The sequence below is a fragment of the Ricinus communis genome, chromosome 10 (genome assembly GCF_019578655.1).
Source record: "Ricinus communis isolate WT05 ecotype wild-type chromosome 10, ASM1957865v1, whole genome shotgun sequence".
Taxonomy (NCBI): Eukaryota; Viridiplantae; Streptophyta; class Magnoliopsida; order Malpighiales; family Euphorbiaceae; genus Ricinus; species Ricinus communis.
The window spans coordinates 24,820,046-24,892,134 of NC_063265.1; the positions used below are offsets into that span (position 1 = coordinate 24,820,046).

General features: G+C 36.9%; 2 protein-coding genes across 7 annotated transcripts; one reads left to right on the forward strand and one right to left on the reverse strand.

The window, feature by feature from the left end:
• Positions 1 to 23,715: 23,715 nt before the first annotated feature.
• Positions 23,716 to 47,709, reverse strand: LOC8280363 (protein ZINC INDUCED FACILITATOR-LIKE 1). 6 transcript variants are annotated; one of them, XM_025158818.2, is made up of 17 exons: positions 47,232 to 47,684; positions 47,090 to 47,130; positions 46,022 to 46,082; positions 45,771 to 45,930; positions 45,617 to 45,689; positions 44,659 to 44,712; positions 44,498 to 44,560; positions 43,038 to 43,087; positions 42,850 to 42,925; positions 29,848 to 30,063; positions 27,739 to 27,826; positions 27,336 to 27,421; positions 27,124 to 27,231; positions 26,992 to 27,036; positions 26,335 to 26,423; positions 25,047 to 25,090; positions 23,716 to 24,123 (listed from the first exon to the last, which is right to left on the reverse strand). In XM_025158818.2, the coding sequence occupies exons 1-17, from the start codon at positions 47,413 to 47,415 to the stop codon at positions 24,023 to 24,025; spliced, it is 1,539 nt and encodes a 512-aa protein (XP_025014586.1). In that variant the 5' UTR covers positions 47,416 to 47,684; the 3' UTR covers positions 23,716 to 24,022. The 6 variants fall into 6 exon arrangements, with proteins under 6 accessions (XP_025014586.1, XP_025014588.1, XP_015579805.1 ...); XM_025158820.2 differs by having other exon boundaries at positions 45,617 to 45,719; positions 45,828 to 45,930; positions 47,232 to 47,676; XM_015724319.3 differs by lacking the exon at positions 47,090 to 47,130 and having other exon boundaries at positions 47,232 to 47,686.
• A 21,203-nt stretch (positions 47,710 to 68,912) lies between these two features.
• Positions 68,913 to 71,088, forward strand: LOC8280362. Its single transcript, XM_002527332.4, has 3 exons — positions 68,913 to 69,939; positions 70,060 to 70,184; positions 70,565 to 71,088. The coding sequence occupies exons 1-3, from the start codon at positions 69,573 to 69,575 to the stop codon at positions 70,769 to 70,771; spliced, it is 699 nt and encodes a 232-aa protein (XP_002527378.1). The 5' UTR covers positions 68,913 to 69,572; the 3' UTR covers positions 70,772 to 71,088.
• The last annotated feature ends 1,001 nt before the right edge of the window (positions 71,089 to 72,089 follow it).

The window sequence follows — 72,089 nt, forward strand, 5'->3', positions numbered from 1 at the left end:
TAGTAGAAAATAATAATTTAGTACCTAACTTAAGAATTTAACATCTCTATCACTTACAATGGTTCTTGGAACTCCATACAATCGCACAACTTCCCTAGAAACAATTCAACAATATAAGTAGCATCATCGGTTTTATGGCATGGTATAAAGTGAGCCATCTTACTAAATCGATCTACAACAACAAATATCTATCTCGGCCCTTCCTAGTCCTAGGCAATCCAAATACAAAATCCATAGATAAATCTGTACAAGGAACATTAAGAATAAGCAAAGGAGTATATAACCTGTGGGGTTACAATTTAGACTTAGCCTTTAAACACACAATGCATCTGCCATACACTTTATTCTTATCACGTTTCATGCAAGGCCAAAAGAAATGTTCGATCAGTATATTATAAGTCTTATGCACCCCAAGATGACCCATTAAACTACCCTCATGTAGAGACGATGAAGCAGTTTAATTGAAGGTTGGTTGAGAATCCAGTTCTACTTGAGATTTAAAAAAATTTATGTTGTTCTCTTAAAAGTTTCTAATATTAACTCTTACTTAGTGCCTTTTCTTTTTGTTTCCTAAAGCTCTCACTACTTTTTAAGACGTTTGTCAAAAATCCAGGATGCTAATCTCTCTACTTAGAAAATATTACTAATAATTAATGAACGTAGCTAACCTTAAATGTAGGGCATATTGTTCTATATATAGCAGTAGGGTTAGGAAACCCTAAAGAAGTTGATAAATGTTAATTATTTAAAAATAAAAAGAAAACCATTGATTATCTTTTCCTCTTATCAGATTAATATATAATAAAATAAAATACTTTTAAATTCAAATAATTTTCACTAAAATCATGTCTAAAAATTCTAATAATTATCACAAATCATTATTAGAAACTTTTTTTCATCAATTTCGACATTTTAAGTTAAAAATACGCGTAAAACATCGTTGAATCTCGAAAAATAACCAATTGGCAATTTAGCCGATTGGCTCTACACAGAGCTAATTCGGCTCTCTGCTAGGTCGATCAGCTCTGTGTAGAGCTAATTTGGCTGTATGCAGAGCCGATTGGCTTTGTAGGTAAATTTTTTAGAAAAGTTTGACAATTTAGTCCTTGTACTTGTAAATAACTGTTATTTCATCCCTTAGACTTAATTTTTTTCAAAAATTGGGTCTAAATTGATTTAGAAAAATAATTTTGATTCAATTATTCTCAACCCCTAACTTGGATTGGCCCATCCTCAATTTCTTGAGACTCGAGAAAGATAGTAACTTTCATCATAGGGTTTTCCGCAATTTCCTCGATATCTAGATATGAAAAATGGGTATTGACAATCATATTTTTAAAATCATAAAGTAAAGGAACTAGTATGAAGAAAGAGATGATGATGATGCTGGATTTGGAGAACCCTAAGGTTGTCACTGTATAGTTCTGATCTTCGAGTCTCTAGAGATGATGAGATGGTGGAATCAAAGACCGGTTGAGAATCCAGAGCTTCTTGGGTTTGATAAAGCTTCTATCGTGTTTAAGAAAGAGAGTTTCTTAATCTTAGTTATTTCTTTAGTGACCTTTCTTTTAGTTACATACACTTTGTATCTTAAATAAATGAACATAGACTTCTGCTAAGTGCAGCTAGTAGCTAACCCTAAACCTAGGATGTTCTATTCTATTTATAGCAATAGGGTTTTAGGAAACCTTAGAGGAACATATAGTTTTAATTTATTTGAATTAAAAAAAAACTGACTACTTTTCCATTATCAGATAATTAAATCTCTTTACTTTAGATTAATATCCAATTAAATAAATAAAATTTTTAAAATTCAAATAATCATCAAAAAAATCTATTTTTAAATTCCAATAATTATCATTAAATATCTTCTAGAAGCTTCTCTTTTTTATCAATTTTGGCATTTTAGGTCAAACTACGCATAAAACGATGTCGAATTCGAAAGTTAGGCCAATCAGGACTATGTAAAGCCGATCGGCTCTATGTACAATCGATTTGACTATACACGGAACCAATTGGCTTAGGGGGCAATAGTTTTAAACACTTTTATGATTTATTCCTTGAACTTGTAAAAACTGTCATTTCATCCCTCAAACTTAATATTTTCCGCCACTGGGTCCAAATTAATTCTAGAAAAATAATTTTAGTTTAATTATTCTCAACCTTAACTGAGAATCTCTCGTCCCCAACCTCTCGAGACTCGAGAAAAATAGTAACTTTCACCATTAGATTTTCTATAATTCTCTCGATATCTAAATCTGGATAATGGGTGCTAACTACTATCAAAGCCAATCATCATAGTATATATTAAACTCTTTCTTATGATGATCATGTTCTTGCCAGGTTAGACGTCTTTGTTAGAAGATCAACTTTGTTATTCTCAATGGGCATTTATTTTATCTTTATATTCTACTAGTAAGTCATTTATTGGTAATGCTTTAACATAAATCTGCTCGTGACTTCAATTTCAAACCTCAAGGTAAATCTACTTCAGTGGCACCACCTCACAGCAGCAGCAATAACAATACCAACAACTTCTGTTTCTTAGATTTCAGTCTCAAATCCAATGTTTTCCTACCAAATTTGTTCCTATATTTGACGGTCATCATCATCAAGGTAGCGGTAGTGATGGACTTCCGTTTAGTGACTCAATCAGCCGACAATTATAGGACGTAGCGGATCTCCTGCCACTATCTTTATCACCACCACCATCATCTGAATGTAGTGCATTATTGTTGGATTCTTAGTCACATGTTAAAAAGCGAAAAATTAGGGATTGATAGAGATGAAATGTTGAGACGAGTTAGAGACAAAAAAATGTTGAGGAAATAAAATATAAAAATTAAATTAAAAATAAATAAAACTTAAATTTCTAAAATAAAGAAACTACTATTTTATTATTTTTAAATGGTTTTTTATTTAAATCTCATGCGTGAAATCCACGGTCCCAAAAATGGGTAATATGGACTAAAAATATTAAGTATTAGGTAAAAATGATCTGAAAAGGTTAAAGTGGCTTATTTGACCATGAGGAAAGAGTTCAATGGCTAAATTAAACTTTATTCTTTCTAGAAACATAAATTATTTAACTAAATAAAGTAACAATTGTTTAATATTATTAAATAAAATAATAAGAATAATTAATCTAGAAAAATAATTAAATAACAATTATAAAATTCTGAATAAAAAAAGCTAAAATTAAAACCAAACTACATGGCAACAATTGCTTACATGCTAATTTATTCATCCTTTTCAGAGTTAGAAGCTTGTTCTTGCTTCTTATCCTTCAAAGTAGCGAGATAAACCTTACAGTTCCTTTTTTGATGTCCTTTCTTTCCATAATGGTAACACTTTTCTTTATCCTTGTTGACACCTCCATTAGTTTTTAAGGCTTTCTTGGGCTTCTGAGCTTCTTTCACTTTTTCTTCTTAGACTTACTCTTAGAAGCCTTAAAAGAGTATACCATTAAAACAACTATCTTTTGCTTCTTTGTGGTGTCCTCTATAGTCTTTAATATATTAATAAGTTTGGGTATTATAGTATCCAACTTAATTGTATAAAAGTTCACAAAAAACTGTGAATAACTGTCAGGTAATGATTGTAACATTAAATCTATACTTAATTCATGGTCCATCATAAAACCAAAACGCCCTAAATGTTCAATATACCCAAGCATCTTTAATCTATATGCATTCACATATGCACGACCATTTTGCATTGAAACAATTCCTTTAAGGTCCCATATCTTCTAGTCATTGACTGCTTAATAAACATTATCTTCAAATATAAGGACCTTCATGCCTTATAGTTTATCTTATTCCCCTCCATGTCTACTAGTTTAACTCCTCCTTGTGACATTATCTTTTTAATCAAGTAAGGACCTTCCAAGCTGGTTTAAACTTTTTTCTTGTGTTCGAGTTCATCGTTTTGGCTTCTTTTAAGACCAAGTCCCCCTCTTTTAATTTCTTTGGCTTTACCTTCTTATTAAATGCTCGAGCCACAACTTTTCTAATATAATTGCATATGGTAGAGATTCCTCATGCATCCTTCCTGAATTAGGGCAAGCTGCTCATGCATATTTTTAGCCCATTCTACTTCGAGAACTACTCACAAGGATGGTACTTCTAACTCTATCGGCATTACCATACCAACAAATAAGGGGTCGGAGTAGATCTCTCATTTATGTTTGGAATTGACTCCATGATCCTTTACCATATGATGAGGCATGCCAAACTGATAAATAACATTCCGCTCAACGAACCTAGCCATTTATTTAGCACCAATTCTATTGAAAGACTCTACCTCAAGCCATTTAAAAAGTCATATAGGCCCACCATGATGTATTTGTGTATGTTTGAAGCCATCAGCTTTATTTTCCCGATTATCTCTATTGCCCATACTACGAATGGCCAAGGGGATGACAGAGTATACGATTTCGATAGCAGTAGATGACTTAAATCCCCATGAACCTAACATTGATTACATGTTCTTACAAACTTTACACAGTCAGCTTCAATGGTTAACCATTAGTACCCTTGCCTCACGTTCTTTTTTACCAATACCCTACCATTCATATGGGCCTTATAAGTCCTCGTGCACCTTTTTTATGATTCTGGCGGCTTCTCTCTCATCTATGCACAGCAAATGGACCATATCCAATCCTCTTTTATATAACATCACTAATGATAGATGAAATGAATGGCCAACTTTCTAGTTACTAATCTATCCTTATTGTCATCCCCGTTAGGATACCATCCTTCTTCTAAGTATACCTTGAGGTCCTAGTACCACGACCTCTCGTCTATAGCAACCACATCATGTTCTTTTATCATCTCATAGCAAGGTGAGTGTGCTTGTATAATGATTATGGTTTGACCTTAGCTTGACCCAGGTTTTCCTAGACCTACGCTAAAATTGGTAAAGTGTTTGCCATTTGGTTTTTGATCTCTCGACATATGTAAGAACGTTTGGAAGTGAGCTAGAAGCTTCTATACGTGCATGCAGTATGGTCTCAACCTATCCTCTTTTAGTTCCTATTCCTTTATCACTTGGAAATAACTTTATCTTACTCACTCTCATCATTATTAATGTTTATAACCCAAATGCACAAGTTTCATATATGCCATATTCTTAGTGACCCAAAAATAACCTTATTTTCCAACAGGAAAATTTCACCAGTCTGTGCCATAAGAATAACCCTTATTCCTGCTCCCATCTTGTTTATCGCTTTGTCGAAATACATCCTCCAACCCATGAATGAGATTGCACTTAGACCCTCAAAGAATTCGAAGTCCCAAGGTTCCTCACTGGCCATCAGATGTTGGGTTAAGGATTCAACCACTGCCCTTCCTTTGATCACATTTTTAATTGTGTATTTGATATTGAATTCTGTTAAGAGCACCAACCATTTGGCCAACCTTACAACTAGTGATGGTGACCCCTGAATATACCTCATCGTGTCATGTCATGATACAACCTATACCCAGTAAGACTAGAAATAATGCTTAGCTTTTTTGAGGCCCAAACCATGGCAAGATATGTCTTCTCTACATGGTTGTACTTTATTTCGTACGACAATAACTTCTTACTGATGTAATATGTATCATGTTCTACACCATCTGAATTAGCCTATGCTAGTATTGCCCTTAAGGCTTCATTCTTTATTGCCTCGTACAAAATCAAATTCCTACTAGGTGAGGGCGACCTCAAAATCGGTAGGTTAGCCATAAACCTCTTTATTCTTTTGAATGCCTCTTGACATTAGTCATTCCATTTTATATTTTTTTCCTTCTTTAAGAGCTTAAAAAGTAGAGCATAAACCAAATCTGACTTAGAAATGAAACGACTAGTGTATTATATTCTTTCTAAGAACCCGCAAACTTCTTTCTCTATTTTAGGTGTCAGCATCTCTATTATAGCCTTCACTTTATCTAGATCCACTTCAATCCCATCTTGATTGCCTAAGAATCCTACGAGTTTGCCCTATGTTACACCAAAGATACATCTCTTAGGATTGAACTTGAGGTTATACTTTTCTACCCTTTCGAGAAACCTTTTGAAGGCTTTGAAGTGTTCTTCCTGTATTTTCGACCTAACCATCATATCATCCACGTATACTTCTACCTCTTTATGCTCCATGTCAAGTAATCCATAATTTCTAGAAACTTGGTTTCCATCTGCTTTTTTTACTTCTTCCTTAATCAATTGTGCCCATTTAGGAGGAACGTCCTTTATCAGAATATTTTTGCTTCTCACTTCGGACAATTAGCAATAATTTTTCTATGGACTTCCGGAAATCTCTTTCATGTAGCTTGGCAAGGAAAATTTGAAGCATGGGTACATGACCCTTTACACGTAAGACCTATTGCTCATACAATTTGGGATCCTCATTTTGGTCAACCGGCCGTAGAAGCTTTTAAGGGATGGAAGGGCGGAAGCCTTTGGTGTCCCCCCAGTCAAGAATTGGGGCCTCACAATCACTAGCCAATATGCTTTTCTCTCATGTCTTTCTTCGTTCATGGTTTGATATTCTAGTGTCCTAGGCGTAGAGGAACCACACCAATCCATCCTTAACCTCCTCATTTTTTGCTTCACCAGTTTCTTAGTTGGGTCTGTTGGAATGAAGTGCTCAGCTATGTACTAGTCTACCCCTAGCATGTCTTCATAGGTCCAAGAAAAGACTTTTTCTCTTTTTATAATTTATTCAAATCTCTCCCTTTCCTCGAAGGTCACATCAATTGCAATGGATATATCCCTGGGGCACTCAACTGTTTCTAAGTTTAAAAAATGTGTTTTTATGGAATATATGTCAAATATGCTCATGAGATGATAAATAATATGCATACTACCATTAAGCAACGCATTACACAAGTAAGCAAAATCAGAGTTCATTGCACTAATCATAGAAATAAATACATAATTGTCATCAGACAATTCAGCAACAAATGCATCGTCATAAAATACATCAGTAATACTTCCCTCGATGAATGAGAAAAGGTCAACTAGAGCCTCCTTCACAGTTGCGGGTGCTAAGGCTGTCTCAATCTTCAGCTTCTACATCTCTAAGGCACTCTCCTTCCCTTTACCTTTGATGATATCAACAAAGATCTCGAACCTGGGCTTCTTAACCCCTTAGTTCTCCCATTCATCAACCTCTCATCTATAAGGATTCAAGGCTCCTTGCTTGGCAGACATAATCTTTTCCTTAAGCCCATCATTGTTGGTGCACTTTCCGCTGAAGCCTAGCCCACGCTTGTCCTTTTATCCCCCGAAGATCGGGAATGTATCCAAACCTGTTCTATTCTTCCCTGATATAGTTCTAAGGAGTTATCCTATTTTTTTCATCATGTTGGAGGCAAATGCCCCTACAGAGTTGATCATCATGACTTGGAAGCCAGTGAGATGTTGCACCTGACCTTCCATGGTACCTAGGGCAGTCATGTGTACTGATGATCCAATAGCTTTGATAGTTGCCATTTTCCCCTTGTGGATGAATATGATCATCTAATGTAAAGTCGAGGGAACTATTCCCTGAGCAAGAAACCAAGGCCTTCTCAATAGAATAGCAAAAGATATTAGGATACCCAACACCATGAACTACACCACTACTTTGTGACTAGGCTGCGAAATACTTCTACAAGAGTGGCCTCGATTGATCTAACTAGTTATCCAAGGCGCGAGCCATGGCCTCACAATGCTTCTAGGACGACATCAGAAGGTCCCAAATGCTGATGTTGGTCTAGGTTTTCTTCAGTCACCTTAGCACCATGTTCTCCCTTTCTCTCGACTAACTCTTTCCGCCATCGCCATCTTTCTATTTCCCATGGCCTTCATTCGGCCCTGAATAGTATATGCTATTATGCAAGAGGATTGGCGAGATATGGCTGAGAAATTTATCGATCAGTTTGGATATAACACTTAGTTAGATAAGACCCTAAAGGACTTGGAAACCACTAGACAACAACCAAATAAGACGATGTCTGAATTCATTCTTCGGTGGAGGGCTAAGGCTGCAAAAATGGTCACGAGGCCTACTAAGAAAAATCAAGTCAAGATGATCATAAAAGGTTTGAACCCATTTGATGGGTGCTAAATCGTGTTAGCTACAATCTAAGGCAGTGTACCTATCGATGCAGTCTAGCACTAATGGCGAGTATCAAGGTCGTATTCCTCGGGAAAGTGAAAGCCCAGAGTTACTCCTTTGTTCTTTGTTATATTAACCTAAAATGAGTGATGAATACTTTCTAAACAAACTAATAGCTACAATCTAAGTTCTAAGGGAGATGCAAGAGTAATTGATAACTAAAATAACTAAGGCCAGAGAGCAAACCCAAAGGGAACCTAAACTAGTTGGCAATCAAACAAAATATAAAGGATTGTTGAATCTAATTATACTACAGGTGTGATTTATTCTAACCGATTTGGTTTTCTCTCTTTGATAACCGAATTCCTAAATCTAATAACCTAAAGTTGGAATCTCTTCCTAACGATTGATTCTTAAATTAGCATTAAGCTTCAATCCTCCTCTATTAAGCTTTGTTAATTCTTAATCCGGCTAGTTAATTATCCTTATCTCTAAGCGATTATTAACCAGTTCTTGCTATTCAAAATTCCAATTGCCAAATGGACTTCTCAATCACACAAAGCAATCTAAACACACAATTAACAACGTCTCATGAATAATGATTATCTTTAATCAAAGCGAGAGAATACTAAACCTAACGAAACACAATCCAACAATATAATATCAAGCCAACATAGTAAAGAAATCCCAATGGATTTAATCAATCTAGCTAATCATGTTCATTATCAAAATACACAAGAATATAATTACAACGAAGAGCAAGGGTAGAGAAGCCTTAATTCGATATTACTGAGATGAAATTACCCCAATTCCTCTTGCTCGAATTGAATCGATTCTTGTTCCTCTTGCTTGATTTGAAAATCAATCAACGAACCTCGCCCAATCTTCGATAGCTACCACATCAGCCTTGGAAATATTGACCTTAACCCATTCCTTTCCAAAACTGCCCCTAGTGTACCACTGGTACTGCCCCTTCTTCTACTCATATTTTGCACTCTCCAACTGAGTGGCACTATCATAGAAGTCCTCAAAGGTTCTCAACGGGTATCTTGCCAACTTCATGGACAAAGAATGGTGATGTGCGTAAAATACACACATCTAAATGGGGCTTTTAAGATTGATTTTATGGACATTTGGATGTGAATTGATCCCAACACTCACCTTATGCGTCTGTTTGTGTGCAAAAGAAGTCAAAGAATGATAAAGGGAAGAATTGGAGCATAATTGGAGCTGAAGCTGCCGAAACAAGCTAAGTACGAGTAAGAGGAAGCTGAACATGGCCGTGTTGGTTTCAACACTGGCCGTGTTCCCAACACGTTCACCAACACGGCCGTGTTAGTGCTTTAAACATCAAAGAAACAGAAGTTTTAGGGAGCACGGCCACAGAGAGTAACACGGGCATCAACACCAGCCCGTGTTGGGGGTGACAGGGAGAATTAGTTAAAAGAAAGAAGAGAGGAAAAAAGAAAAGAGAGCGGGGGAGAACGTCCCAAACCCTAATTTTTCTCTCCCTAAGGGTTTTTTGAGCTGGAACCAAGGGAAAAGGAGACCTGGATCAAGGTTTCAATCGGATTCCCTAAAAGAGTAACTCATATGGTGAATAGCCCGAATGACTTCTATCGGTACTACAACAAGCCAGTAGACACTACAAACTTGTGTATCTAACTAAGAAACAAGATCTAAAATCTCATCGATAATGGCCGAATAGTGACCTTAAGGAAAATATCCTAGCACAAGATGGAATCCCTTGCCCAGTTATAATGCAGCTCCTCCCCTACACCAAATCATGATGGTTGACTCAGGCATAGCAAAAGAATAGGTAATGGCCTCCTTTATCGAACCCGAAGTATACTCAAAGAATAGGGACCTAGAAATAGGAAGTAACTTAGTGAGCGCGGCAAGAGAAAATGAGGAAGGAATATGTGAGCGTGGCTTTTTAGGGTCTGCCCCAAGTGTGATGTGACCTCGTTATTATGTCTAGGTACTGTTCTTCGTATTAGGCCCATTTTGAAATAAGTCATTCGATTGAGGATCCTAAGGGGTTACGAAGGGCCTTAAGACCGATTAAAGAAGGAGTCACCACTCGATGAAATCAGGACAAGTTTTATGAGTGAGGATGACGGTTTTATACCCCTTGTGGAGAGCCTAAGTTACCCCCTCCCTAAAATCAGAGATTCTAGGTTCGAAAATTTAGATATCAATAGGGAAGGTTTACGGAAGTACCCCTATCCACCTAGGTAGTGAAGCTTAGCCTCCATTAGAGCAAACGAGCCTTTTCTTATCCTAATAACATTATCTTAATGTATTTTATCCTATATTCAGTTTATACAATCTTTTTTTATCTTTCTTAGCATGTGAGTTAGAAATCAAGGAACTAGCCTAAGTGGAGGCACTTGGGTACGTTGACTATTTCCAAGAGGGAAGCACATTGGTGCTTTTGCTAGTCCTAGCCGAGAGGCACTTGGTGTCTTTGGTTTTATCTTAGCAAGCCATGGTGTTCACAAATTTTACAGTTTTTATAGGTCCTATTGTAGGCGTTTGATTCATTTTAGCTTTAACATTTGCGGTGAACGCATGTTCTCACGGGAGCTTACTTTGGTAAGCTTTAATTCATTTTATTATCTTTACATTTAGGGTGATCAAGACAATTACTAAGTCTAATTTTATCTATTATTTACATGTGAGGTGATATTTCAAATGTAAATTAAACATACATAAAAAAATAAAAGGAGAATAGAAACTGAAAAAAGATTAAGGAAATCGGGGATTAATGGGGGGCCTACACATGCAAATGGCCTTAGAGGCCTTAATACAAATTAGCACAAATCAAATAATTATTCTTCCTATAAGGCGGATCAATCCTTAGAGGTTATCCTCTCAAAATGATCAATTATGCATTTCTGGATTAGTAATTAAATGAAACAAACAATAAAAGGTATATAATGAATTAAATTATGCAAAAGGAAAATAGAATTAATAAAATAGCGAAATTAAAATAGGATAGAATTAAAATAAGGAAAGAAATTAAATAACATTAAAAATAAATAAAATACTTTCTATTTTCATCACTAAGGCTGACCTAGCGTAAGTATGGGGTCCATTCGCGCAAAGGTAGTCTTCTTCGGACACAGAAGGCTTACAATGCTATTTGGGGCACTAACCTTACATTTTAGAAGAAACAAACTGAGCTTAGCATAGTATAAGGTCCACTCGCGCAAGGACAGTCACTAAATCAAGAGCAATCCGAAATAATAGTGTTATTTTCACCTAAAAGGTGTTGTATGAATTCATGTGGCACATGGACCCAACGCAAGCAGAGGGTGACCTCATGCGAGCTGAGGGTGACCTCATGTGAGCTGAGGGTCTTAGGGCCTGGAATGCACCAAATGCAGCGTTTTAAGATGGACAATGTCGTACTTAAGCCTGAGGCTCCCTAACCTCGCGCATGCAGAAGGTGATCTCGCACGAGCTTAGTGGCTTAGGTCCTTGTGGCCTAAAGAAACAACCGTGTTTTGATAAAAGAATGCAAACTATATAACATAAAATTGCACAGTATGTGAAGGATAAAAGCTTACCTTGCACGGGTATATGCTCCACTCACGAGGTCAACTAGCCTAGAAAAATATTTAAAATAGAATTTTGAGAAGAAACAGAAAATATATATGGATTAACCAAAACATTAAGTTGAACACAAAAATAAAAAAAATAGACAAAGGATGAAACATAAAATCAAAATAAAAGAAAAGATAATCATAATAAATATGAGAAGAAATATGTGAAAAAAATGGAAATAACACAATAAACGTAAAGAAAGACGTGAGGAAAGCAAAAATAAGAGTAAGTTTGAGCCCTCATGCGACTACCCTTGTAACTTGATTAAAGAAACAAATCATTGTTTTGGAGAAAAAGAAAAAGAAAAATATTGTGGCCCTTTTCTTTTAAAAAACCCTAGAAAGAAAAATCCCCAAAAGCTCTCTTTTGTTTTCTTCTTAATAAATGACTTTTTTAATTACTCTCAATAGCTAATCAATCCACCAACCCCCCACTTATAGCACAAAGTCAAATATTTGTAGTGGGGAATTGATAAGTGCCAAAAACTAATTTGAGGGAAAACCCTCGCTCAAAACTCCCCTTAATGGATGATCGAAATGTCACCTAGAGTTAATCTCTGCCTAAACTAAATGCATATGAGGTTAGAGCGGATCCTCGCTCTATCCTAGTGCGAGGTTAGTTCGGACTCGCACAGGCTCATCGTGAACGAGCGTGAGGTTAAGGCTAGAGGCCCATGCTCTTAGGTTCACGCTCTCCTCGCACAGGGGATAAGTGGAATCATGCGAGCTTACTTTGAGTGCATACGAGCTCATCTTGGAGTCACACGAGGATGGAGATCAACGCGGAGTCTAGGTCGAATCATGCAAGTTCAAGGTGAGCTTACGCAGGGTCACCCTAGTCTCGCGCTAGTTTAGTTTTAGGAGTAGGAGACTTATGAAGATTTTCTCTCTTTTTCTCCATCTTATTTACAAACAATCTTTTTAGGGTTTTAAGGGCCACAATCCCTTTTTTTTATCATAGTCATTTTAAACCTTCTCATCATCGGGCTTTATATAACTCTAGGTCCAAATTTCCATGATAACAAAATAGTCGTAGCTATCTAAGACGTTTGGGATAGTTTTGATGTACTTATGTTGTAGTGTGAGGCAAATTTCTAAAAGAATATGGGGAGTGAAAACATCTCATTGCAGGTCCTTCTAAGGATAAACCAAAGAGTCATACGATCTATGCCCTCATCAAATAGGTGGTTCTCATAATCACTGCGTATTATTTTAACTAAGCCTGTGGGTCACCAAAACCATCAAACTTAGCCATTAGGGGCAGTTTGAAATTTGGTGGCAAATTACCTAAGGCCTTAGGATCATCAAGGTTATCCACCCCTTCTAATCCTTTCAGTTTCATCACTTTCTATAACTACTCAACTTTCCTTTCCATTTCCTTCATCCGAGTCTCTTCCTACGTATTCTTAGTCTCGGTCAGCTTAACATAGAGGCAGTCTTCAAGATTTATGAATTTATAGCTTATCCCATTTCCTTCATTCGAGTCGCTTCTTCGGTATCCTCTTTGACTTTTTCTTTCCCTTTTGCTTAAGCCCTATCTCAATCATCAGGTGTTTGACATGCTCAACATGAAATATGTGGTGCAATGAGTGTCATCACACAACACCCGACTAATTCTACTAGTTGACCATGGTCATAAGAGAAGCCATTTAGTCCTTGAGAGATGCGAGTTTTGATACCTGATCCTTGAGAGCAGCCATTTCTTCCCTAATCTAGTTGTCATTGTTTGAGCTGTAAGTCCATGTTAGCGTCACCTTGAGATTTCTTTGTAGCCTAGCTCTTGACCTGGCCCAAACAATTGTGGCTGGTGAAGAAAAAGGTTAGCATGATGCGTGTATGTTACATTATCCATGACATGCATGATTTAAAAGTAAAAGCACATAACGTAAACGCATATTTGCATAGGAAAATCATAGCCTTCCAACCTTTTATTATTCCTACACATGCGTTCCTGGCGAAGTCTTTTCTTTTTTAGGAGTTTTGATCTTGGTTTAACCACTAATATGGACAATTAGAACTTAATACTCTAATATCCTAGCCTTAAAATATGGGTATAAATTGACAAAACTCATGGAATATTTGAAAAACTCCTCATAGTTATGAACTTATTCTTAAATTTTGAGGGCTCAAACAAGGGTGGAATAAACTAATGGAGCTTTAGCATTGGCCTTATGTCCTTACTTGGAATTTCTATCAATTTGCTATATAAGGAACCGATTTTTAGGTTTTGAGCGTAGTCTCACTTTTGGAGGGATTTTGGGGTACGGTTAAGAGGTTCACCAAGCAACTGTTTTTTGGTCTTTCCTAGGGGAAGGTTCTAATTCACTTTCTTTAGCTAGTAAATAAAGGTTAGTTTCCCTTAATGAGAAGAACCCTTTTTATACTAAGCGGACTTATTACTTTTTTAGATAGCTAGCTCGAGTGTCTTTGCTACTTGTCACAATAAGCCTTTGCCCCCTAATACGTGCAAAAGGGTGGCGGTCATTACCGGTAACGTCGTCTCTGATTCTAGTGGAATTTGGATATCTCGTATATTGATGCCACATAAGTTGAACAAGGTAGAATGCGAGAAATGTAATGCAATGCTAAGCTACCAAAAATAAAAATAACGATTTTATAAATTCTTCAAAATCAACTTCTTTATCCTTAGCAGAGTCGCCACTTTGAACGAGGGCTCCCGTCGATGCTCAGAGCATTATCATGACCACAACACTAGTAGACGAAGTGTCCTTGGGATTTTAGGAGAAATATTTGGTCTTCTCGTTCTGCCCTTTTCTGCTTTAGGGAATATATAATGCTATCACATAGGTAGATCCTGGAGAAGACCATGGAGTCGCCATCCGAGTAAATAACCACAAGAAAATAATAGGGACTTAGGCGGCGGGTCGATTCCTTGTAGAGAGCTTAACAGCCTTTACCCATTTCACAGAGATTTGGGTTCGAAAGTTAGGTACTAATTGGGAAAGTATTAAGCACTCCAATATGCTTGGAAATTGGTCCTACCTCCATTTAAATGTGTAAATTCTATTAGCTTTATAGGTGTTAACTTGAGCCAATCCTATTTTACCCTTATTTTATTACACACAACCAATTTTATCATTTTAGCATGTGAGGTGAGATTAAAAAGTTGTAAATCAAGATCATACTTATGAGATTCATTTTATATATAAGCATGTGAGGCGATCAAGGGAAAATATTCATTCACCCTTAGTTACTATCATGTTCTTATTCCTTATGCATGCAGGGTGATTCAAAAATACTGTAAAGAAAGGGATTCTACAAAATCGAGGCACTCGGCCGATTATAGTACAGTGTGAATAATAATTTGAAATCCAAAAAATGAAATAATCACCTAATACTAGTGCAAATTGGCATAAATAAGTCTCTAGGTACCTCCCTTGTGACTGAAGAAAACTATATTAGTATTATAAGGAAATTACTTAAATCGGCAACACATAGAGCCACACGTACTTACCCCAAAAGCCATATGGCTTTAGGCTCAATACACAAGTTTTTGCATGTCTTAAATACATACGTCTTTAGGGTATGTATGCACGTACTCTCGGTAAAGTCATGCGCCTTTATCCTAGTATGCACATTTATACTCTTCAAGTAGTGAGTCATTAAGGTTCAACTTTTAGATAGTGAATCATATAAGTTACAAAAAACTTGAACAGGCCTAGAAAAACATATTCAACATAGAAGAATCAACAAGTAGAGTTATACAATCTCTAATGAGGTCATAAAACATGTTTATAAACTTGGACATGAGCTCAACATTGTGAATAAGATGACCAAGTACGTTCGTCCTTGGCAAAGGCATACATGCTTAGTGAATGAACAATTAAGCAGGTTCGTCCATAGAAAGGATGTGTGTCCTTAGCCTTAATATGTGGGAAATCATCGCGTCTTTATCATTAATATGTGTGTACTTAAGGAAAAGAAAAGCATGTAACCAAAATTTCTTTGAAAGCTTACTATCATAGTGTGAGCGACCAGGATCCATTGCTGGTTTGGTGTCTACTCTTCGTACTAGGCCCATTTTATAATGAGCCATTTGATTGAAGGCCGTAAGAAATTATGAATTAGCCTTAAGACCAATTGAAGAATAAGTCGCCACCCGATGAGATCGGGAAAATTTTGAGAGTGAGGATGACTATTTTGTACCCCTCACGAAGAGCCTAAGTTTCCCCTTCCTTAAAATCAGAGATTCTAGATTCAGAAAGTTAGGCGCGGATAGGTATGAAAGCACCCCTATCTACCTAGGCGGTGAAGCCTAGCCGCCACTAGAGCAAATGAACCTTTTCCTATCCTAATAAAAAAATTTATCCTTTTTTACCTTATATTCATTTTACACATCAACTTTTCTTTTATCTTCCTTAGCATGTGAGGTGAGAAATCAGGAGAGTAACCTAATAAGGAAGTACTTTGGTACCTCGACTAGTCCTAATCGAGAGGCACTTTGATGCTTTAGTTTTTATCTTAGCATGTCATAGGTGTTCAAATTACTTGTCCTTTTTATTTATCCTAATCTAACTGTCAGATTCATTTTAGCCCTTAGCATTTGGGGTAACTACATGTGAGACGCGAGAGCTTACTTTGGTAAGCATTCAATTTTATTATCTTTGCTTGTAAGTAGACCTGTTCATGGGCCGGGCCTAACCTGGCCTGACTTGATTTTGGACAAGCCCGAGCTCGCCCAGGCCCAAGAATTTTTTAATATCTCTGAGCCCAAGCCCGAGCTCGAAATTTTTTGAAAAGCCCGGCCCGGCCCGGCCTGGCCAATTATTAAACCTGTAAATAGAGGTCGGGCATGGGCGGGCTCGGGTCGGGCCTGGCCCAGCCCGACCGACAATTCAACACAAATATTCAAATTTAAACCCAATTTCAACACAAATATTTAAAATTTAAACCCAATTTATTATTAATAACAATAGGTAGCTAAGTGGTATATAACACTTAATTATAAGTTGAAGGTCAAAGGTTCGAGTGCTAGGTAATGACATTTCTTTTTTTCTAACTAAACTAATCATCGGGCCGGGCCGGGCTTGGGTTTTTATATAAATCCCAAGCCCGGCCCGAGGAGTACGGGCTTTTTGTGGGTTCGGACCGGGCTGGGCTTGTACACAAAAATTGTTGTCCAAGCCAGGCCCGAAGAGTGCGGGCCTGGGCGGGTACCCAGGCCCATGAACAGGTCTACCTGTAAGGTGATCAAAACAAGTGCTAAGTCCAATTTTTATCATTTATTTACATGTGAAGTGATGTCCTAAGCCATAATTAAACATATATAGGAGGGAGGATAATAGAACTGGAATGGGATTAAGGAAAACAGGGATTAACCGGGGGGAACTACGCATGAAAATGGCCCTAGTTGCCTTAATACAAATTAATAAATGATAATGAAATAAAAAAAAAATTGATCCTATCCGGGGGGGGGGGGATCTCTGAGAACTATCTACTCTACACCTCGGGGTAGTCACTTAATAGGAAATAAGTAATAGTAAATCCAAACATAATGAATTAAATAACAATAATGCAATCATAATAAATTGAGCATAAAAAGCTGAGATGGGGCAGAAATATAATTAAAAAATAAGCAAGAGAATATAAAAGAAATAAATAAAATTTTCATCATCACAGAGGCTCACCTCGAGTGAGTACAGGGTCAACCCACGTGAAGGTAGTTCTCTCAGGAATACAAGGGCTCGCAGTGTCGTTTGGATGCTAACCATTGGCTATTAGAAGAGAGAGACTAATCGAGTTCACACGGGCACAAGGTAAGCGCGCACGAGTTTAGCTCCAAATGTGAGCTACATATGCTACACAACATCGTTTTACTTGAAACATCATCATATGGGTTCATGGGGCACCTAGACCCGTGCACGGAGAGGGTGACCTCGCGCGAGCTTACACTTTTAGGGCCTGAAATGCTCCAAACTCAACACTTCAAGCAAAATGACGTCGACTAGGGACCTCAGGCTCCCTGACCTTGCATGCACTGAGGCTAACCTTGCGCGAGCTTAATGGCTCAGGTCCTAGTGGCCTTAACTGACACTTTTTTAGTACAAAATGCGGGACGTAATATTCAAAACGACAAAGATTGGCAGGGAACAGGCTAACCTTGCACGAGTTCAACCAACCTAGGAGATATTCAAAACATTCAACATATTTAGAAAAGATGTAGAAAACTAGTTTTGCAGTAAATAAAACAAAAAAAATAGTGGGAAATAGATAGAAATTAAATCATGACAAGTGTGATAAGAAATGGGAAAAATGCAAGAAAATAGAATTAAGGGTAAAGTTGGGCCCTCAAGCACCTACCTTGGTGACTCGAAATCAAGGAGTGAATCGAAGATCTTTGCAAATAGAAAAATGGAAAAGAAACAATTTCTCCTTTAAAACAAGACTAGATTGATTACCCTATAAAAGCTCTCTTTTGTCTATTTGTTAAAAGTCCTCTCTTTTTCTCTTTTTTTTATCTCTCTGCAATGATTAATTCCCCACTACTACCAAAATTACAAACCTTTGACTTAGTGGGGAAATATATTTTTTATAAGGGTCAAACACGTGTCTCTGACCTATTGGAGGGAAAAATATCCCGCCCAAAATCTTACACAATGAACGATTAACATGTCACCTCTCCCTTGTTCTCTGTCTAGACTGAGCTCGGGCGAGGTTAGAGAGAGTCCTAGTTCGACCTCAGTCTTGACATGCGCGAGCTTAAAGTGAACAAACGCGAGCACAAATGCAGGGTCCGTTCCCCAAGTCAACGCCTCTCCTCACATGAATGCTCGATGCGAGCTCAACCTAAAAGTGTGCAAGCTCACCTAGGACACGCACGGTGTCTAAGTCCACTACTCGAGCTCAGCTCAGTTGGGATCAGCATGGAAGAGCCTTGGACTCACGCGAGTCAAGTCGAGAGAATAATATTTTAGTATTTTCTTCCTCTCGCCTGGCCTTCCAGCAATCTTTATAGGTCTTTTGGGATCACAATTCCTTTCTGTCTTTCGATTCGTAGCTAACTAAAATTTCTCATCATTGGGCTTTATATAACTCTAGCTTCCAAATTTCTATGATAACACATGGATTTCATGCTTAGCTTCCCTAATACATGTTTCTAACGAATGTATAAAAAATAAATGTCACAACAAATATAGGTTCTAAATTAGGACATGCAGTCATGACTAACGAATACTAGTAGGTTACATAGGTTGCATCCAGTATTTATAATGTGTGATAAACAAAAGAGCTTTAAAGTCGGCCATCAAATTTTACTTAGTGAAATATCTATTGGCTTGGAGTTGGATGTTTGTGGTTCTAAGGGTTTTGGGACCGGGACGATCTCAACACTGTGTCTATTCCCCTTCCTTTTGATCTTCCTCATATCTCCCTTTTTTGAGTCGGTGTTTTCCACCTTCATAGTTTTATCACCCTTGTTAGTATCTGTATTATGAAGTCTCTGCCTCTATTTTCCCTTTAATCTTCCTTATTTTTCATTTTCTCTTTCTCTTCTCTTTGTTTTCTTTACTTTCTTTTCTTTTTCTTTATGTCTTTTTTATTTTCTGCTTTTCTTCTTTCTTATACTTTGAATATTTTCCTTTTATATTTTCATTACAGAAGATCAACCCCCCTCACTCGTCTTTTCTCTATTATCAAGACTCCTTTTTTCCTTCTATCAGCTATCCACTGCCTAAAACGTCTACTCTCATTAATTAAACTTGATAGTTTCTCATTAATTAGACAAGTTATCTATGTCTTGACGTGTGACAGTTAGTCACCGCCTCAAATCATCATTATTTCGCTTCGTACATATGCATAGGCACTATTCATTTTTCCAGCTGTGGATGTATTTAACATGTACGGATGTGCTTGAGCCTGAGTACGCATGAGTTGAAACTATTCATTTGCCTTAGAACGTGTGGACTTACTAAAGTGTGCACGTATGTCGGGTTAAGCACACACATCCTTAGAGTGTGGGGGGCTTAGGGTCTTGGCCCAATGCTTACTAAGCATGTGTGGACTTAGGGTAAGTTCCCACGTGCTTAGCCTAAGTACATATGGCTTGAGCTTCCTTGAGTGTATATGGCTATAGGCTAATTCCATGTGTACGCACGCACACCCTTAGGGTTGCCAAAACCTGTTTCTTCCCTGTTCAGACTTGACCACCATTTAAAACGGTATCTTCGAGGTCCTACATATCCTTGGACCATTCTAACATTCTCAGTATCTTAACTTTCAAGCCAAAATAATGTCTTTAGCGATCATTACAGGGCCAAAATTAGGGAGCAAGAACTTAGTTGAGTGTCTTCTATGCTTAACAACCCTATTGCAGCTCTAAAGAGATTTTTTTGAATGTTAATGGATTTTCCCATTAGGTTTGTATTTGACTGTACTTTTAGGATGACTTCTCAATTTGTCTTTCATTTGTTATGGTTTGAGTCTATTTCGGGCTCAGCTGGCTCGATATAAGGGTGAATTATGGTTTAGTTTAGAATAAGCATGCCCGTAAGGGATTATGCAAAGCAATTTTATCTTTTGATCTTTTATTTTTTCTTATTCTCTCTCTCGCATCAAGAGTTAGGCAGGCTATGAACATGACCTCCTTGAATGAGTCATTTATACATGAACTAAATGGAAGACACTGCATGGAATTGCAATATGCATGTAAGATAATTATCAAAATGCTAATTAATATCAAGTAAATTATTTGTACAAATAAATAAGAACTGATTATCCATTGCATAAAACTAAAAAGATTATTCATCCAAGTCATAAAGTGAAATAAAAGCAATAAAGCCCTGATTCAGGATTAGCGATCTTTCCTTATTAATAAGCTTTTGAATCTAATTTCTTTCATGGCTTATTGCTAGTCTAATTTCATTATGGCATTATGACGCTCTCGATGATGATTCACATGCAAGATATTCGAGTCACCCTTCCCTTATAAAAGGTGATTCAATAGCATAGTAGACTACTGGTCTTAGACTCAAGACTCAACATAAAAGGACTGGAAACTTAGAGAATTTGTTATTTGACTGGCCACATTGAAGGTCATATGCAGGGCATTCACCTCTTTTGGGCCAAAGCTATTCGCATTGTTCCTTTTATACGAATTCCCTTAAATGTTCAAAGTTCATAATACGTTTAGGGGCAAGTCTATCATAGAGGTGAGGCAGCAAACCCTTAATGGCAAACACACTTCGTCTCTCTTTATTGGCCTAGTGATCATCTTCGAAACATTAGTGTGAAACCTCAGAATGTAGTTAGAAGTGGTCTTATTGGAGAGATGTCTTGTAGATTCTAAGTCCCGGGTACTCACATCCACCTCGATGTTATACCCGTACTGACCCACGAATCTCTTGGACATATCTTTCCAATCTTCTACCACTTTCTCATCTAGCTGCTAATACTAGCACATGATAGCTCCAATCAGAGAAAAGGCTAAAGTATTAGAATAGTTATTGTTTGGTCAGATTGGAGCAGGTAGACATGCCGACTTTATATGTGTTTAGGAAAGCATGTCAAAAATTTAGGGAGATTCACTTTTCCTTTTACGGTGTTCAACGTGGCTTCATCAATGTCCTCAATGGCATTCCATCCTTTCATCTTGAGCAATTTCTCCATTTGTTTCAAATTTTCCTCGAGCCAAGGATTTCTCATAGCATGTGTAAGAGATGAGCTGGTAGGTTTCAGCGAAGAAGCTGGAAGAACTTGAACTTCATTATCATCATCAATGAATTCAAAGGATTATTACCATTTTCTTTGTCCTTTTCCACAAAATAAAATGTGAAATCCAAAGTGATGGGCGGTTGTTGATTAGTAGTGGCATTAATGGTGTTGGCTGGAACTTGAACTTCATCATCATCATTAATAAATTCAAAGGATTATTACCATTTTCTTTGTCCTTTTCCACAAAATAAAATGTGAAATCCAAAGTGATGGGCAGTTGTTGATTAGTAGTGGCATTAATGGTGTTGGCTGGAATGACACCACTGGTGGTTGCATTCCCTTCGGCAGAATTAGTTTCAGAAGGTCTAGTTATTTAATTGTGTCCATCAGTCTTTTATCTGCTCTTTCATTGTAGCCATATCAGCTTGTAGTGTTTGTAGATTGGTAGCATATGCATTGTTTTTGCGATTTCTCTTTGGTCGCGTACTAGTCTTCCTTATATTCTTTCCTAAGCAATAGTGACTGCAACCACAAAAAGTTAGAAAATCATGGATGAGGTGTAAATGCAAATGCATTATGCATGATATGCAAAAGGAAAGAAACATCAAACAAGAAAGAAGTTGGTTAAAAATCAAGAAAAAGGCTAGCATAATTATAAAGATCACGAAAATGAGAAAATATTTACAGGAAAACTCCCTCACTTTGAAGTTCATGGCATGGTCTTTTCTTTCTTAAGAGTTTTGGTTTTGGCACGATTATCAACCGAGGATAGCTATACTCGCTCTTTATACTCCTAATAAAGGCCATGACTTTTACACCGACATTATAAACTCTTCCCTTGGATTTCCATTAAGGAATTTGATATAGAGGGATCAAATCTCGAATGATTATCAAAGGAAAGAAATTATAAGTCAAGTGGGTCCATGTCGAAATATTATAAAGAACTAGAAATATAATGAGAATGACGAATAATTAAAATCACATCTTTCTTCTTTTATGATTTATTCTTCAAGTTTACCCATCGAAGGTATTGATCTTGGATCACACCAAAAACTAGAGATTCATTCTTGAGTGAGTAAGAATGATGTAAAAATAATTATAAGTTTTTCTTAAGATATATCATCTAAGCAAGCATATTAAAGTGTGCCAAATCCTATGACAAAGTACTAAGGCCATTACATGAGTTTTGGCTTGGCAAAAGCTAAGTTTCCTTTAGCAAGGAGTAGCCTTTTTATACTAAGAGGAATTTATCCCATTTTTCAATAGCTAGGAAATGTGTCGTTGCAACTTGACATGATAAGTTTGTAATTCCCTAATACGTATGCAAGGATGGTGATCATCATCGATACAAATCGTTTCTTATTCTAGTGGCATATGGATATCCGTTGTACCGAAGCCACTGAGGTAAAAAGGGATGTCTTAAATCTAATGCAAATGCAATGCAAGGTCAAGACAATAATGTTAGGCAAGGCAAAAATTCATTCACTCTTAGGAATAAACTTCTCATGTCTCTAGTGAAGTCACCACGATGAGCGCTGAGGACTTTAAGCGTAGCCCCAAGTGCTTGCGACGTCGTCATTGTGTCAAAGAACTGCTCTTCGTACTATGCCCGTTTCGAAATAAGTTGTTCGATTAAAGGACTTAAAGGACCAAAGTAATCATGTGACTATCAGAAAAGTGGAGTCGTCATATGAGATATTGGAACAAATAGGAGAGTGAGGATGACAATTTTGTATTTTTTGCAAAATGCCTAAGATTCCTCCTCCCCAACGTCAAAGATAATGAGTTTAGAAAATTAGATACGAATAGGGAAGGTCTGAGGTGTCTCTATCCGTTTAGGCATTAGCCTAGCCTCCACTAGAATAAACAAGTTTTGCCTAACATAATAATATTATCTTAACCTTTCCCTTTATTCATTTTAAGCATATACTTATTTTTATCTTATTTAAACATGTGAGGTGAGAAAAGCAAGTCTAGGCACATCAGTGCCCAAAACTAGCCCTACGAGAAGGTACATTGGTATTTTTAAGTTTTAAGTCTTATCTTCTTCACATGAGTAAGACATAGAGTTTACATTGATAAGCTTGATTTAGGGATATGGAGCTTACATTGATAAGCTTGATTTATATGAGATGACAACTTATAAATCCTAAATTGATTTAGTCCTTTAAACATAAAAATACACTATGGCATCCATCTCACATTCTATGTAAGCTAATTTTGATACAATTCTCCTAAATAGCACCTAAGTGCTCAATTAAGGACAAATTAATAATTTTAGAAGCACCGGCCAAAAAAACGCGTAAAAGCAAAGGTTTAGAATTTTATTTTTTTAATGATTAGGCCAAACAATTACTATAATTCTTATTATATTTCTTCAACCAATTAAAAGGCAATTACATATGGGTAAACGTTTACTATTCCCCAACATTCAGTACAAATTGAAAGGACAAGATTGCCGAAGGCATTACAAGACTATCTTCAAGGATGAAAATTGACCAAAATGTTCTGCGATTTCATTTACATGTGCACACTGCGTGCTATTTTATCTTCAACTAGTATATACCAAACGAGGGAAAGGATGACAGAAGATGTGAAAGAAATTTTTACTCTTCACGAAGCTTTGATGTATTGTTTGAAGTGAACCGCTAGAAAAGCTCTACGAAATATTGTTGTCAGGTAGAGCTAGAAAAGGTTTGAAGGTCATCAGCAGTCCAATCACCTCAACAGTGTTCAGAAGGAAGAAAACCATTTGATCACCTGCACATAAGAGAATATCATGTCATCAAAGGCCTTTCCAATCACATAATGTATAAAACATAGAAATGTTGAAGAACTTATTAGATTACTTGACAGGTCTCTAAGACAACAGTTGAGCCATAGTCAAGGATCTAATGGGTAGAATACAATTATTATGAGGTCAGCTTTGCTTTGTGGCTTCATTGATTTACATGCTTCAACCCCGCAATGGGGACAATTTGAAACAATTTGAAACCGATTTTAAAAAAATACAGGTAAAATTGATGCTTTTTCCACAAGTTAAAAAGCAAGTTATAAAAAATATTAAAACAATCAAAATATTAAAGCATAAAATTTTAAACCTTCTTTTTTTTTCAAAACCTAACAGCAATTCTAAACACACCCATAATAGACTAGGAAAACAAAAAGGTAAAAAATGAAAAGCCTTCTTCGCAGTAGGTAAAACATCCTAGACTTCTAAGAGGCTGTCGCAACAATTAAGTTAATCAAATTGACAGCAGATTTCATATTCATAAAGAATCTATAGAGTACTCAGATAACTTACAAGCAACAAGTACAGTTACAATTCAAACTCGTGAAGAAACATTAGAAAGCAGATCCTAGTATATCAAAAATTAGCTTCTTTCATCTTTTCGCTACTGAATCGTAAATTTAAATACTATTTGCCTGTTTCAGTAACAAAAAATAACCTAAAGCCAAAGAACTAGAGAAGGAAAAATGAAAAAGAAATGAATAATGCAACAGAAGACCTGTTACAAATATTCATATAAAAAGGTGACGCATTTGTCTGTTTAGATACGTATCGCCTATATCATATTGATAAGGGAAATCCAACATTAATAATTGCATAATATATGCACTATTGTTATTAGATTTCAGCCCAAAGATCAAGAACATATTACATATTTACTTCAGAGTTTTACCTGGAAGAAAGAAAGCATCTTGACGTTTTTGAGCCCAAGAAAAGCTGCGAACAAAAAGTATAATCAACTAACAAATGCATCGATGAACACATAATCATAAAGTGTGCCGCATAGAAATTCAACTAATAAATGATCCATCTCAAATTTATATTTGTTTAACTACTTAGAGTTAGCATCATTTTATCATGATAAAGTAAATTTCTTTTAAAGATTCTAACGTTAATTAGGACACTTATTAATTGAAATATTTGTTGTTGGTGATTTAATAATATAGGAGATTTCTTTTCTTTTCTTTTTCTATTTTTTGTTTATGCCCTATTTTGGATGCTTGGTGCGTCTCTTAGCAAGTTATTAAGTTGCAATATACTAAAAGTTGGGAAAGTTATTAAGTTGCAATATACTAAAAGTTGGGAATGACGGATGTTTGTCCTTTTCAGCTGTCCTATTTCTGCCTGTTATGAACCGTAGGAGGATGTTATGGTCCTAATTAGAGAGGTATGGGACTTGGATTCCACATTATAAGTATGGAATTGCAATGACGGATTTATGAACTAACTGATGTTTGTCCTTTATAATTTCTTCTTTTAGGACTATTAAAAATATGGAAATTACAATAAGAAGTTTCTACAAACTTGTGCTCTTCCCAGTTGCAATTGATACCACTATGCTTCCCAGTTGCAAACAAGCAAGGCGGCGGTGACATCGATATTGCAGTGTTCGCCCCAGGCTAGGGTTGTGACACGAGCATCGCAGTCTTCACCCGGGGCTAGGGTGGTGGCACTAGCATTGCAGTCTTCGCCCAGAGCTAGATTTAACTAGGAAAAGCTCCCTGGCAAAAATCTAATTCAACATGGACATCAGGACAGCAAAGCGTGGTAGGCTATTGTTATCCTAGTTTGCCAAACATGTATGGGACTTGGATCCTACATTAAAAGTATAGGATTTCAATAAGATATTTATATGGACGTCGACTCTCTCAGTTCAATGGCTAGCTTTTGAGGGGTGATATTCTCCTAAGGTTTGTAATGATCGTTGAACCCTACTGCCATAATTAAATAAATACAATGAAGTTCATCCCTAGAAGTCAACAACAATAACTAAATAGATCCACCAGCCAAACATAAGGAAAGATAGTTTAGAAACTTTCCCTTCTCTTCCCATGTCAAAATCTCTTGTAAATCAAGACTGGACCAATGAATCTGAAGTCTCACAAATATGAAATCTTATTGCAGTAACATTATCTTGCAATAACAGAGCCAAGTAACTAATCATTAAACAAAAGGCTTACAAAGAACCTCCGGCAGCTGGACCGATTGCTTTGAATAAAGACATTGCGGACATTGAAATTCCATTTGCAGCTCCTCTTTGCTTTTGTGTCTGACATTAAGTTCAGGAAAGCATTTTCACCAAATAAAGTAGCTTGCCTTAAGATTGCTACTCAAAGTTAATGACAAAAGAGGAGGAAAAACATATGCATACTGTTAGAGAATAGAATCCCGCACGGGAAAATATAGGAATATAATGTGATATCTAAGTGGAATAGATTGAGCATGTTTGGCCCCACACTCTCAAGGCCCAAAACAGCCACCCGGATAAAGAGTAGAATTTAATTTTTTTCAGGTCAGGGACTGAAGGGTTATTTTACTTGAAACTTAAAATTGAGGGCTAAAAATTAATTTCCATTTAAAACTCGAGACTTTTTTGAAGCACCAAAACTCAGGAAAAATGTGAAAAATTTTAGCATACAATTTCATTTTGACAAAAGTGATTACTGAAGTAGAAATTCATCAACTTCATGATATCTCTTGAAAAATATGTCCAAAACTCCGAAAATTTTAAAAAGTTTGAGTACATTTCATTTTGATAAAAGTATTACTGGAGTACAAATTTTATCAAATTCAAGATGTCTCTTGAAACATGTGTCTGTAAAAGTGAGAAGAGTTACCACAGCTCTATTTTGTAGAAGGAATAATCCTGTTGTGATTGCTACCTACAAAATTAAATAGAATAGTATTGTCAAAAATAAGTACATGGTACAAATAAAGGAACAAAATCCTCATTTAGAGCATGAACTTACAGAAAGCACATTCTTCAGTACAGATACACAGCCAACCAATAGCGTGAGGCTGACGCCCGTCAGCAATGCTATAAAAGGATAACTGGACAACAGTGGTACAGTCATGACCTTCACACATAAAGTCAAGAAAAGATTATATGAAAAAGAGACGCAGAAAAGAATACATATAAAAATATTTATACATTAAACAAGAGGCTGTGTTAAGGGCATACTGCGCCTATGCGAGATACTGTGACTGGTCCTAAATTTCTCTCCACCAGTGGGTATAACAATAATTGAAAGAGTAGTAATCCAAATCCTGATGTTTGTATGCCAAAAAGGCAATAAGTCAAGTTATAAGGACATGAAAAGTAGTAATTCACTTTCATGATAATGCAAAAGAGTATGAACATGACCGGTACAAGATATTTTATGAATTTCAGATATTGATGTGCGCAAATAGTATGTTTGAAAAATGTGCATAGACCAATGAAAAATGTGCATCGACCACCTTGATTGTCATGAAATAACTCGAATATGATTGAAGAAATGGTATACTCCACAATCTGGATAAACTAAAGCACTAGGGAACAGAGAGAACGTGATTATGAAATGAAGTTGGTTTCTGCATCCAACCTGAAATTGCAAGAACTTCACCAACATCTGCAGTGGAATAGCTCAATCCCCCGTTCTTCCTAGGACTAACAGCCCATAATGAGAAAATCTGGAGACATTAAAGAGGCAATAAATGTATCATCTAAAATTATAAAGAATGCCAAAATAGACCAGTAAGAGATAAAGGTAAAAAAGATGGAAACATTGCATAAGTCAAAACATTTATATTTTAGAGAGTCCCACAATTAATTGGCAAGGTTTTCTGAAGGGTTTACATTGCACAAGTCTATCGAACTTAAAATTTTGAATTGAATAGCATATAGATCGTATTCTAATATGTTATGGCTGAAGATTGGTTTAAAACCAGAACCCTAGTATAGATCATTCAATTGTGATGTTTCGTTGGATAGTCTAACATTGATCTCCCAACCCAAATTTGTATGAGCTTTGGTGTTAGTAATGTCATGTAACACAATGGCTTAAGCCTTTCTAATGAATTATCTAATACCAACAATAGAACATCTGGCTTTAGCTTTAGCAAAATGTAATTGCAAGTTTGCAACAAGTTAGAGCAAAATCACACCCATTAATATGAACATCCATTCTCAAACACATAAGCATCCATATCAATATTAAGAACATAGGAAAGAGAGGTCCTCCCAAAAGTTTTACATAGAATGATTCAAATGAATGTAATCTTATTAAACAAAATAAGATAGTGGTTAGAATGATTCAAATGAATGTAATCTTATTAAACAAAATAAGATAGTGGACAATCCCCCATTTGTTCTCTTGGTTCAACTCTATAGAGAGCAGTAAAACTGATAACCTGCTATAGTTTGACCAAGACAACTAATAGTTCAAGAAAGTAAGAAATTTTCACAAGCCAATAAAATTTGACAGATTGATGTTTGCAATAATATGATTTCGTCAAGGCAACAAATGAAACTTTTTTAAATAACAGTATTGCATCATTTCTCATTTTTATCCTACTGCAATCTTTATATTTACTTTTGTTTAATAACATGATGTGCATCAAAAAATTAGAAATTAGGATTTTAATTCTTAACTATGGAATTAATAATTTTCCCCTTAATTATTATTTGGGAAGTTTCAATTTAGTATATCTAGAAATTCTTTTGTTATTAGTAATATTGTAAGTTATTTTAAGTCAATTCTAATTAGTATGGTTTAGTATTTTCCTATTTAGTATTTTCCCAGTTAGTATTAATCTATAACCTTTCTAGTTTAGGATTTCTAGTCCTATAGTGTTAGGATATTTTTTTAGTCTATAGGTCTAAAAGTCTATTCAGATCTAAAAGTCTGCAAAGAAAATTAGATTTTAACTTATGTATTCCAATTTTTTCTGTAAATCAATATAGAGTATTTTATCATAAAGCTGCCTTACATTGCCAAAATTCTAAAAGATTATTTCAGTATTGAAATAATGCAAAAATGTGAGTCAGAGAAGAGGATGTCGTGGGAGGGATCCAGTATAGGGGTATACGCATGGGATATACATACCTGGGATTCACCTCTCAAAACGAAAAAGAACTCTAAATACATTTAGAAGTCCGAGTTGCGCATCTGAAGTTTGGATTACTTATTCAAAATAATTTGAATCTGCACGCGCATATAAATTATGGAACACTAGGATAACATGGTCTTCGTAATTGAGCCAAGCACCCATGATGAGACCCGACTTGTAGAACAAATAACATTATTTGTTATTATCACTGAATTTAATTATTACCAATATATGGATAACTTATTGTTTTTAAGAGAATAAGAATGTGAATTCAAATAATACAAGAAATAGAAAATTTGAAAGAACAAAACTCTACAAGAAATAGAAAATATAAAAGAACAAAACTATCTCTAGATTCTTCAATTCTTGGTGGATTTCTTCAAGAGCTAAGTCACCTAAGCTTATGAACTTACATATTTAGTTCGTTATATTCAATTATAATGTGATTTGGTATTTGATCCTGTATGTATAGATCTTGGGCATTTTGGATTAATTGTGTTTTAGTAACATAATAAATCCATCACAAAACATCAAAATTATAACTGATGTAACCAGCGCAACGGCACATGAAATAGGTAAAAATTGAAAATTGTGAGAACTACCTCTGTATATGCCATGTCGTGAAGTTGGAATATGCAATACACAATGATGGATGACATTAAGGGCCAATTTTTCAAAAGGCTTTCTTCAGGAGTTGAGCTTTTTCCTTTGTTCATTTGTGCTCTTTTATTTGAGTTGGACTCATCAACATTGGATTCTTGATCATCACACAAATAGTCACATTCTTTTTCCTTTCCTTTATGGTTATGCAATGTCTCCTACAACAATCCAAGAAATGTCAGGCTGCAAAAGTTATTTATAGCCCATAAGTAGACAAGAAAAAGTATAACAGCAAAAAAGAAAAGAACATATAGAAAAGGAAGAAGAATATAAGATAGAAATATTTGTAGGGAGAATAAATTCAAAACATTTAATCCTATAAGCTGGCAAGCCAGAGTTTTCTCATTCACTAAGGACCTAAAAACGAATGCTATTGCACAGAAAATTTTAAGTTCCCACAATGCATGCCACCTTCCTTTCACATTACAAAGAGGCTAGTTTTCATGGTTTTAATGCAAGATCTCAAAGTCGGTATATACCATAAGAACATGAAAACGATAAGAAAGATGAATGGTATGGTTCAGAATACAAAGAGTATCCATAGGCTTAAGCAACATTCAGATCTTAATTACGGAACAAACCTATGCATTGAGTTTCAAGGAAGTCTATCTATAGCAATGCAGAGCCTTAATATTGTCGTAAATATTGTCAATTTCACAACCAAAAGAAATTACAAAGATGGGGAAGAAAATATGCTTAAGAGATCATGTTAATACAAGCATTGGCTAAATAAGAAAACAAAACTAGATTAAATGAAACACTGATGTGGATCGTGCAAAAACAAAAACTATCCTATCAAGTCCTAGTGCCCTCAGGCTGGAGAGGAGTTTGCAAAGCAGCAATTTGTTGTCAACCTAAAACACTTTTAAATTGAATAAACACAAATGAATGACCTGGAAATATGTTTCCTTTTGATTCTAATATTATTTCTTATATTAAAATCCTATCAAATAAAATTGATGAAGTTACTTTCAAAACCACTGAGGCGACTTAAATACCACATCCTCTGAAATAAATTACCAATCACAACAACGATGTGTAGCTCAAATGGATAATGTATCTAATGATTTGTAAATGGGACAATTTTCCAATATGCAAAGAACTTCAAAGTGAACTGTTGAACCAAGTGGAGAACTCAAATTATAATTGCTCATATTCAATGCTTAAAACTCACAAAATAATCATGGACAAGGTTTTAGGAATTGCATTCTTACACCTTCTTGATCTTTTGATCTTTTGTAATTATAGGCTTCCGCAAAAATATCAATTTCCACATTTTCTGAAGGTAAGTTAATTAAGGTGCCAACTTGATTCTTTCATCTAGATTTTCAATTCATTCCTATGCCAAGAAAATCACTCTTTTTTGTGCAGCAAATGCATTCAAATCAGTTACAGCAACCCAAACCTTCCTTTCTCCAGTCGCCAGCTCTTGCTCTTATCAGTAGTCAGTTATATGTTTTTCTCAACTATGATGCTCTAAACTCAATTCCTTAGCTTACACCAAACAATTTTATCAGCATCTCACATAAATTGGGGACTAATAATTACCTCATAGAAAGCCTATATAATGAACAACTGTGTAAATACTATAAGACTCACGAACAGCTCTACTATCAAAAACGCCTACGATAGTCAAAGAAACCTTTTGAAGCCCAACCTCCTCTCTGTAATGGCAATCTCGCAGAAACTACTAGTATCTTCATGCTAGGATTTTGTTTCACTTAATATTACCTAATAAAGCCCCAGTAGCCAGTTCGAGCACAAGACATAACTCTTGGCAACTTGCTATGTCACCTCTGCACACGTTGGAAAAACAGATTGACGAATATGTGGGTGGATTTCCAGCAGCAATGCAAAGGCATTAGTTACGTTAGCTTATTGATTGTTCAATAAACTCTTATGGTTGTTTTCTAATTTCATTGAATTAATTTCTCATTTCACCAGCCTTTTGATACTTCATATGGCTCCCATGAATATCTAATATCAAATTTCATACAGAAAGAGCAATTAGGACCAAATCTCTCACATGCTGAGGTTATGGGATCGTTCTTGACACAAAATTAGTGATTGTTATAGCTGCAAGAATATGCAGTGGAGGAAAGTGTATTCATACAATTATGTGGTTTACTGCCTCAAAGCTGCCCAGGTAGCTAAAGATATATTGCAGATTTCTAACTAAAGATAGTGTTCTTGCTTCAAACTTCAATTTGTAACTGCAGCTTGTCTTGCTCTACTTTTGCCATGCAGTAGCGCAAGGATTTATTTGTAAACTAAGATGAACAGGCTTAGATGAAATGTCAATGACTTATAAATTTTATATGTCTTCTTTTACATAATGCTCTCTCTTACGACTAACAGTGTATTTCTTCTCTGTCTTCCTTTCTCTTTGATCAGCTTACTGTTTAAATAGTATAATCATGCTGTATAAATATTTTACACTGTTACAGAATGTAATATTAATTAGGAAAGAATTATGGGGCTGATTGATAGGGATTAGAGCTTGATAATAAGGCTGATTGATAGCGATTAGATTATTATGTTTCCTAGTTTATACCTTGTAATTTCTGTATAAATACTCATACACTTTGTTGATCCAGATATATAATCATTCTCTCATCTCTCTATACTATAGCAAGGTATCAGAGCACTGAAATCCCATTTTAATTTTTGTTTGCGTTTTTTGTTTTCTGCTCTTTCATTTTCCAAAATCAGACATTCCAAGGTCTGATATTTTTTAGTTCACCATCTTCCTACTTCTAGTTATTGTCACTGCCTATACTAGAAGGTGCGTCATTCACCGATCAGTCATTGCCCAAAGTTTGGTTGCTGGAGTCCCTATGCGTAAGGCCCACGCGCCGTCAGAAAAAAAATCTGCAGAGTCTCCACTGGCTAGCATGTGGAAGTGCATGAGATGTCGTTAGTCACAGCGGTCGACTTCACCTGAATCGCTCTTACTCCTACTTTCATCCTTCACATCCATTTCCCTTCAAATCTACGTGGTTGTGAGGTGTCTCTTCACATCCAGAAATTTTATTCTTTTTTTTTTCTTCTAATTGGTTGTTATCTTCAACTTGCTGTTGTGTATTTCTGCCTCTATTTTGAATTTTGCCTTGCTTGAAAATGTCTCAGAAAAAGAATATGATGTTTGAAGTGATTCCTATAGTAACAAAAATCACAGAAGACAAATTTGATGGTACAAATTATTTTGACTGGCGTCAAACTGTAGAATTATATCTGATGAGTGTTGAAAAAGATGATCCTCCCACTAATGATATCAAACAAGCTTGGTTGAGAGATGATGCTCTGCATTTAATGATATGCAATTTGATTGACAATAAAGTGGTTTGGTCAGTGAATCATTGTAGATTGATAAAAGATTTGATGCATTACTTAGCATTCTTGTACTCCAGTAAAGGGAAGATTTCTTGTACCTTTAATGTCATTAGAGCAATTTTCAAGCGCGAGAAGGGTGACAAAGATGTGACTAGCCTTTACCTGGATTATAAAAATCTTTATGAAGAGTTTAATATGCTACTTCCAGTGTCAAAGAACAACAAGCTTAGTGGGAGATATTAATTATTATGGATTTTCTTGCTGCTCTTCCATATGATTTTGAGACTGTCAGATCTCAAATCCTTTCCAATTTTGAGGTTTCATCTTTGGAAGATGTGTTTCATAGGGTGCCTCGAGTTGAGAATTCCAAATCATCCTCTACCTAGTCTAGTAGTGCTCTTGTGAGCCGTAATACTGCACCTAGATTTGTAAAAGGGGTCGATTCAGTAACTCTGATCAAGGAGATGATTCAGGAGAAATCGTATACTGCAAAAAGTCACCTCGCAAGAATCAGTCGAAGCCATCTACTCATATTGTCTCTACTCGGGATACTCCTGACTTGGTTCTCATATCAGCAGATGAGTATGCCCAATTCTCACAGTACTAAGAGGCTCTAAGGTCGTCACCTACTCCTACTACTGCAGACGCTTATTCAAGTAAACCAAATACATGTCTCCTTTCCTCATTTTCCAAATGGGTCATTGATTCTGGTACCATAGATCATATGACAAGTAATTCTAAACTGCTCTCCTCCTTTTCATCAAATAATTCTAGTTCTCCTGTCACTTTAGCTGACGGATCCACATCACGTGTTCTTGGTTCTAGCATAATTATTCCCACAATGTCTCTTCCTTTACACATTGTTCTGAGTCTACCTTATCTATTATTCAACATAATTTCTATTAGTAAACTCACTCGTAGCCTTAACTGTTGTGTCTCATTTTTTTCGGTTATTGTCTTTTTTAGGATTGATGTGCGTAAAATACACAAATCTAAATAGGATTTTTAAGATCGATTTTATGGATATTTGGATGTGAATTGGTACCAACACTCACCCTATGCGTATGTTTGTGTGCATTAGATCCAAAAGAAGTCAAAGAATGAAAAAGGAAAGAATTGGAGCATAATTTGACGTCAAAGCTGCCGAAACGAGCTAAGTACGAGCATGAGAAAGCTAAACATGGCCGTGTTGGTCTCAACACAGTCACAAACACAGGCCGTGTTACCAACACGGGAACCCACACGGCCGTGTTGGACATCAAAGAAGAAGTAGATCTTATGGAGCACGGCCACAGAGAGTAACACGGCCAGGAACACCAGACCGTGTCCTTAACACGGCCAGGGACACGGCCGTTTTGGAGGCGACAGAGGGTATTAATTAAAAGAACGAAGAGAGGAAAAAAAAAGGAGGCTAGGGTTAGAACGTCCCAAACCCTAATTTTTCTTTCCCTAAGGGTTTTCTGAGTTGAAACCAAGAGAAAAGGAGACTTGGATCAAGGTTTCAATCGGATTCCCTTCAAAGATCAAAGATTAGGCGAGGTTCGTTGATTGATTTTCAAATCGAGCAAGAGGAACAAGAATCGATTCAATTGGAGCAAAAGGATTTGGGGCTGTTTACTCTCATCCAAGGGTGTAATTGGGTTTTCTCTACCTTTGCTCATTGTTGTAATTGAATTCTTGTGTATTTTGATAATGAACATGATTAGCTAGATTGATTGAATCCATTGGGATTTCTTTACTATGTTGGCTTAGTATTATATTGTTGGATTGTGTTGGATTAGTTTTATATTCTTCTTGCTTTCAGTATTAATAAGATAATGCATTATTCATGAGACGTTGTGAGTTGTGTGTTTAAATTGCTTTGTGTGATTGAGAAGTCCATTTGGCAATTGGAATTTTGAATAGCAAGAACTGGTTAATAATCGCTTAGAGATAAGGATAATTAACTAGCCGGATTAAGAATTAACAAAGCTTAATAGAGGCGGATTAAAGCTTAATGCTAATTTAAGAATCAATCGTTAGGAAGAGATTCCAACTTTAGGTTATTAGATTTAGGAATTCGATTATCGAGAGAGAGAAACCGAACTCGGTTAAGAGTTCGTCCACGGATAGCATAATTAGACTCACCAATCCTTTATCTGTTGTTTGATTGCCAACTAGTTTAGATTCCCTTTGGGTTTGTCTTCTTGCCTTAGTTATTTCGTTTATCAATCACTCTTGCATCTCCCTTAGGACTTAGCTTGTAGCTATTAGTTAGTTTAGAAATTATTTATTGCTAATTTTAGGTTAATATAACAAAGAACAAATGAGTAATTCTGGGCTTTCACTTTCCCGAGGAATACGACCTTGATACTCGCCATTAGTGCTAGAAATTGCGCATCGATAGGGTACACCGCCTTAGATTGTAGCTAACACGAGTAGCACCATCAAGTTTTTGGCCGTTCTTCGAAAACTAGAGTGAAATTTGCTATTTGTTAATTTAGCCATTTTTTTTTAATTTTTATTTATATTTATTTTTGTTTTGTTTGTATATATTTATTTTGTTTAAGTTTATGATTCAGATAGTGAATGATAAGGAGGTTCAATGCTAAACTCAAACTCTTTGTATGACGTATTGGAAAATGGGATTAGGAACCAAGAGAGTGCTAAAAATTGGGATACCTGTGCATCTTTAGAAGCTCGAGTGGAATCGTTTTGCAGGGCTACCGATCAACTCTCCACTCCTATCCTTTCATCTCAAGTTTTTTGTGAATTTTGTTGTGGTTTACATTTGAGTAATGATCGTCCATTGTATAGTGATGTTGCTCATTGTTCTTATAACTATGAATAGGTGAATTATACGGGCAATTGGCCAAATGACTCGTATGGAAGCACCTATAATTAAGAGTGGAGCACTCATTCACCCTATGGATGGAGCTTAGATGGCCTAGAACCACCAGAATCTCAGCAACCACATCAGCAGCCTAATCTTGCACCTTCAACTCAAGATGAAGAGTTAGTGTCGGAGGAGCTAATGATGAGGTTCATTACAAGTCTTGATGATAGATTCCAACAAACAGAGAGGATACTTGAAGATCAACAAGCCTCGATTAACAACATAGAGCATCAAGTAGGCTTAATCTTCAAGTTACTAGCTGAAGAGCAATCGGGAACTCCATCAAACGCCATCGAATCCGAGGAACATTTGGTAGCCGTCACTTTGCGTTCAGGTGAGAATTTTTCTGGTTTATCTATTATGTTTGACGATGATGCTTATGTGCAGGACGATTTCTTGAACATGGAGATGGAACCAGAAAAGGAAGAGGCGAACATGATTCTTTTGAAAGACTATCAACAAGAGCGTCTGATTGATGATCTTTGAGTTGCAGTTAGAGGAATTTTTAGTGGATTTTTCACAAGTCCCTTCGATGATGGAAGATGAGCATGAGTTATCCAATGAAGAAGTCTTGGAGGAGCTCGAGTTTCTTCTAGCAAGTGAACCAAGACAAGGACTAGAGGAAACCATTGACGTTCCTGAAGAAATTGCCCAACCGTCAATCCTTCCAATTGGTGAAACTTCAGCTTCCAAATTGGAAGAGCCCCTAGAGCATCATGACTACGTGCAATTATACGAGGAGCGAGTCTTGCCCATCATACTGGCAGCTTGCTTGATAGTCAGGAAGAGGACATTGACGATTATCCTTCTAAGCGGATACTTGAAGCCATTTGCTTGGAAGAATGATGGATGGTCGTCGATCACGCCCATTTGCTTTTCACCATGAGTCCAGCTAAGAAGACTCATCACATCAAAAAGAAGCGCTTTTGGGAGGCACCCCAAATTTTATTTTATTTCTTTTTCATTTTTAATTTTTTAATTTTATTTTTTACCCTTTCATTTTGAAACATTTTATTAGTTTTAGTTTTCATATTTTATTTAATTTTTATTTCAATTTCGATTTTAATTCCTTATTTTATTATTTGCAGTCACTCCTCCACCACAGACCAGCCAATGCCCTGATATACCAGCTGATGCACCTCTTTTCACTCCGGAGCCATAATCAGGGTAGTATTAGTTTATTTTTCCTTTTTCATTTCATATATTTTGAACACTGAGGACAGTGTGTCCGTCAAGTGTGGGGTGGGTGATATTTATCCCATCTTAGTTATTTATTTATTCTTTGTGCAATTTTTTATAAAATTTTGAAAATTTTTCACTTTGTTTCGATGCTCTTACTGTTGACTTGATTTTGAAATCCTGTTTATGTCCATGTGATCGGGTAAAACCGATAGTGTTGAGTTTTGCGGAAGAATGTAAGATAATTAGTTTGAGTTTTGCACTAAGTTGCTTTGGTTTATTTAATTCTGTTTTGATGATTTTTGTTTGGAACCTACTCAAAAGCACACTTGTGAGAAATTGAGCCTAAATTGTAAGCATACACTTTATATACTTGTATTTATTTCTTGTTGAGAGTGTCAATTACTGTCTTTACCTTTAGAACTTGCTCGGTAATGCTTATGAGGGCCACAAGGAGAGTTTAACACTTTGGTATGATAGAGGCACTTAGGTTTTCATTCTAGCCAAATAGCCTTCATTCGTTTATTGATTCTGTAGATAACCCTTTCTTTCACCATTTTTTATCATATTCCATTACCACTTAGTTTTATTCTGCTTTGGGTTATGATTTTGCACATTAGTTGTTTTTATTGGGAATTTTTGTCTTGGGAATAGCTTTGGAATCTTGTAGCAGCTTACTTCAATCCAAAAAGAAATTCACTCTATTATGTGAATGTTCTTCCCTTATGAAAAAAAGAAAAAAAAAAGAAAGAAGAAAAATAAATAAAAAGAAGAATAAGAGGGAAAGGTGATGAAAAGAAAGAAAGTAACTGAGCTAAACATTTTGACTTGATTCCTATTTCCCACCTTGGACTACTATCCATTGTTTACCCATTGTGATTATTGTGACTTGTGTGCAGGTCATGTATTTCATTGCAGAACACCATAGGTTCAACTCTGACCAAATTTACCTACCCTTACCTAATCCCCATTACAACCTTTATAAAGACCTCTTGACATGGTTGTTGACTCTCCATAAGTGGTAGGAGTAGGATTTAAGAGCAAGCATATAGTAAGTAAGGCAGTAGTTGATGCATTGAGCGATTAAACACTACCCTTTAAACACTTTGAGTGATTTAGAGTGAATCTGGTGAGGAGTTGGTTCTGAATAATTTCGTTGAGACAGTATTGTGTGAATTATTGGCATCTTGGTTGTGATATTTGAATTGATTGCTTCTTTTCTTTTTGTTTGACTTACGCTTGTTAAGGATATGTGCAGGAGCTCTCTAGTTTGTCTGTCAGTTTAAGTGTTGTTTCTTAGTGGTTTATTTTCCTTATTTTACTTTTGATTGCTTGAGGACAAGCAATGAGCTAAGTGTGGGGTTATTTGATGTGCGTAAAATACACACATCTAAATGGGATTTTTAAGATCGATTTTATGGATATTTGGATGTGAATTGGTACCAACACTCACCCTATGCGTATGTTTGTGTGCATTAGGTCCAAAAGAAGTCAAAGAATGAAAAAGAAAAGAATTGGAGCATAATTGGACGTCAAAGCTGCCGAAACGAGCTAAGTATGAGCATGAGGAAGTTGAACATGGTCGCATTGGTCTCAACACTGGCTGTGTTCTCAACACGGTCACAAACACAGGCCGTGTTACCAACACGGGAACCAACACGACCGTGTTGGACATCAAAGAAGAAGTAGATCTTATGGAGCACGGCCACAGAGAGTAACACGGCCAGGAACACCATACCGTGTCCTTAATACGGCCAGGGACACGGCCGTGTTGGTCTCAACACGGTCACAAACACAGGTCGTGTTACCAACACGGGAACCAACACGGCCGTATTGGACATCAAAGAAGAAGTAGATCTTATGGAGCACGGCCACAAAGAGTAACACGGCCATGAACACCAGACCGTGTCCTTAACACGGCCAGGGACACGGCCGCGTTGGAGGCAACAGGGGGTATTAATTAAAAGAACGAACAGAGGAAAAAAAAAGGAGGCTAGGGTTAGAACGTCCCAAACCGTAATTTTTCTTTCCCTAAGGGTTTTCTGAGCTGAAACTAAGAGAAAAGAAGACTTGGATCAAGGTTTCAATCGGATTCCCTTCAAAGATCAAAGATTGGGCGAGGTTCGTTGATTGATTTTCAAATCGAGCAAGAGGAACAAGAATCGATTCAATTGGAGCAAAAGGATTTGGGGCTATTTACTCTCATCCAAGAGTGTAATCGGGTTTTCTCTACCTTTGCTCATTGTTGTAATTGAATTCTTGTGTATTTTGATAATGAACATGATTAGCTAGATTGATTAAATCCATTGGGATTTCTTTACTATGTTGGCTTAGTATTATATTGTTGGATTGTGTTGGATTAGTTTTGTATTCTTCTTGCTTTCAGTATTAATAAGATAATGCATTATTCATGAGACGTTGTGAGTTATGTGTTTGAATTGCTTTGTGTGATTGAGAAGTCCATTTGACAATTGGAATTTTGAATAGCAAGAACTGGTTAATAATCGCTTAGAGATAAGGATAATTAACTAGCCGGATTAAGAATTAACAAAGCTTAATAGAGGCGGATTAAAGCTTAATGCTAATTTAAGAATCAATCGTTAGGAAGAGATTCCAACTTTAGGTTATTAGATTTAGGAATTCGATTATCTCGAGAGAGAAACCGAACTCGGTTAAGAATTCGTCCACGGGTAGCATAATTAGACTCACCAATCCTTTATCTGTTGTTTGATTGCCAACTAGTTTAGATTCCCTTTGGGTTTGTCTTCTTGCCTTAGTTATTTCGTTTATCAATCACTCTTGCATCTCCCTTAGGACTTAGCTTGTAGCTATTAGTTAGTTTAGAAATTATTTATCGCTAATTTTAGGTTAATATAACAAAGAACAAATGAGTAACTCTGGGCTTTCACTTTCCCGAGGAATACGACCTTGATACTCGCCATTAGTGCTAGACTACATCGATAGGTACACTGCCTTAGATTGTAGCTAACACGAGTAGCACCCATCAAGGATCTTATGACATAGAGGATTATTGGTAAGGGGCATGAATCTGGAGGCCTCTACATTCTTGGCACCACTGTTCCAAAACCAATAGTCTATTATGGAGTTGTTGCTCCTTTGAAACACATTGTCGGTTGGGCTATCCTTATCTACCTCTATTAAAGAAACTTTCACCATAATTTTCTAGTTAACCTTCTTTAGATTGTGAGTCTTTTCGGTTTTCTAAACATCATCATGTTAGTCTCAGTCCTAGAGTCAATAAAGGAGTTACTGCTTCCTTTGAGTTAGTTCATTCAAATGTTTAGGATCCTTGTTTTGTTGTGTCAAAGCTGGATTTAGATATTTTGTTATCTTTATTGATGATTATTCTTGAATGACATGGTTATTTTGATTAAAAATCGTTATGAGTTGTTTTCTCATTTTTCAACTTTTTATGCTGACGTTAAAATTTAGCGTATCTGTTCAAATCTTGGGTGACAATGCAGAGGAATATCTCTTCAAATCTTGCCAAAATATAAGATGCAAAATGGGATGCTTCATCAAACTTTTTGTGTTGATACACCATCTCAAAATGGGGTGCTTGAAAGAAAGAATAGACATCTTCTTGAAACTGTCAGTCCTATCATTCAAGATAAAAGTCACTAAACACTTTTGGGTAAAAGTAGTATCCACAGCATGTTTCTTAATTAAGCATGCCTTCCACTATCCTTTCTGGTGAGATTCCTTTCCGCGTATTTATTCCCAATAAATCACTATTTCCAGTTGAGCCTAGAATTTTTGGTTGTACATGTTTTGTTTGTGATGTTCGTCCTCAGATTACCATCCAAAATCCTTAAAATGTATCTTCCTTGGTTACTCTCATGTTCAAAAAGAATATAGGTGTTTTTGTCCAAATCTTAATAGGTATTTGCGGTCAACTGATGTCACTTTCCAAGAACAAACACCATTTCTTCAAACCTCTGAGTCTATCTCTGCAAAAGAGGATGATCTGCTTATCTATGTAGTTACATCTTATAATTCTGATCCTCCTCGAATCTGGCCTCCTATCATGCAGGTTTACACTCGTCGTGATCCATATCCTGAATCCTCTCATATTTCTCTAGATTCATGTCCTCCCCCAGCATCTTCGTCATCGGATCGCATTCATGATTTTGATCTTTCTATTGCTATTCGCAAAGATAAACGTACATTTAATTATCCTATCTCTTCTTGTGTCTTATAATCACTTACCATTATCATCTTGTTCTATTATTGCTTCACTTGATTCTATTTTTGTCCCTAACACTGTTCAAGAGGCCTTAACCCATCCTAGTTGGCGTACTGCTATGGTGGAAGAAATGAATGCTTTAGATACTAATGATACTTGAAACTTGGTAGACTTACCTGTAGGTAAAAACGCTATTGGTTGTAAGTGGGTTTTCATGGTGAAAGTTAATCCCGATGGGTCTGTTGCTCATCTGAAAGCCCATCTTGTTGCAAAGGGTTATGCCTAGACATATTGTGTAAATTATTCTGATACTTTCTCCCCTGTTGCCAAACTTACTTATATCAGACTATTTATTTCTATGGCAGCTATTCATGGTTGGCCTCTCCATACCAGGATTGAGTGTTTTTCAGATGCTGTTTGGGCAAGATCTAAGAAATACCAAAGGTCTACCACTGGCTTTGTGGTTTTGTGGGTAGTAGTCTAGTTTCATTAGAAAAGCAAGAAGTAGAGTGTTGTTTCTCGTTCAAATGCATAGTCAAAATATCGTGCTATGGCGAAGTTTGCATGTAAGATTATGTGGATATATCAACTCATGACTGAAGTAGGACTCAAAACTTCAGTTCCAGTCAAATTATGGTGTGATAATCAAGCCGCTTTTTATAGTGCTTTAGATCTTATTTTTCATGAACCAAAGAAGCATATTGAAATTGATTGCCATTTAGTTCGTGAAAAGATTCAGTTAGGTTTGATCTATACAGGTTATGTTAAGACTAAAGAACAACTTAGATATATATTCACGAAGGCTCCTAATGGAACTAGGGTAGAATATCTTTGTAACAAGTTGGGCATGATCAAAATCTATGCTCCAGCTTGAGGGGAAGTATTACAAAATGTAATATTAATTAGGAAAGAATTATGAGACTCATTGATAGGAATTAAAGCTTGATTATAGAGTTATAGGGATTGGAGCTTGATTATAGGGCCGATTGATAGGGATTAGATTATGATGTTTCCTAGTTTATACCTTGTAATTTCTGTATAAATACTTGTACGCTTTGTTGATCTAGATACATAAAGTCATTCTCTCATCTTTGTATACTACAACACACACAACAGAAAAGTTCAACAGGCTAGCCTTCGGTCCTGTAATCATAAATAATACTACTGATTGTGGAAACTATAAGACTTATAAGTTCAAAATTATAAGAATGCTACCTTGAAAGTGGGAAAAAAAATTATCGAAAGTTCAATTACATAAATGGTGTATGCATAGATTGTAAATGATAATATTTCATGCAGTAGATTTACGCAAATTCAATTAAATGATATAGGTTTCATATAGAAACATACCGGAAGCGAACAACAAACAACTAGGACAGCCAATGTAAAGATTGATATCAGAAGGCAAGGTAAGAAGTATGGAAACCTGTAATGTCATTCATGTTTAGAATATTAAGCATAAATAAAAATAAAAAGATTTTTAGAGTAAACCACACAGTAATAGAAAGTACAAAGAAAAATATCAAAATAGTGCATACCTCCCAAAAATAGAAACTTTGGAAAATATGTTTGGATATTTCTCTACAGGCTGTAACGCAATTTGCTTAAAGTCAATTTATCATGTCAACTAATGGACAAAGATAGGATAAAGGCAGTAATAAGTTCTTCCAAATATGAAAAGAAAGTGTTGCCACCGACAACAATAATGCCAAAAGAGAAAAATAAAAATATTATACTTTGAAGGCTAAATACATAAATGGCCCCTATAACAGTAATAAATAACTATTATATAAGCTCAATGATGGTAGTTTAGCTATCTTTGAGGAAGGTTACCATCCTTCAATGAGAAAATAACAAAACAATGGAGACTTGGGGAACAAGCATACAATTCTATTGAAGGAACTCAATGGATTCAAATTCCATTGGTCAGTCATTCAGAAAGCCATTATGCTCACTAAAGTGGCTTCTCTTTTGCATGGGAAGCAACCTGGGATATGAGTTAAACTGTTGTGAGAGCTAGCTTATATGTTCATGGATATTTCCAGGGGCTGCAGAGAGCTTGCAAGAGTGCTTAGTACATAAAGAGGAAAAATCTTTGCATTGATAACCTACACTATTTGTGGATCGTATGGAAATAAATAAATGAGCTTGTGAAGAGAGCAATTGCTTTTCTCCTTTCACAAAGATGGATGGTTCTTGTTTTTTGCATTTTAGTCTACTAGTCAATCAGTTATGGTGTACATAAGCCAATATAATCATAGAATCATTCATTCTATTAAGTCTTCAATAAGGTGGGAGGTAACCAAACGAATGGAGAAAGTGTAAAGCCCGTCAATGAAAATTTGATTTAATAAGAATTGATTCTTAATAGACTTGAGTCCAACCATTACTAAAATTACTAGAACTAGCCACTTAGGTGGTTGGACTAAACCACTTATACACCCTTTAACATTTTGGTGCCTTGACAATGTGGGAATACTTTAGCACTCCCCTTCAAATGGAACTAGGACTGGAAAGCCAAAAATAGAGTAGATTATCTACCATATTAAATTTTGAATAAGGTGGAAGGTGACTTAAAAAATTGACCAAAGAAATGGGTAGAGCATAGAGCCCGATAATGAGAATTTAATTTAATAGTTGGGTATTATTGGGCTTGAGTTAGACCATTACCAAAATGGCTTCTTAAGTGGTTAGAGCTAGCCACTTATAAGCCCTTTAACATTTTAGTATTTTGACAACATGGGGTACTCTAACTCATTCTGCATAAACTGAGTGCATAGATAGAATGGATCAATTTCAGTGAGAACAGAATTTCCGATACCAAACAGCTCCAACATTGAAGTGCCCATTATTAATGTAAGATTAGTTCATTAAATTTATCCTTATTTGCTTCCAGCAATACAAAACTTTGTGATTATAGGTAGTAACATCACTCAGCACTGTGCGGAAACCATTTTTTAGTTCATGAAAGAGAAGATGTGTCACATAAAAAAATTACCTGTGCAAGAAAGCCTCCAAGAGCTGGACCAATGACTAGCCCAATGCCCCATGATGTGCTTATCTGAAACAGACAGTTCTTTTTATTTCCATGTAGTACAGGGTTTTTAATTGTTAAAAGAAAAGGAAAAGATGGGAGATGAAGGGCGGAAATGCTCATACAATTGACATTCCTAAAGCTTGATATTCTTTACGGCAAACTTCTGAGGCATATGCCTAGTCAAATTTGAAATGTAAGATATGTGAGGTATAATTGCAAACAACAAGAAGACACATAAATAATAATAATGATACTGATGATAGTAGTAGTAGTAGTAGTAAACCTTGGGTAAAACAAGATTCAACAATTTAGTAAGAATATAAAATAGTTGCCAAATTGAGCCCATACAAGCATCCATCCCCTGAATTATTTCAATTTAAACCGAAAATTGAAGAAGTTTTTACAATCCTTCCAACCTGAACCCATTGATTTCACTCCCTATAGGATTAATTTCAGTTTGACTATTTCTCAAACCAAAGAGTTTGTTTAGTTTGGCATATCACTAACTACCCGCCCAAACTAATCCATGTACACCCCTAAACACATGATACTAATTATTATTAGAGGACCAAAAATGTAGGCACTGGAAATTCTAATTATGAAACTTTAACTTTATATAATCAAATAACAAAAATAACAGTTCTTTTTCCCCACTTTAACACTCCCAATCAATCATTATGCCAATTACCATACTGTATTACTCATTTCATATCAAGAAGAGCCTAGTATTATCCTAATAGCAACTACACAATGTAAAAGGTGCTCTCACTAGCTCAGTGTCCTAACATACATAAGAAAGAGTCAAATTCTAACAATATTGAACAAGTTCTGGCAAACATACAAATATGTGTATTGACAAGTTTTCCATAACCCTACAAAGTCCAGACCAAAAGCTAGATGTCTTTGCTGTCCCCATCACACTATCTTATCGAAAGTAAACCAATGCCAAAAGCAATTAACTGTAATGCATCTTCAATCAGAAAATCTATCATTCGCCTCTCTAATGCCAAGAATATGTCAATGACAATCAAGGAAAATTAATTCCTAAAATGAATTCAACCATTTAAAATAAGGGAATACCCTCATCGGACCAAGTATGCCACACAGACTTCCAAGAAGAAACCTCAGAGAAATTGCCATCCAAAAGCTTGTACTAAGCCCAAAAAGAGTGTTAAAAACAATCCTGTCATAAGGGCAGAAGTGAGAAAGTAAAAAACATTAAAAGAATCTTAACCTTGCAGAATTTGACAGATGAAATTCACATGTCAAACCGATATCCAAGATTACTAACACTGCTATCATGCCAAATACTATGACAGGCTTTCGACCATATCGATCAGCAATTACTCCCCAAAGAACAGAAGTCAAAGCTCTTCCTAACATAAATGCAGATCCTTCAAGGAAATATACCACAAGGAATCAGGTCCTCAAACAAGATATCAAAGTAGTCAATGAACAGATTACATGTACAGGAAACATGCTCACCTACATAACCAGCATAGTAACCAATATCTTCCTCCCTTTTTGCAATATGGAAGTCCCTTATCTGTGGAAAGTGAATGCTTAAATAGCTATGGATGAACAAATTAGATAAATATGTGAAGAACAATTTGACAAATCTATGATCAATGGCGCTCCGAGTCACAGTTCAATGTACTAGAAACATGACCATGATTACAATAAATAGGATGTGCTTTGATATGGTATTAACATTTCAAAATAAAATTGAATAAAAGGGTTAAACGTCTTGCAATCAGCAGATATCTAAAACAATGCATCTCAGTCATTAAATGTTTATTGAAATTTCATTACAATCAAAGAGAAAACAACAGTCACTTATAAAAAATCAAAACTATCTCACATTCACTTGTACCAGTATAAGAAAGAAGTCATTTGGCTAAAAAGAAAAAGTGCAACTGTAAAACATGAATGTCACTGACAAGACAATTCTTAATTACAAAGTTAGGTTGCATGGAAACTCTAAATGGGGTTACGTTTCCACGTTGGACGCAATTTCAGGCACCGAAACTCTTCGGAAACGTTTTATAAACTACAAAATCCATTTCTAATTAATTTTTTATATTTTTATTTGCTTTTAAAATTTTAAGAAATTTCTTTTAAAAAAAATCTTTCTATTTGATTGAATTTGCTACTGAGAAAGATTTTTTAATGTTTTTCCTATTTATTTTGCTTTGTATTTATAGATGATTCATAACTCTTTCCTATTATATAATTTTTTAATTATATGAATATTCTTAATTCTTAGTTATTTTATATTTAAAAGTTTCTATATATTTGTATATTTTTTATATATTATTTTTTTCTTAGTTTATAATAATTATATAATTACTAACATGACCAATTATATTAATTGTATTTAATTTATATCCTTTAGGACAATAAAGACAATAATGCAATACAAATCTACAAATATATATATATATATATATAATGTTTCCCTAACGTTTCGTTTTCTAAAAAAATAGCGTCGTGTCGCTAGTTACAAATTAAAATGACAGACTAATAGTAAATTTTGCACTCTTAAATGCTTACCATAAAATAAAGAAAAGGAAAAAGAGAGGAAATGGGCAAAGCTGCAGAAGTGAAATAAATTAAAACCCAATAAAAATTACATAAACGAAAAAAAAGAAAAAAAACTGAGGCATTATAACCAGAGAGAGAAATATTGTGGAACCTGCGCAGAGCACAACAATCCAAACATAGAACAAATGCTTGACTGGAATGGCAGGATTGGTCTGCTTGAAGAGGTCAAGCTGGCAACCTGGGCAGTTCTCATAGTAGCGGCCGCTGCTGCTGCTGTTGGTCTTGTCCAACAATGTTTGCCTATAATTCTTTTCTTCGTGATCAGCAACAGCCATCTTAAGAGTAGTTCATCAACAGCAACATATGTGGAGGGGTTTAGAGCCTCCATTTAACATATTACTCATTCGTTTGTTTATCCAAAACAAAATGTTTTGCTAGCTTACCAACGGAACTTCCAACCTACCAGTCATGTCCAGTTGAGCACTGGCCTGCCTCACGCTCACTGTACTTACTTCCTCTGCTGCTTCCTCGATTAGAAGTATTCTTTTAAAAGAGAAAATTGTTCGCATGTTCCATTCCCACGTGTTTGTTTCTAAATCTCAACAAGTATGTAACCGCGTTTTTCTTTTTCTTTCTTTTTATTCTTTTCTCCATTTTCACCCACAAATTATTGTAGGGGCCAGCAAAATTCCAAAAAGAAATTTTTAAAATTCTTGTAACTGACCTTTTTATTCGGTTGGATTATATTCAATACATAATTCTATTAATTCAGTTGATTTTTTTAGTTCAATTTGATTTATATTTAAAAATTTGCAGGTTATTTGATATATTTTTATTCATATATATATATATATATATATATATATATTAATTTTGATATTTAAAATTTGTTTGACATGTGTATCACTATTTTGATACATTGAATTTTATTTTGACATTTGACACATGAAATTCAAGTTTTATTATTTTATTATTAGTTTATTGATAAATAGTTTAATGTCACGGCCCGCCTCATCCTTGGGCGAGCAAGGCCAGTCCATGCGACACACAGTGCCAAAAGTGATGAAGTAATGCGGAATTCTCTTAGAACACTCTTGAATAATGTAGAACACTCTAGAACACTCTAGAACTTTCTAGAACAATCTAGAATGGTCTAGACACTTTTAGAATAATCTAGAAGGGTGTAGATACTTCTAGAATATTCTAGAAGAGTGGGGGCAACTCTTATACATACTAGATCAGTCTATAATATTCTAGGCACGTGTAGACTATACTAGAATATTCTAAACATGTATAGGCATGTACATGTGATGTGTGGAGAATTCTAGAAGAATGAATTCTAGCCACAAGTTGAGGAGGTGGGAAGCCTATAAATACCTCCTCCATCCATCATTTGTAACATACAATAAGAATACAACAAGAAGAACATATACAAGAGGAAGATTGGAAACTTAATAAAGCTCTCCATATTTTCAAAGCTCAAGTGCTCTCAACTCTCTACCCTACCCAGTCAGAAACCTGCTGCTTTGCTCACCCACAATCTCTCCCAATTCTCATCTAGGCTTACTTAGTTCGACTTCGTCAAGCAAGTTAACTAAGTGCTTGCGACAAGCTAACCTCTCATTGAAGTTTCCCGTGACGGTGGTATCAGAGCAACGGTTTGAATCCTAGGTACCGCTGGTGGAAGTGATTCGAGCGATGACAAGCGAGGAAGGAATTGTGGCTGCTATGGTGGAAGAGCTAACAACGATCGCGGCCTAGGCGGGGCAAATCCAAGGCTCCAAGCCGCGGGCACAGCCGAGTCCCGAGTTGCTAGCCTTGAGAAAGATTTGGCTAGCGTGACTTCGACTATTGGCGAGCTTAGTGATCAGGTTGACGACCTCATCCACGAAAACATGGAGATCACAAGGGCTGCCAAGGCCATGATCGAAGAACTTGGTAGAGCCTTTCAGGGAGAACTACGCTCCCTTAGGGAGGAGTTCGCCAACCAACAAAAGACCCTACGAGATGAGCTGAAAGAGCTTCGTAGGGAGATGGACGCACTTCGTCGAGGTAGTCCACCCTCGACAAGCACAGCTGCCACTACTAGTTTCGCTACCCCGCACGGATTGAAAGTCCCTAAGCCTGCCATGTACAATGGCACGCGCAACGCCACTATGGTGGAAAACTTCTTGTTCGGACTTGATCAATACTACGAGGCGATGAACGTCACAGATGACTTCTTGAAGATTAGCAACGCTACCATCTTCCTAAGGGATTCCGCCCAACTCTGGTGGAGAAGGAAACATTCTTATAGGGAGAAGGGGCTTTGCATAATCAACACGTGGGAACAGTTCAAGTCCGAGCTCCATGAAGCAATTTGTGCCTCTGGCCTTAGCGATGAGGTCACGAAGCGGTACGAAGGCTAAGGCAAACCGGGAGCATTGCCGAATATGTCAAGGAGTTCACGACTCTCATGCTAGAGATTCCAGACCTAACCGACGATTAGCTCCTCTTTGATTTCAAGGACAGGTTGAAAGATTGGGTGAAAATGGAGCTCGAGCGACGCGGAGTGCAGACCCTTAATGAAGCAATCGCCGCAGTGGAGAACCTCAAGGACTACTCTACTCAAGACAAAGGCAAGAAGCCTAACTCTTCCAAGAGTGGGGGAGGCCAAAAGAGGGACTTCAACAAAGGCAAAGAGAGTAGCTACCAGAAGTCTTCTGGCGACAACTCGAAGCACGGCAAAGGCCCAATGCACAAGGAGAGACCTGCTGCCTCTAAGCCACCCAAGCCCTGCTTCATTTGCGACAGACCACACTGGGTGAGGGACTGCCCAAATCGAAAGGCGATGAATGCCATCGTGGCAGAATTCAGCAAAGATAACTGCCAAGTAGAACCCCAAGCTGGCATGGGTTCTCTACAGCACTTAGGTGCGCTGTCAAAGCTCCTCTCTCGCTCCATCTCCAAGGAGAGAGGCCTGTTTTACGTCGACGCTTTCATTGAGGGCAAAGCGCGTACTTGATCACGGTGCTCGCACAACTTCATGGGCGTGCAGGGCGAGCGCCTAGGTCGAAGCTGTCGAAAGGGTAGGCACGATTAAAATTTGTCAATTCGGAGGCAAAGCCTGTGCATGGCATTGCGGAAAATATGAAGGTGCAAGTTGGTGATTGGCAAGGTACGCTAGATTTTACTGTTGTGCCTATGGATGATTTTAAAACTGTCTTTGTTCTAGCATTCTTCTACAAAGCCTATGCCATTCCGGTCCCTTCCATAAGCTCTCTAGTAATCCTCGACGCTTCCAAGTTTTGAGTGATCCCCTTGAAGAGCATGGCGAGATCCAAACCTGCTGTGATTTCTACTTTGCAATTCAAGCGGGGTCTCAAGAACGGGGAGTGTTATGTCGCAACTATGAGGGAGCTCAATAATGAGGACGATATTGAGCAATCTGCCCCACAATTGCCACAATCCATCGAAGCTGTCCTTGACGAATACAAGGACGTGATGCCCCCAAAGCTGCCGTAAAAGTTACCACCAAAGTGAGATGTGGATCACCACATCGAGCTCGAGCCTGGTGCAAAGCCTTCTACCATGGCACCCTACCGCATGGCACCTCCAGAGTTGGCTGAGTTAAGGAAGCAGCTCCAAGACCTTCTTGAGTTGGGCTATATCCAGCCATCGAAGGCCCCATACGGTGCGTCAGCCCTCTTTCAAAAGAAAAAGGACGGTTCGTTACGCATATGCATAGACTATCGGGCTTTGATCAAAAGTCCCTTAGAAGTCATCATGGAACAACAGCCATTAACGCCGAATGCCATTGCTACTAGCTATGGAGGAGCCAACCCTTCTGCCTATAAGTTTGCAAGGGAATGGCACAAAGAGGCAGACATAACAAGGGCATGCCTCAACAAAGCAGCGAAGCGCATGAAGAAGTGGCCTAACGTGAAGAGACGCCCCAAGGAATACATCGCTGGCGACTTAGTGATGGTGAAGCTGCTACCTAATCAGTTCAAGTCCCTTCGCAAAGTACACAAAGGCTTGGTAAGGCGATATGAAGGCCCGTTCCCAGTCATGAAACGCGTTGGTGCTGCTGCCTATCAGCTCCAACTGCCCTCAAGGTTGAAGATCCACAACGTCTTCCATGTGAGTATGCTCAAGCCATACCATGAAGACAATGAAGACCCCAGTCATGGCGAATCTAGAAGAGCTCCAACAGCCGTTGTCACCGAGTTCGACAAGGAGATTGAATGCATCCTTGCGGACAGAGTGATAAGAAGAAGAGGAGTTCCCAACTACACGAATACTTGGTGAAGTGGAAAAATTTGCCCGACATCGAGGTTACGTGGGAACGTGAAGATTTGCTATGGCAATTCCCTGAACACATCCAAAAGTACAAGGCTCAAGGCGCGACGAGGACGTCGCGAGATTGAGTGGGGGAGAATGTCACGGCCCGCCTCATTCTTGGGCGAGCAAGACCAATCCATGCGACACACAGTGCCAAGAGTGATGGAGTAATGCGGAATTCTCCTAGAACACTCTTGAATAATGTAGAATTCTCTAGAGTACTCTAGAACACTCTAGAACTTTCTAGAACAATCTAGAATGGTCTAGACACTTCTAGAATAATCTAGAAGGGTGTAGATACTTCTAGAATATTCTAGAAGAGTGGGGGCAACTCTTGTACATACTAGATTAGTCTAGAATATTCTAGATACATGTAGACTATACTAGAATATTCTAGACATGTATAGGCATGTACATGTGATGTGTGGAGAACTCTAGAAGAATGAATTCTAGCCACAAGTTCAGGAGGTGGGAAGCCTATAAATACCCCCTCCTTCCATCATTTGTAACATACAACAAGAATACAACATACAACAAGAATACAACAAGAAGAACATATACAATAGGAAGGTTGGAAACTTAATAAAGCTCTCCATATTTTCAAAGCTCAAGTGCTCTCAACTCTCCACCCTACCCAAGTCTAAAACCCTGCTGCCTACTTTGCTCACCTACAATCTCTCCCAATTCTCATCTAGGCTTACTTAGTTCGACTTCGTCAAGCAAGTTAACTAAGTGCCGCACGACTTGGCTAACCTCTCAGCCCAAGTTTCATGACATTAAGCTTTTATTATTAGTTTATTAATTACAACGGTTCGTATATCTACATACGTGGCACGCATTTCTACTAAATATGTTTTTGGCACGCCCAATGGGACCAGTTCTCATAGCATCCAAAATAAGAAATATTACTAAGAAAGACGATGTGGGATCTCAAGACGCCAGAGTCGCTACTAATGAAGTAGGAAAATAAAGTTTTGTTCCTTAGATTATGGAAAAAATTAAAAGGAATATGGCACTTCAAGATGTTCAGCCACATGAGGCGCTAATACCTACAATAGGAAATATTGTTGGAGAGTGGGTTGGGGAGGGGGAATGATATTTTACTTTTAACTTAGCTTTCTGATACTAACCCTATGATCGATGCTTTCAGGGTGCAAGTGGAGCTTGCTTGTAAGTATATAGAAAAGGCTTACAGTAATCTCATAGAGGGCCAAAAGAAAGCAATTAATGATTTGACGAAGCAATTTTGCACCACCATGGCTAATTTTACTGAGAAAGTTACTTCCAATTTACCTCAACTAAGTCCTAGGTTAAGAGTTCAGGATGTTTTGTCACAAACCTTGGGACAAAATGCAATTAGAGAACAAGGGAGGAGGCAATCTTCCACTAGTTATAAAGAGGGAAATGCTACTCCAAGGCTTCTAGCCCTACCTGTTCCAGATGAAAGATACATTCTCCTTCATAAGAGGGATGACAGCCTACTAAGAGGAGTTGTGCATACTGGCCGCTCTCATATGGGTAGACCTATGTTACCTCACAAAATTTTTGTAGCTACTAATCCTGCTAATCAACCAATGATGTATGATCAGTAACGGATGCAAAATCCCATATTGGGGGCATGCCTCCAGGGATGTTCAACAACAGCGGTCATCAAAGACACCAACCAAGACCTATGTTCAACCTCCACATTAGGTGATAGATATGGAAGCGATAAAGATGTGTGGTTCCACAGCTTTATGGACCAGGATTAAGACAAGTGGAAAGGCTAAAATTTTACAAGTCCTATCCTAATACAATTGACAGAGACAACCCATATCCTAAAAGGTACATGATTCTAGATTTTATATTATTTTCAGGAGAAAGTGGTCAGTCAAAACTCTTGAACATATATTTAGATCTACTATACAGTATGGTGAACTAGCTAATTATGAGAATTTGTAATTTTAAATTAAGATTGTTTCCTAACTCTCTGACTGGCACTACGTTTATATGGTATACTACTCTCCTTAGGAATTCTATCTTAACTTGGCAGAAAATGGAGAGACAATTTCATACTCAGTTTTTTACGACCGAACTTGAGGCATGCATTGCTGAATTATTTAGCATAACACAGAGGGTAGGAGAAACTATCTCTTCATTGCCAGGTTGAAAATGGTGAGAAATAGATGAAAGATTTTCTTGCTTGAGAAAAAATTTGTGAAGATAGCACAAAAAGATTTGGACATTGAGCTCAAGAAGGAATTCTAAAGAATGGAGTTTCGAGACTTTGATGAACTTACAGAAAAAGTAGTAGAATATGATGAATTATGATGTGCGTAAAATACACACATCTAAAAGGGGTTTTTAAGATCGATTTTATGGATGTTTGGATGTAAATTGGTACCAACACTCACCTTATGCGTATGTTTGTGTGCATTAGGTCTAAAAGAAGTCAAAAAATGAAAAAGGAAAGAATTGGAGCATAATTGGACGTCAAAGCTGCCGAAACAAGCTAAGTACGAGCATGAGGAAGCTGAACATGGCCGTGTTGGTCTCAACACTAGCCGTGTTCCCAGCACGGTCACAAACACAGGCCGTATTACGAACACGGGAACAACACGGCCGTGTTGGACATCAAAGAAGAAGTAGATCTTATGGAGCACAGCCACAGAGATTAACACGGCCAGGAACACCAGCCCGTGTCCTTAACACGGCCAGGGACACGGCCGTGTTGGAGGCGACAGGGGGTATTAATTAAAAGAACGAATAGAGAAAAAAAAGGGAGGAGGCTAGGGCTAGAACGTCCCAAACCCTAATTTTTCTTTCTCTAAGGGTTTTCTGAGTTGAAACTAAGAGAAAAGGAGACTTGGATCAAGGTTTCAATCAGATTCCCTTGAAGGATCGAAGATTGGGCGAGGTTCGTTGATTGATTTTCAAATCGAGCAAAAGGAACAAGAATCGATTCAATTGGAGCAAAAGGATTTAGGGCTGTTTACTCTCATCCAAGGGTGTAATCGGGTTTTCTCTACCTTTGCTTATTGTTGTAATTGAATTCTTGTATACTTTGAGAATGAACATGATTAGCTAGATTGATTAAATCCATTGGGATTTCTTTACTATGTTGGCTTGATAATATATTATTGGATTGTGTGGGTTAATTTTGTATTCTTCTTGTTTTCAGTATTAATAAGATAATGCATTATTCATGAGACGTTGTGAATTGTGTGTTTAGATTGCTTTGTGTGATTGAGAAGTCCATTTGGCAATTGGAATTTTAAATAGCAAGAACTGGTTAATAATCGCTTAGAGATAAGGATAATTAACTAGCCGGATTAAGAATTAACAAAGCTTAATAGAGGCGGATTAAAGCTTAATGCTAATTTAAGAATCAATCGTTAGGAAGAGATTCCAACTTTAGGTTATTAGGTTTAGGAATTTGGTTATCTCGAGAGAGAAATCGAATTCGGTTAAGAATTCATCCACGGGTAGCATAATTAGACTCACCGATCCTTTATCTTTTGTTTGATTGCCAACTAGTTTAGATTTCCTTTGGGTTTGTCTTCTTGTCTTGATTATTTCGTTTATCAATCACTCTTGCATCTCCCTTAGGACTTAGCTTGTAGCTATTAGTTAGTTTAGAAATTATTTATCGCTAATTTTAGGTTAATATAACAAAGAACAAAGGAGTAACTCTGGGCTTTCACTTTCCCGAGGAATACGACCTTGATACTCGCCATTAGTGCTAGACTGCATCGATAGGTACACTGCCTTAGATTGTAGCTAACACGAGTAGCACACATCAAGTTTTTAGCGCCGTTGCCGGGGATCTATATGAAAACTAGAGTGAAATTTGCTATTTGTTAATTTAGCCTTTTTTTTCTTTCTTATTATTTTATGATTTTTATTTTTTATTTGCTTATTTATTTTATTTTATTTGTACATATTTATTTAGTTTAAGTTTATGATTCAGATAGTGAATGTTTAGGAGATTCAATGCTAAATTCAAACTCTTTGTATGACGCATTGGAAAATGGGATTAGGAACCAAGAGAGTGCTAAAAATTAGGATACCCGTGCATCTTTAGAAGCTCGAGTGGAATCGTTTTGCAGGGCTACCGATCGACTCTCCACTCCTATCCTTTCATCTCAAGTTTTTTGTGAATTTTGTTGTGGTTTACATTTGAGTAATGATTGTCCATTGTGCAGTGATTTTACTCATTATTCTTATAACCGTGAACAGGTGAATTATACGGCAATTGGCCAAATGACTCGTATGGAAGCATCTATAATCAAGAGTAGAGCACTTATTCACCCTATGGATGGAGCTTAGATGGCCCAGAACCACCAGAATCTCAGCAACCATATCAGCAGCAGCCTAATCTTGCACCTTCAACTCAAGATGAAGAGTTAGTGTCGGAGGAGTTGATAATGAGGTTCATTACAAGTCTTGATGATAGATTCCAACAAACATAGAGGATACTTGAAGATCAACAAGCCTTGATTAATAACATAGAGTATCAAGTAGGCTTAATCTTCAAGTTACTAGCTGAAGAGCAATTGGGAACTCCATCAAACACTACTGAATCCGAGGAACACTTGAGCACCGTCACTTTGCATTCAGGTGAGAATTTTTCTAGTTTATCTACTATGTTTGACGATGATGCTTCTGTGTAGGACGATTTCTTGAACATGGAGATAGAACCAGAAAAGAAAGAGGCAAACATGATCCCTCTGAAAGACTACCAACAGGAACGTACAGTCGATGATGCTGAGTTGCAGTTAGAGAAATTTTTGGTGGATTTTCAACAAGTCCCTTCGATGATGGAAGATGAGCATGAGTTATCCAATGAAGAAGTCTTGGAGGAGCTCGAGTTTCTTCTAGCAAGTGAACTAAGACAAGGACTAGAGGAAACAATTGACGTTCCTGAAGAAATTGCCCAACCGTCAATCCTTCCAATTGGTGAAACTTCAGCTTTCAAATTGGAAGAGCCCCTAGAGCATCATGACTACGTGCAATTATACGAGGAGCAAGTCTTGCCCATCATACTGGCAGCTTGCTTGATAGTCGGGAAGAGGACATTGACGATTATCCCTCTAAGCGGATACTTGAAGCCATTTGCTTGGAAGAAGGATGGATGGTCGTCAATCCCCACCGTTTGCTTTTCACCATGAGTCCAGCTAAGAAGACTCATCACATCAAAAAGAAGCGCTTTTGGGAGGCACCCCAAATTTTATTTTTCAATTTGAATACTTTACCCTTGCATTGTGAACTTAGTTGATTAGGTTTTATAGTTGGTTTTTGTTAAGTTTTATTTATGTTGAGTGTATGAGTTGAGGACTTATTGGTTTTGCAGGTGAGAATGAGTGAGAAAGTGCTGAGAATCGCAACTTTTGCATTTTCTGGAGATCAACACGGGCGTGGGAATTTATGCCCTACCGTGTCCACAACACGTCCTCTTGTCCAAGACCGTGTCCGTAACACGGGCGTGTTCTCAGAAGTGGTAAGTCAGCACGTTTTATTCGCTTAACACGGCCCGATATCTAGACCGTGTTCCTTAACACGGCCCCTGTTGGTGAACACGGGCGTGTTCCGTACACTGCCTATATATACCACTTCATTTCAAAATCTCCAAATTTTTTTTTCTTCCCTTAGTTTTAGCAATTCTCTCCTCTCTTACTCTCTCACTTCTTATTTCTCATTTCGAAGGCTTTGGATATTGCGTTTGTCAAGTAAGTACCCTCCAACTTCATTTTTCATTATTTTATTTTGATATTAGTTCGAATTTATATTTTCTTTGTGTTCGAATTTTGTGTTTCAATTTTTTTTATTTCCTTATTTTATTATTTGGTGTATGCATGTACATTCATGTTTGTGCTTGATTTTCTTTTATTTTCTTTAATATAGTTTATATACTTAACTTGCTCATATTTTCCGTTTTTCTTTTCTACCATTATTTATGATTGTGATTAATTCCTTATTTTTCTCTTGATTATTATTGTCGATCGCTAAACAATAGGCTCTGTCATAGATAGTCGACTCTGTTTGTGTCTGTTTTATATTACCATGTTGGTTTGCCTTGTGATGGATTATGGCGAAGTAAACTCCATATGGATGAATTGCAAATTTAATTGGTTAGCATTGGTTGGCAGTGTTGTGGATTAAATTTTCTTTGCAGGACATTGAGCAGTTTAATTTTATCGACTTAAATCATTTGGTTTGTCCATTTTATGCCGTTATGCTGCCAGAATTTTGTTGATCCTTAGTACTAAAAGTTTCCTTTTCAAGTACCATGTCCACCGGAACGAGGATCAGGAGTTTACAAGAGGAGGCGGACCGATGGTTCCTCTTCCTCTCGATCGTCAGTATTGCACCGACTAGTTCAGGCCAAATTAGACCACCGGCAGTCATCGATTCCTACTTTTCCAAGGGCAGCCCACCTTTGAGCGTGAGATATCAATCGATGAGGCACAAAGATTTGGGAAAGGGGCGTGGGATAGGCCGAGCGGAGACCGTTGGACTTGCGATCCACCGATATCTCGAGACGCCCCATTTCAACATTTCTTTGACATTGTTGAACCAACATATAGGGAATTGACTGGAGTTGCCAAAGCCACTTTCTTTCTGCAGCCGGCCATGGACTTCTAACAACCGGATGCGATCAGTTTCGGACTAGCAAAGCAGACTTTCACGATGAGTGTACAACAGTTTGGGGTACACTTAGGCTTGTGAGGAGGATGCACTGGGGAGGTTTACAGTCAGATACACACGCCCGGTATGTCATATCCGCAGATGTGGTGAGATTTGATGACCAGAGGGTTCTGATGCCGGCCGATCAAGGCGCTAACTTGCTCGAGGGCTGCGGTACTTGCATGCATTCTTGGCTAAGACCATCAACGGCAGGGGAGATAGTGGTGGTGTAGTTACCAGTAGAACTGTTTATACTTTATGCACCGTACGGTCTGTCGACATGGGGTACTTATTGGCCAGACAGATTAGTGCCTTCTGCAACAACTCAAAGAAGGTATTTTTCTGTTTTGGGACTTACATTACTCGACTAGCTAGGAGCTTAGGAGTTTTGGAGGAAGCGATACCACATTTGATAGAGCTGGGGGTGATGGAAACATTGGGACTTCCCCAGATGGTTAGTATGGGGATGGTGACTCGTAGGCAGGGTCCGCTAGGACCAGAGTATAGACTGAGGAATGCTCTCTTGGCAGCACTCAGAGAGGAGCAACCTGCCCCACGAGCCCATGGTACACAAGATGTCCCACCTTCTTCTGATATTCCGGAGTCTTCCTCCAGACCGTCTACTTCAGCTCCTTTTGGGTCTTCTTCAGCTGTTTTAGGAGTCTCCCCAATTGAGTTTAGAGAGCTGCACCTTAGAGTGCAGAGGTTGGCGAGGAGCGTGACAGTGATTTCATTCGACAAGAGGCTTTTCAACAGGACCTTTTACAGTCGGTGAGTTTGAGCCAGATGATGGCTCAGTTTGAGAGGCAGAGGGCTATGCTTCAAGCCTTGATTGAGCAGGGAGGTAGGTTAGAGGCCTCTATGGCCAATGACATGTTTGATGATATTTTTACTGCAGACTTTACACCCCGCCTCCACAGGCCGGGTTCAGAGCGAGCCATTTTGACATCCTCTAGCGGATGATCTAACTGGCCCTCCCTCTCCGACCGAGCACCCTTCAACACAGCACTGACGAGCCTCTATTGACGCTCCTGCTGATCCACCGGCTCTGCATGTGACACTACTTCCGATCCTCGGAGAGCGGCCCACTCCTCCACCTGGACCGGCCAGGCGCCACAGTATACCCGTGATGCACCTCTTTTCACTCCGGGAAGCCATAATCAGGCGGTGATAGTTTCTTTTTCCTTTTCATTTCATATATTTTGTACGAGAGTGTGTCCTTGAAGTGTGGGGTGGGTGATATTTATCCCATCTTAGTTATTTGTTTATTCTTTGTGCAATTTTTGTAAAATTTTGAAAATTTTCACTTTGTTTCGATGCTCTTACTGTTGACTTGATTTTGAAATCCTGTTTATGTCCATGTGATCGGATAAAACTAATAGTGTTGAGTTTTGCGGAAGAGTGTAAGATAATTAGTTTGAGTTTTGCACTAAGTTGCTTTGGTTTATTTAATTCTGTTTTGATGATTTTTGTTTGGAACCTACTCAAAAGCACACTTGTGAGAAATTGAGCCTAAATTGTAAGCATATACTTTATATGCTTGTATTTATTCTTCTTGAGAGTGCCAAAATCGCCTTTACTTTTAGAACTTGCTCGGTAATGCTTATGAGGGCCACAAGGAGAGTTTAACACTTTGGTATGATAGAGGCACTTAGGTTTTTCATTCTAGCCAAATAGCCTTCATTGGTTTATTGATTATGTAGATAACTCCCTCTTTCACCATTTTCTATCATATTTCATTGCCACTTAGTTTTATTCTGCTTTGGGTTATGATTTTGCACATGAGTTGTTTTTATTGGGAATTTTTGTCTTGGGAATAGCTTTGGAATCTTGTAGTAGCTTACTTCAATCCAAAAAGAAATTCACTCTATTATGTGAATGTTCTTCCCTTATGAAAAAAAAGAAAAAAAAAAGAGAAAAAAAGAAAGAAGAAAAATATAGAAATAGAAGAATAAGAGGGAAAAGTGATGAAAAGAAAGAAAGTAAGTGAGCCAAACATTTGGACTTGATTCCTATTTCCCACCTTGGACTACTGTTCATTGGTTATCCCTTATAATTTTTGTGGCTTGTGTGCAGGTCATGTATTTCATTGCAGAACACCATAGGTTCAACTCTGACCAAATTTACCTACCCCTACCTAATCCCCATTACAACCCTTATAAAGACCTCTTGACATGGTTGTTGACTCTCCATAAGTGGTAGGAGTAGGATTTAAGAGCAAGCATATAGTAAATAAGGCAGTAGTTGATACATTGAGCGATTAAACACTACCCTTTAAACACTTTGAGTGATTTAAAGTGAATCTGGTGAGGAGTTGGTTCTGAATAATTTTGTTGAGACAGTATTGTGTGAATTATTGGCATCTTGGTTGTGATACTTGAATTGATTGCTTCTTTTCTTTTTGTTTGACTTACGCTTGTTAAGGATATGTGCAGGAGCTCTCTAGCTTGTCAGTCAGTTTAAGTATTGTTCCTTAGTGGTTTATTTTCCTTATTTTACTTTTGATTGCTTGAGGACAAGCAATGAGCTAAGTGTGGGGTTATTTGATGTGCGTAAAATACACACATCTAAATGGGATTTTTAAGATCGATTTTATGGATATTTAGATGTAAATTGGTACCAACACTCACCCTATGCATATGTTTGTATGCATTAGGTCTAAAAGAAGTCAAAGAATGAAAAAGGAAAGAATTGGAGCATAATTGGACGTCAAAGCTGCCGAAACAAGCTAAGTACGAGCATGAGGAAGCTGAACAGGGCCGTGTTGGTCTCAACACTAGCCGTGTTCCCAACACGGTCACAAACACGTCAGACATTTAACACGGAACAACACGGCCGTGTTGGACATCAAAGAAGAAGTAGATCTTATGGAGCGACCTGAGAGATTAACACGGCCAGACACTACCGTGTTGGAGGTGACAGGGGGTATTAATTAAAAGAACGAATAGAGAAAAAAAAGGGAGGAGGCTAGGGCTAGAATGTCCCAAACCCTAATTTTTCTTTCTCTAAGGGTTTTCTGAGTTGAAACTAAGAGAAAATGAGACTTGGATCAAGGTTTCAATCAGATTCCCTTGAAGGATCGAAGATTGGGCGAGGTTCGTTGATTGATTTTCAAATCGAGCAAAAGGAACAAGAATCGATTCAATTGGAGCAAAAGGATTTGAGGCTGTTTACTCTCATCCAAGGGTGTAATCGGGTTTTCTCTACCTTTGCTTATTGTTGTAATTGAATTCTTGTATACTTTGAGAATGAACATGATTAGCTAGATTGATTAAATCCATTGGGATTTCTTTACTATGTTGGCTTGATATTATATTATTGGATTGTGTGGGTTAATTTTGTATTCTTCTTGTTTTCAGTATTAATAAGATAACGCATTATTCATGAGACGTTGTGAATTGTGTGTTTAGATTGCTTTGTGTGATTGAGAAGTCCATTTGGCAATTGGAATTTTAAATAGCAAGAACTGGTTAATAATCGCTTAGAGATAAGGATAATTAACTAGCCGGATTAAGAATTAACAAGCTTAATAGAGGCGGATTAAAGCTTAATGCTAATTTAAGAATCAATCGTTAGGAAGAGATTCCAACTTTAGGTTATTAGGTTTAGGAATTTGGTTATCTCGAGAGAGAAACCAAATTCGGTTAAGAATTCATCCACGGGTAGCATAATTAGACTCACCGATCCTTTATCTTTTGTTTGATTGCCAACTAGTTTAGATTCCCTTTGGGTTTGTCTTCTTGTCTTGATTATTTCGTTTATCAATCACTCTTGCATCTCCCTTAGAACTTAGCTTGTAGCTATTAGTTAATTTAGAAATTATTTATCGCTAATTTTAGGTTAATATAACAAAGAACAAAGGAGTAAATCTAGGCTTTCACTTTCCCGAGGAATACGACCTTGATACTCGCCATTAGTGCTAGACTGCATCGATAGGTACATTGTCTTAGATTGTAGCTAACACGAGTAGCACACATCAAATTACTTAGAGAAGAGAATCAGAAGAAGAAATCTGACATAGGGACATACTATCAAGAGATCAATTCTCTAAGGATAGCAGTAGTTGATTTCTCTAACACTAGAAGTTATGTTTGCCCATCATTGGTGAAAAGTGGTCCTCAAACTTGAAAAAAGCTTTGTTTACTAATACACAATCTCAATATACATTTAATACCTCTAAAACTTAAGAGATATTTAATTTCTTGCTAGATGAAAAGTTTATCAAAATGCCTTAAGACTACAAGTTTCCTCTCAAAGAAGAAATCAAGGGAAGGGATTACTATAAGTATCATAATACTTTTAATCATTCAACTAACTCCTGTTGGACTTTTAGGAATATGGTTCGAGAAATAATTAATAAAGGAGTCTTGAAATTCCCATAGTAAAAGGAACCCATGCTTATAATGAGGATCTATTTCCTTAGTAGCTCCCATTAACACTGTAATTTTTGATTTAAGGACCCTGTTGATTAGAAAAGCAGAGCAAAAGAATAGAAAGGATATAGAATTCAACTCGGAAATGTATTCCATATAGTTTGGGTTCTGAAGAAATCTTAATTCATTATGGTGCCCCAAGAAGTAAAAAGGCTTATTGCTCCACCTTTTCCCAGGGAACTTTAAAGAAGAATATCATATTCTTCTTGTGGCCCAACATTTTAAAGTGGACAACTTAGGTTCATTGTGCCTCCTAGAGTGCAACCAAGCTATCAATGACATAGGTTGCAACACAGAAAGTTCCTTGAACCATCATTAGTAAGCACTCAGAAAAGAAAGTGGGTAAAGAAAGAGGGTAGATGAGAAACAGAAGTAGGAAATGGAAAGCTCAAGCAAAGAAAGAAAAGAGAAGTTCAAATTTGGCAAAACAGCTATTGAAGATACAAGTAATTTTGATGAGGATGATATTTGTTATCTTTTATTGAAAGTTCTGATGACTATATATAGGAAGATCAATTGGTGGAAGGTACATCTGTAGTAGGAGGAGTTCTTATCCCTTATGGATGTGCTATTGCTACTGTGACCCTACCTCCTTTCAACTCTAAAAATGCAGATGAAGAGAATCTGATTGAGGTCCAAGGAGAATCAAACATGGGGGGCAGAAGAGGATTGTTATAATGGCATTACCATTCAAGCTACACAAGCCAATAAACCAAAAAAGGATGATATTTGAGAAACCTTCTATGGAAATGATAAAGAACATAAAGCCTCTCTATGTAAAGGCTCACCTTAATAGAAAGCCTATCCCAAGGGTTCTTATAGATAATGGGTTAGCTGTAAACATACTGCCACTTAGAATGGTGAAAGCTTTAGAAAAATCATAGAAAGATTTGATAGAAATGGAAATGTTAGTCTCAGCATTTACAGGTGAAAACACTAAAACACTTGGTGTCTTACCTGTAGAGATCACTATTGGAAGTAAGACTTCACTGTCTGCTTTCTTTGCTGTAAATTCTTCTACTAGTTATAATACTTTATTAGGAAGAGATTGGAGTCACGCCAATTGGTGTGTGCCATCCTCCCTTCACTAGTTTTTACTCTTTTAGAAAGATGATGAGATAGAAGTGGTATGGGCAAACAAGCAACCTTTCTTCACTTTTTTAGATGCAATATAAAAGATACTATAATGTGGACTTTGGGCCAATCAAGTTCACAAGGGAAAGAAGAATGGAGATCCCAAAAATATTTACATATCTAAGGAGAAAACAAAAAATCAAATCAAAGCTTTCCGAAAACCTGCAGTTGTCATGCCATACAGGTCGATGTCTCAGCCTATCATTGAGGAGATTGATGATTAAGTACTTCAATGAGGAGTTAGCAGAAGCTAGAGTCACTACATTTAAAATACTTGTGCAGCCAACTTTCGATGGACATGAGATGGAGGAGCTCCAAGATATAAATTGAGTTGAGGTAATCTTTAAAGAAGAACCGGATGAATATGTAGAAGAGATACAAATTGAAGACTTGGCAATTGCTTTCCAGAAATTTGAAGATGTGAAACTTGAAGTTCATGACTCTTTGTAAGAAATTAGCCTTGGCACTTCAGATGAGCCAAGGGTGACATACATTAGCACTTTTATTTCCAAAGGATTTGAAAAAAGAAATTTTGAAGATCCTACATGAATTCAGAGATTGCTTTGCATGGAGTTATGAGGAGATGCCTGGATTGTGCAAGAGCTTGGTGGTGCCTTCCCATCAAAGAGGCATTTAAGCCATATTCAACAACCAACAAGAAGAATATCTAAAGAGATTAAACTCAGGGTAAAAGAAGAAATTGAGAAACTACTAAAAGCAGGATTCATCAGACTAACAAGGTATTCCCAATGGCTTTTCAATATTGTACTTTTTATGAAAAAGAATGGAAAGCTACGGGTATTGTATTAATTTTAAAGATTTAAATAAAGTACCTCCTAAAGATACGTAATGCCTATAGCAGACATGTTAATTGATGCTACTACTTATGAAATATGATCTTTTTTGGATGGTTATTCTGGTTATAATCAAATTTGAATTATTATAGATGATATTTCTAAAACAACTTTTAGATGTCCAGGATCAATAAGGACATTTAAATGGCTTATTAAGCCCTTTGGATTGAAAAATGTAGGTGCTACTTACTAAAGCTCAATGAATGCCATTTTTGTCATATGCTAAGTCATCATATGGAAATTTATGTTGATGACATTGTAGTAAAGTTTAAAAAAGCTATTGACCATATGGAGCACCTACGGAGGAGCTTCCAAAGAATAAGGGATATAGATTAAAGTTGAATCCATTAAAATGTGCTTTTGGAGTCTAATCAGGGAACTTTTTAGGTTCACTAGTACATCAACGAGGAGCGGAAGTAGACACAAATTAAATAAAGGAAATCATTGGAGCAAAACCTCCACAGAATAAAAAGGAGCTCTACAGATTTTTGGTCAGGTAAATTATTTAAGGAGATTTATTTCTAACTTGGCAGGGAAAACTGAAGAATTTTCAGACTTACTAAAATTAAAGCAGGTGGAAGAATTCATATGGGAGGAGTACCATGAAAAGGCATTTGAGAAGATCAAAGAATATTTAACAAGACCACCAGTTCTAATGCCTTATAGGATGGATTTCCACTTAAGTTATTTTTATCAACCTCAAATGAATCCATAGGCTGTTTGTTAGCACAAAACAATTCTATAGGACATGTGCATGCTATATATTACTTAAGTAGAATTTTGACTCCTATTAAGGTAAGGTATTCACAAATTGAAAAAGCTTGCTTGGCTCTTTATTTTGCCTGTACAAAGTTAAGGTATTATCTCCTCAAATCAAGGGTGTATGTGGTATCTCAAACTGACTTGGTGAAATATATGCTCAACAAACCACTAATCACTAGCAAAATAGGTAAATGGTCTCTAGCCTTAATTGAATTTTCATTGATTTATTTCCCTAAGAAATCTATGAAAGGACAAGCTTTGGTGGATTTCTTGGATGACCATCCTTCCTTGGAGTTTGGAGAAGAAAAGGAGCATGAGTTACTAATGAACAACATGGAAGTATGGATATGAATCTTGAGATTTGATAGGTCAAGTACTGAAAAATCTGTAAGAGCAAGAGTCATCATTACATTACCAAGTGGAACTAAAATGACATTATCATTCAACTTAGCTTTTGATTGTATAAAAAATCAAGTTAAGTATGAAGCCCTTGTAATTGGATTAGAGATCTTGCAAGAGTTAGAAGCAAAGGAGGTAATGGTGATTGAGGATTCCCAGCTAGTTCTCAAATAATTATCAAAGAAGTATAAATGTAGTAGTTTATCTTTAGCTCCTTATTTTATTGTTGATACTCAATTTATTGATTCATTCAAGGAAATTTTCTTTTTACATATACCTAAAGAAGAGAATTGGGAAGCAAATGAATTGGCTCATATAGCTTTAGGCAGAAGGATGAGTGAAGAACTCACTCACAAGTTGATCGTGGTGGAAAAAAGAATGCATCCATTAATTGTTGATAGGGGAATTAACATAGAATCTTTCAATTTAGATGCAGGAATTGTAGAAGACTGGAGGGATGACTTGAAGAAATATCTTAATTGTCGTGGAAGGAAGATGCCTTACAAAATAAAGATACAAGCCTAGAATTATGTCTTCTTGGAAGAAGAATTGTATAGGAAAGGTCATGATAGACTATCGCTGAGATGTTTGGGATTTCGAGATGCAATGGATGTGATGAAACAAGTACATAAAGGCATTTGTGGAGCACATCAAGCAGGAGATAAGATGAGTTGGTTATTTTTAGCCAACTATCCTAAAAGATTGTACAAAATATGCCAAAGGATGCCAACAATGTCAGAAGTATGAAAACATTCAAAAATCCCTAGGGAATGAGTTACATTCCGTCGTTAAACCATGGCCATTCTAGGGATGGGCCATTGATCTAATAGGTAAAAATCCATCCAACTTCATCTAAAGGTTATAATTTAATTATTGTAGCTACTGACTATTTTACTAAATGGGTGGAAGCAATCCCTATGAAAAAAGTAGAGCAAAAAGACATGATCCAATTTATCAAGGTATATATTATTCATAAATTTGGTATTCCACAGTCTATTACAACTGACCAAGGAACCATGTTTACAAGGGAGGATATGAAGGAGTTTGTAAAAGATTATGAAATAAAACTCCTTAAATCTACTCCATTTTATGTGCAAGCCAATAGTTAAGCAAAGGCATCAAATAAAATCCTCATTAGGATTTTAGAGAAAATGCTGGAAGATAATCCTAGAGGTTAGCCAAGAATCCTTTCTAAAATTCTATGGATCTATTGAACATCTAAAAGGAGTTCTATAGGTGTGAGTCCATTTCCCTTACTTATGGTCATGATGCTATTGTCAGCACCCATTTTCTAAATTTAGATATCGAGAGAATTAACGAACAACCCGATGATAAAAGTTACTGTCTTTCTCGAGTCTTGAAAATTGAAGAAGGGCGAATCTAAGTAAAGTATGAAAATAATTAGACTTAAAATTACTTTTATGGAATCAATTTGAACTTAATTGTTAGAAAAAATTAACTTTGAGGAGCAATAAGGCTGGGTTGATGAAGAACAAGCCTTCTAAAAAGGCCAAGTCTGTATGGTGGTCCAAAATGTTCTTCCTAGTTGGGTTGAAAGGTTTAAGATGATGAATCCAAAAACTTTCATGGGCTAATATGATGATGGGCTTCATCTTGAGGCAATTGAAAATGACAGAAGGAAGATTGTGTGAACCGGCGGAAGGCCGAATTATCAAGCTGGAGGGAGCAGGACTTTAGATGTGAATGTTGTCCAACAACTGAGGAAGTTCTCCAACTTCGAGCAACCTCTCTCTCAAATTTTTTTGAAAGGTTAGAGCAGAATGGCATGCTCCAACCAACTACCTTCAAAAACCCACCTAACCCGAATGCACCTGGCTACAAACCCAACACCTACTATAAATTCCACCAAGCACCCGGGCACTGCACAGAGAACTACATCCGGCTGAAATATGAAATTCAAGACCTCATTGATGCCGGAAAAATGACCGACTTAGACTAGCCCAGTACTAGGAGGAATCCTTTGCTAAACTACAACAATATGCCACAATCAAACCAAATGTCCATGATCACCCCTGACTTTTGTGAAGAGGAGGTCATGAACTCTTTCGAAGACGTACCCCAACCTGAGCCAAAATTAGAAACCAAACCAGATAGCCATAAAGAACCTTGACCGAGCTGGGGGCACCATTATCCGTGGTGTTCCATCACCTAAAATAGAGCGGGAAGCTTAAGCCCCAATCACTTAAGGATAGTCCTAAGTCTCATAATGGTCAGTATTTTGAGTATCACTAGGTCTTCGGGCATGCGACGGAAAAATGCAACTGTCTCAACCATGAGATCCAAGACTTAACTAATTGTGGGCAATGTCAAGTTGAGCAACTTCCTCGGTATGGATGTGATGACCTATTGGGATAGCCTTCGGCCAAATATGTTTCAAGGCCCATTATTCGAAGCCTCCTTCAGCTGACATTTGAATCGAGGATATTATGCTAAAGTGGCTGGGGGGTAGAGGATGATGCAGCCTGTGAGCCTTATCTTCTAGAGGTTTGGAAGAAAGGAGAAAAGAAGTTAGTCCTAACTATAGATATTTGGTGCAGTTCTAGTGATGAGTATGAAGACATCGAGCCAAATGATATTTGGACTAATAGTGACTTTGACAAAGAAGCTGAGCTAGTGGGTAAAGACACGGGGGTTTAAGAACTAAAGTAGGCTGAGAAAGCTCCCAAAAAGGATAATAAATTACTAGAGTAATTGAAGAAAGAGAAGAAGACAATCGACATCTAGGAGTTGCTGATGCACTCATTGGATCATAAAAATACTCTAATCCGAGACTTGTCCAATATAAGCATTAGCACAATAGCTACCCATGAGGAAATGATCAAAACGATAATTGACAAAATCACCAGAATGATCATTTTCTCGGATGAAACCTTACCACTTAAGGGAAGAGACCATACCAAGACTCTTTATATAGCGGTAGAAGTTAAGAGGAAAAAGATCCTATATGTGATGGTAAATGATGGGTCAATCATCAATGTGTGTCCTTCTTACATACTCCCTAAGCTGGAAATGACTGCGAAAGATCTAAAACCATCAGACATGGTGATAATAGACTATGACAAGATGAAAAAAAACATAGAATGAACGTTCTCAACACTAGTGAAGACATATCCTATTGAATCCTTCGTGGAATTCACCGTCTTAGACATCCCGGTAACTTTTGCGCTGTTGTTGGATAGGCCATGGTTCCATATTGCCTGGGAGGGATGCCTTCCACTGTACACCAGAAGTTGATGTTTTTAGGGTTCGTGTGAGGGCGATGTTTGTTGGGAGTAACTTTGATGTATAAGGAGAAGCTTCTAGGTTTTGAAATGGGTAGGGGATGCTAAATGTCTGTTTTTGTTTTTTTCCCCTCTAGTGTGTGAAACGACAACGTGTGCTGAATTTTTTTTTTAGATAAGCGGCACCGTTTTGCTGAAGGGATAGCGTGTTTGTTCTTTGCATGCGTCAACCCCTTTTTTCTTGTAAACGTCATCGTTATTTCGTACTGAATGCTGGGAGAGGTCAGTGTGAAATGGACTATAAAAAAGATTGAAATGTCCTTCAATTCAATTGAATGGCTACTGTGCGCGTTACTGTTTTATCCGTTTTTCTCTTTTATTAGTATATACTATAGATCCGCCGTCCTTACCCTTATCAAAAGCCCAATAAGATTATTCCGCTTCCCCGAAAAAAAAAAGTTTTTCTACTTAATAATAGTTTTTGCTTGCAGTTTGCATGGCTTGACCTGTGAATTTGAGCAAAACCCGGGGGTTGATAGTAATTAATCCTGTATGTAATTTTGATTTTTCTTTGCCGTTGAGCTCTAGTCTTGGAGTAACGAGCCGGACCAAAAGAAACAAGAAGTGAGAAGCGACACAATAGAAAACAGGAAGTAAAATTCAGAGGAGAAGGGAAGAAATGGCAAACCCTAGAAGAAGCTCCTATTCAAACAGTTCAGAGAACCCATTTCAGGTCCAAAACCTATCAAGATTATCATCTCTCAAACACTTCTTAAAGAAACCACATGCCTTCCCTTTCTTACTTTCAATCTTTCTCTTCCTCACTTGGCTCTCTCTCAAGCTTCAGCACCGTAATGCTTCCAATTTCGCTTCTTCTTCTTCTTCTTCTTTTAATCTTCACCAACAAACCAAATCTACAAAAGTTGATGATAAGAATGCCAATTTAATCAGATTTAAATCTGACTTCTTCGCTTCTCCAATCATCAAAGACAAGCGTGGCTGGCTCCTAGACCCTGTCTCTCTTGCCCTGGATTCTGGCATTACAGGTCTGTCTCTCTCTCGATTTTTTTTTTTGGAAATTCTCATGTCTAATATGATTTTTATGTATCTATTATTTATTTATTTTGTCTGAAAGAATTTTTTTTTTTTTAATTAAAATTTTTCAGGTGGAGCAGTATCTTGTGCCTCATTACATGTTGGTGAAATTAGACCTGGCACTGTGAGGGGAAATCACAGACACTATACTTGCAATGAGACTTTTGTCATTTGGGGTGCCAAAACATTGTTTAGGGTATGCTTCTCTCTCTCTCTCTCTCTCTCTCTCTGTCTCTCCCCCTTCTCTCTATCTCTTCCTTGAAATTTATATAATTTGCAATCAAAATGGTCACTGTGTATCCTTTCCAGTATGCTAGTATGTCATGCTCAATGTTTAGTTTCATACCTAATTTAGTCTTAAATTTGGTCCAAACGTGTTCCTGTGACCTTTTCTTTTATGTTGGCATTCCTAATTTACAGGATAGCATGCATCTCATGTATCTGTAGTTGTTAATTGACCATCATTGATATAAGGAGGGAGTAATTAAACGAATGTAGCATGGCGATGAGTTGTGCAGTTGTCATTTTTTTTTTTTCTGTGGCCTTCATTTACATTTTCCTCTCAATCAATTGCAGTTGGAAAACGGCCAGATAGTGGATAAAGGCTATGCTGAAGTGGTAATTGGTGCAGATGAAGTTGCTATTGCAGCTAGTCCAAGTGGAACTGCCCATCTTCTGGTAAATTTAGATCCCATACTTAGTACATTTTTCATTGGGTGCCAAGACAATCTAATGAACTATAATGATTCAACTACTGATTTCAACGTTTGGAAAGATTTTTAATGTTTTTGTGTCATCTTTACCTGCTTTTGCTGTTACCAAACATGCTGAGACACGAAGTACGTGTTTATTCTTTCTTCAGCATGTGATAACAGTGTTAGAGTTGTTGTGGAGTCGGTTACATTAGATCATAGCTAATAGCAGCTGTATATAGAAAGCTTATTCTGTTTCCATGCTTTCAGCTTTTATTCGCTACTATTCTTTCATTTTTTCTGTAAGTTCTCAGCCAGGCATCCGTAATGTGATTCGTGTAAATGAATGGCTGTAAATCTTATTGAATGTAATAATCTTCTATTATGATTTATAATTTTATTGCGAGATATGTAAGTCTTAGAGATCTAGCACTCGGTATCTCTTCAGCAAAGTGGAAATGCCATTATTTTTTTGTCATTATAATTGCATGAAATTTAGATTATGTTATAATTTTCCCTTCTTTTAGTAAAAAGAAATTATAAAAAGCAAGGTTGCTTGAGGCATCTGTCTTATTGGGATGATATGATCTACATAAGCTGTATCTTTAATAATGATGATTAACGCATACAAACTTATATTTCAGTTATCTGGTGTTCTAAAAATGATTCATATGTAGTTGGTTGGATGAAATTGAAATTATTATATGAGTATGCACGTCGGAAGTACTCTTTGCATGAAGATTCTCAAAACAAGGCAAAACAAAATTGCGAACAGTCAATTTTGCTATTTATCAAAATTCTAGTAAGACTCTACATGTGGTGTGATGCTGGTGTAACCACTTGAAATAACTTGTATTCGTTAACTTACATGTATCTTATTATATATGGAAGAATGAAGGTAAATGATAGTTACAAGGCAGCAGTATGAACATTTCATGACAGAGAAGGAAAAAGTCAAGAAAAACAAAATTCATAGAATTAAGGAAGTTAGAATTTTGTCTAGTACTTAATATGTCAATACCCAAAGGGTATGCCTTTGCAAATGTCGAAAACAACTGTTTAGATTTTCTTAGGAGTCTTTATTTTATTTTAAGCCTCATTTAGGAGTTTTTATTAGTTCAAAGTATTTCCTAGTTATATTCGCTTAAATTTTTCTAGTTTAGGATTTCTAACTTTAGTAGTATTTAGGATCTCTTATTACCCTATATATACCTAGGTTTATTTTTTCAGTTGTAAGTTAAGTTTAATAAAAACAATGGAAATTTGCTATTTTCTTGAGTTGTGTGATGCAAGCCTTCCCTAAGGTGAGAAGCCGAAGGAGCTTTGGATGTGATGTCCAAAATTTTCTAATGCTATGTTTAGTTTAAATCCATAGAAGAATTCATTTCATTTAAGAAAAAGACATGAGA

Coding starts and splice junctions, on each gene's coding strand:
- LOC8280363 (XM_015724319.3), bottom strand. CDS start 47,468: ATGGAGGCTCTAAACCCCTCCACATATGTTGCTGTTGATGAACTACTC. Junction 45,931..46,021: donor TTACTATGCTGGTTATGTAG/GTGAGCATGTTT, acceptor ATTTCCTTGAAG/GATCTGCATTTATGTTAGGA. Junction 27,232..27,335: donor CAGTATCTCGCATAGGCGCA/GTATGCCCTTAA, acceptor TTATGTGTGAAG/GTCATGACTGTACCACTGTT.
- LOC8280362 (XM_002527332.4), top strand. CDS start 69,573: ATGGCAAACCCTAGAAGAAGCTCCTATTCAAACAGTTCAGAGAACCCA. Junction 69,940..70,059: donor CCTGGATTCTGGCATTACAG/GTCTGTCTCTCT, acceptor AAAATTTTTCAG/GTGGAGCAGTATCTTGTGCC. Junction 70,185..70,564: donor GTGCCAAAACATTGTTTAGG/GTATGCTTCTCT, acceptor AATCAATTGCAG/TTGGAAAACGGCCAGATAGT.